A 72,089-nucleotide genomic window follows, 5' to 3' on the forward strand; every position below is an offset into this window, starting at 1 on the left:
CCTGAGAGGCTTGAGCCCCAGGCTAATGCCAACTCCTTTGGCTTCTTCAGCCGGGAATTCGCTCGCCGCCATGGCATCCACCTCTTTGCCACCTGCTCCACATGGTTCCTCCTGGACATTGCATTCTACAGCCAAAACCTCTTCCAGAAAGACATCTTCACAGCAATTGGATGGATCCCCCCTGCCAAAACAATGAACGCTATCCAAGAGCTCTATTACATTGCTCGTGCCCAAACCCTCATTGCTCTGTGCTCTACTGTTCCTGGCTACTGGTTCACTGTCTTCTTCATCGACAAAATGGGACGTTTCGCCATCCAAGTCATGGGATTTGGGATGATGACCATCTTCATGTTTGCGCTTGCCATACCCTATAATCACTGGACCCATCATGACAACCGCATTGGGTTTGTTATAATGTATGCTCTCACCTTCTTCTTTGCGAATTTCGGGCCAAATGCCACCACATTTGTTGTGCCCGCCGAGATCTTTCCAGCAAGGCTTAGGTCAACTTGTCATGGAATATCTGCTGCATCGGGTAAGGCTGGGGCCATAGTCGGGGCATTTGGGTTTTTGTATGCAGCCCAAAACAAGAACAAGGCGCTCACTGATCCCGGTTATCCAGCTGGTATCGGAGTGAGGAATTCATTGATTATGCTCGGTTGTATCAATTTCTTGGGGACATTGATCAGTTTGTTGGTGCCTGAATCGAAGGGAAAATCGCTAGAGGAGATGTCAGGTGAGAATGAGGTCGACGACGAGGGGCAACAGGGGCAAGAACTCTCTAACCGGACAGTACCGGTTTGATGGCGACATGCATCTTTTCTGATGAACCACTTATTTGTTTCACGTTTTCTATCTCTAGGTATCTTTAACTGGATGATCCCTGTCTGGTGATGTATCCAAAACCCATATGTTGTTTTCCTCTCGAGTCCCTATTATCTGCAGTTTTTCTCTCTGATTGTACAGTGTCCGCCACCCTCTCAACAAATTGGTTTGGGTTGTTTTGGTTTCATTGTGTCTTTTGGTTTTTCAGTCCTTTTTCTTTGGCAAGCGATTTGATGGTGTGATATTACTGAGTCTGTATTTCTTTTTGGAACTCTAGATGAGAAACATAAAGCAAGAAAAGATTTCAGGCTTGGTGCAATCTCTGTCTCTCTCACTGAGAGCTCTGATTTTCTGTAGGATTCTTATGTCCCAGTTAGTTTCTCTATGTTTGGCAAGAGTTTTGATGGCTCTGGTTCTTAGTCAAAGTTTGAAACAATAAAATGACCAAAAAGCAAAGTTTGAATGATTGAGCGTTAGTCTTTTATTTTTTTTGGAACTTTTGACAATTGAGTGAATTTGGAGTCTCGTATTCTACTATGTATTCTTTTATTTCGGTGGGGTCAAAAGAAATTAGTTTTGTCATATGGGTCTTTTAGCCATTTTGTTGGTTTCCATAGATGAATGTATTATTCGAGAGTATTAAAAGGTGGATGCGGTTTCCGTAAGGCCTAGGCTTTATAAAAATAAAATAATACCTCAAATACTGTGTGCATTGGAAATATGGAAGATAACTAGTTTCCAACTCCGGTTATGAAATTTAAGACTACAAAAAGTCTATATAGGCGAAATGGACAATTTAGATAGTGTATTATAAATGACTTGAAATCCCAACTTTCTAACGACTGCAATGTAAAGCTAAGACGATTGATTTGTTTTGATGCAAAGGTATTAATTATTTTGATTTGTTTTGATGCAAGGTATTAATTATTTTGATAAAGGCTGGATAATGTTTTGGTTTGGTGATCTAAAGATGATTGTTTTGTTTTAATGCAAGGTAAGGTATTAATTATTTCGATAAAGGCTCGGATAATGTTTTGGTTTGGTGATCTATTTTGATAAGGGCTCAGATAATGGTCCGGTTTTGTGATCAGCAGAGTTGTTGGATGAACCACTTTTGCAGTGTGGGATGAACCACTTTTGGAGTGGCAAGGTGGTCCGCTTTTCTTTGACATGGGAAGGGAATCCCCTCCCCATGGTCCCGGCGCCTCACTTTACTTCAAAGGGACATTCCTGTTTCGATGATACGATTGCTTGTGTTTCCTTTGACTTCTACAGTGTGTTTAGTGGGCTCTCTCACCATCTCTTTCTCTCTCATCGATGCAGATCTCTCTCTCTTGGCCAGCGTTCGCCTACTCGGGCCGAGTTCCAAGTGCTCGGCCAGCCTGAGTATCCCCGAGTTAGTTTTAAATATATGTTTTCTATTTTTTGAATATTTTGTATACAAACATTTAATTTTACGCTAAATATATTTTTTTATTTTTTTGCAATATTTTGTATGTAAATATTTTTTTTTTGTTGCACGGACTCTCGAACCTGGGCCTGGGCCGAGCGTCGCTCTTTCTAACACTGCTCTTTTTCCTTTTCTTTCTAATACTGCTCATGGCGTGGACCTCCCCAGTGAAAGCCGAACGATCTCTCTCTGTTTCTCCCTCTAGGGCTGAATGTCAAACCATACCTGAGAATGGTTTCTCTCTCTAGAGGCCATACCTGTCTTTATCTGAGAATGGGTGGCACTCTCTCTGCCTTAAATGTCTTTGCAGGTTAGGCTAAGATTTTGGACGCTTCCCGTCTCTACGCTATCCTTTTATGCTTTTTAGTCAAAACATTGGATTGGATGGACGGCGATTCGATTATCTCTTATCTTACACGGACGCCAGCCAGCTTAATCTAAAAATGCTGGCTTGGCAATAAATATATGGTTCAAACGTAATAATCCTACGGGACTCTCTACCTTTATGTGTATAAGACCTCAAAAGATTATCATTAAGTTAGGTTAAGATTTTGGACGCTTCCCCGTCTCTACGCTATCTTTTTATGCTTTTTTGTCAAACATTGGATTGGATGGACGACGATTCGATTATCTCTTATCTTACACGGTCGCCGCCAGCCAGCATAACCTAAAAATGCTGGCTTGGCAATAAATATATTGTTCAAACGTAATAATCCTACAGGACTCTCTACCTCTGCGTGTATAAGACCTCAAAGTGACACAAATCTCAAAAAAAATTATCATATGATTGTGGGACTTAGATTTTTTTTTAGAGATCTGTGTTAAATTTAATGATGATTCTTTGAGATCATGTACATGTGGGTGCGGGAGGATCTCATATGATCATTATTTATTTTTTAAATATAATATGATGTTAAGTTTTAGATAATATATAATCTTGAAAAAATTACAAAAACCCCTCAAAATCATGCTTTATAGGCAACTTGCCTCAATCAAGTTTTTCTAACAATTTTTACTTAAAATTTAACTTTTCTAGCAAATAACTCCTTTGAAAAAAAAAATAAATTAAAATGAAGATCAAAATAACGTCTCGAAAGCATGCAGTCCAGCACAAAATGGGGGCAGTCTCCCACTTTGGGCTTCTGAGAATATATGACACAAAGTGTGGTCCGACACAAAACTTTGGGCTTCTGGGAAGTATACGATACAAAATAGGTGTGGTCTGACACAAAATGAGGGTGGTCCGACACTTTGGACGTTTGGAAAATATATGGTTCGACATAGAATAGGGGTTGTCCGATACTTTTACTTTGCACATGCGGTCTGACACAAAATGGTGGTGGTCCGGCACTGTGGGCATCGTCTAAAAAAAATATGACTTTTTGAGTTGGAGATATTAGAGGTAGGTTGTCTAGAAAGTCTCATTTTGAGAGTTTTTATAACTTTCATAATAATCTTTAACATAAAAATTATGAATATAAAAGAAAAAAAAACATGAAAAATTAAAAATAATAATTACATTAAAAAAAGCATCTTTATTGTTAGTTACAACTTGCAACGACCACCTATTTGCATCCAAAAATGGATGCGTTATACCTCTAAATTGCATATTGTGGAAATGTGGTCCGGTCCGCATGAAACAATTGTTCTTTTTCTCCCCTTTTATTTAAGGGTGAACTTTATGAGCGGTGCCATCCACGTGTAAAATATTTTGAGTGGTGTTGTTCTCGTTCATGCCTCCAATTTGACAGCAGTGGTATTGATTTATTTATTTCCTAGAAATTACAACAAAACGAAATTTTCTTCTTGTGTGACACACTTAGAAAATAGAATAAAAACTGAAGAGGAATTTACCTGCATATCTTATTTAAAAATTGTAACTATAAACATTCTTGTTAATTTTTGTGTATCACGTGCATATTCCTTTTGTTTTATTTAAAAATTGTAATTATAAATATTATTGTTAAAAAGGAATATAAAAAGTCAAGATAACCATTCAGGCCCAACCTGGAAAGTGCTTGTGAAAAACCCAGCCCCGCCCAAAAATGTCTCTCTCTCCCTGGTATCTCTCTCCTAACAATCTCTTCCATTAAATTTGTTCCATATAATTTCTTTCAAAAATCAAAACTCTTAAGTTAACATATATAAAAAAAAATTAAAATTTGAATTAGAGAGATTTATTTTATTATCATGTTGCATTTTAAACTTTATTTTTACAAAATGAAATTTAATAAACAACAAATACTAAATATGAGAGAGGTTCAATATTTACATATTTTTGACATAATAATAAAAAACCATAATGCAATTGTTACTATTTCCTTTATAAATCTAAAAAACTAGATGTTTTGGCTTAGTTTCTTCGAACAAAAATCCCTGTCGAAGTTTTTTAAAGAGATTTTGTCCCAAATGTTTATCTTGTTTCAAACTCAGTAGTGAATTTGTCTTCTAAAGCATCCAACCGCTACTCATTTTGTAGCATTAATTTAGGGGCAATTCACTATTCATAACATAACGACTCCAATTTTTCAAATATGTATGGATTTATATATCATGGCCCATGTACCATACCACTCAATTTGATACATGTAACATATTGCACATTTTGGTACATATACTTCAGCTATCTATTGTCGTGATTATACAAATTGTTCTTCCATTCATGACACTTAAGCAAGGGAATGGTAGACAAGACGCTTCTACATGTACCTAATTGAACAAGATGGTACCGTGAGGTATTTTACCGACGAATATTATTACATTTGGGGATTGTATACGGTGAAACTATTTATCTTCGATGCAAGGTGGTCACAATTGCTTACAACTATTCGATGTGAAATTTGATAGTTTGGATGCACCACAAAGTTCAAAAAAATTTCTTTTGAAGTTTGAGCTTGATCAATGGAATAAATGCAACTACCCAATTTCACATCTAATAGTTAAGATTAATTGTGACTGCCTTGTATCAAAGGTAAACGATCTTATTCTATACTTTTCCTTATGTTCATGATATTCAGTGTTGGACAAGTACATGAGGCTGGTGACTCACTATTTCTTATCAACTCTGCCAATTCGGCAATTGGTTATTCTTAGTATGTCCATATGGATTCCCAAAAAATGGAAAAGAGGAAAAAAAATCAAGAAAAAAAAGAAGAGAGAATTTGAGGGTTTCTTCGTAAAAGAAATATTTGATAAATGTTTTTTGAAAATCTATAAAAAATATTGTTTTGATCCATGCAATACCTTTGTAGATGCAAACGTTCTACTTCGAGAAGCCTAAAGAACATTGAGTAATAAAAATGAAATATATCATCTTTTGAGAAAGCCCAAGGTTTTTTTCGCCCGAAACGTACCAAAATTATTGACGCTAAATCTCTTCAAACACCTTTTTTTATCATAGAAATTGTCGTACAGATATGTAAGAAGGCTCTAACATGAATTTGTTTACACAAACTTCATGGTTATTGTAAGAAATCTAGGAGAAATAAAAGAAATAGAAGACTAGTGAGGTTTTGAGCTCAACAATGGCGTGATGTTTTATAGCTCAGTACCACAAAAATTATGTTCTAATCCTAAAAGAGAAAATTTTTAGGGTATTGTAGATCAACAAGAGAAAATTTTTTTGGGAGAATTTAGTAGTTGAAAACATGATTAACATGAATGTGGGAAAAAAAAATGAAAATAAAAAATTGTATTTTATTTTATTTTTCTTTTAACATCCATCTACAAGACAAACGATAGATGTCCAATGCGTCAGAGGATGCTAGTATAGAGACGCATCTCCTGACGCATGAACTACTTTATGATATTAGTTTTGAGCTATGGTAATTAGGATCCAGATAAACCATGCTCAAATTATGAGTAGGAACGATCTTCACCGTACAAAGGACAAAGGTGCGCCTACCAACATGATGATGTCAAATGAGATTGAACCCTTCCAACTAAGTAACCATGACCTTTTCACAAAGTTTTTGATGAATCCGCCTAGTCATGCAGTTTTCAAGCGTTTGATGACTACAAACACATCCTAAATCACTGCAAGTCTATTTCTGCCTCAAATACTATGGAATCCCAGAATTGGTATAAATATTGATGGCCTTTTTAAGAAGGACGTGGTTAGCATTCGGCCAAGCCTGCACATGTAGAAATGTGGGCTTTATAATAAATTTATTTTTGAAATATAATTTGATTTTAATTTTTAGAGAATATATAATCTTTAACATGAAGATCATGACTATGAAATGATACATGAATGTTGAAAACTAACAATAATAAATATATTAAAAAAACATTTGGACTGTTAGTTTCAATTATTTTTAGATGGGCCATCTATTTATATCCATCTTTAAGATGAATGCTATATTCCTCTGAGCCACACATATTGTACAAAAGCCTACATGAAACAATTGTTTTTTTAAGCATTGAACCACATATTGTACAAAAGCCTACATGAAACAATTGTTTTTTTAAGCATTGAACCACATATTGTACAAAAGCCTACATGAAACAATTGTTTTTTTAAGCATTGAACCACATATTGTACAAAAGCCTACATGAAACAATTGTTTTTTTAAGCATTGAACCACATATTGTACAAAAGCCTACATGAAACAATTGTTTTTTTAAGCATTGAAATTAGCAGTCCAAAAAAGAAAGCAAAAGACGGACCACTTTCAATGCTCGAATTCATTTCTTTTAGTTTCATTGTATGGATTTAGTTTCATACAATTTGAGAGATTTTGTACGTTCGTTGATCAAGACTTGGTAGAAGAGCTTCATAAGTTTTCAAAAATTGAAGATACAAATCAAGAAATTGAATTTCAATTACTTGTGGAGACATATCAATTGGCGGAACCGTTGATAAAAGAAAGAGATGTAGTGTATGAATTACTCACATATTCCTCTAAATTATATGTCCATTCGAGGTTAATTTAGAAAGTTGGTCGAGATATACGAGAACAAATCATATTTATTGGAAACAGGGAATTTTTATAGTAAATAGAATATACAGAATTATGATTAATCAAATATTGCAAAGCCCCATAATTTATTACATACGACGTCTTAAGTTCTATTCTCCCTCCTTCCTCACCAAATCAGCCAAAAAACCAAAAGAAAGTTAGATATAATGATCTCTTAGGAATTGGAAATGAAATTAGGCTTCCTATTTTTATTTTTTTTCCCTTTTCAAATTCATGATCGTTGTTGTGGATCCTCATTGCATCTCCAGGATGGATTTCAAAATAAGCAGCACTAAAAGAGTGGACGCACTTAAACCCAACCCTACTTTTTATCATTTCACTTTGGAAGAAAGGCAAGATTTTTATTTTGGGCAGAGGCACGTGTCATGCCCTGATGGCCTAAGAGGCCAAACGCACTATTACAAATATAAATACTATAGATAGTTGCCCATCCTTCCAAACAAATACAAATGAAAAGTAGATAATTGGTTTTGGTGGGTTCCTATTTAAATAGCAAAGGAGAAAATGCAAATGAGAATGTTGGTACTTAGTAAAGTGAGTCATCATTTTCAGGGTGCTTGCTGGAATGATCTTCTTCCATCAGATTGTAGTGGCTTACCTGCTTTCTACCAAAAAAAAAAGATCTTTAGAGCCTAAAAGTTAGGGAGAGAGAAGAATATTTGGAGGTCATGAAAAAGAGGTGGCCACTTTTTGGGTCATCTTTCAAGTGGAAGGAACTCATGTGATGCAATTGATTGAAAGAAAACCATTGCACCCCCATTATGCCCCTATGGTAGCACCATTGTACATAGGTTACCTACCAACCACACGCATGGAAGCCCTCTCTCGCTCTCTCTATGAAGTCCTAGAATATCCCTCTCTTCTCTCTCTCCACATGACCCTGTTCCCTTCTGTAGACGTTTAGTGGAGCCCCATTTGGAGTATGCATAATCGCTGGTTGGGTTTTGACCTCTTGTAAAAATTGATTAGGCATAGAAGCTAGGAGAGGATAATCAAATTTGTGGATTGCCTGAGAGGGATCGAGTCTATTCGGTTCTAGCATAAAGAGGGCCGGCTGTGGGACAGGCCTGGGCCTAAAGTACCCCGGCCCTGGCCATATATTAAGAAAAGAAATATGTTTTGATAGGGCTATAGCCTTATGAAATTAATTAAGGCCTCACCTCAAAGCTCACAGAAAATTGCAATTTTGGTAGCAAAAAAACCTTCGATCTATCATCTCAACCTTACCATGATGGTTGTGAAAAAAAATTAAGATTTCAAGACCTAAAAATCATGTATAATGTATTACATCATCTAGGCCATCCATTTCGCCTTAAAAATAAGTATTCACATATCCACAAAATCTGTACCATTTTTAAAACTTCAAATTTCATAGCCGGTGTTTGATATTGCTTTTAGAGCATCATTAAGATTTCTAACGTCCAAAACGCTTTCCAAACAGATTCAAGGTGAGGCTTTACTTTGTTTTCATAAAGCCCAAGCCTTCTAGATACGACATCTGCAAGGAAAAAACCTGGGCCCGGTCCATTGGAGCCCAGCCCAATCCCACCAACAGGAAAGTCAGGGCCATGGCCCACTGGTCCCATTGCCAGTCGTTTCTACTAGACTCATAGAATACAAACAATTCAAGGGTAAGTTTTGAATCGAAACTTTTGATGGACCGAGCACGCATTCCGTAGTTTTTATATTAAACATGGCTGCCCTTCTCTCCAAATGGGCTCCGCTTCTATCAAAATGGGCACCCCTTCTCTCCAAAGTCCCATTTGGAGTGCTCTACGCCATTTTCAAATAAACCGGGGGCAAGATGGTAGCACTAGTATGTCAAAAATTTTGGAGTGCTCTACGCCATTTTCAAATAACCCGGGGGCAAGACGGTAGAAGTCGTATGTCAAAAATTTTGTCCTGGTGAACCCAAACATAACTTAAAGAGGCAAACTTAAGATTAACACAATGGAAAGCTTTCTGTATGCCACCCTTCTCCCAGTCGGAGTTGAATATAAAGCTGAAATAGCCCCAATCACAACACCAAATTTCTCACATTCAATCCACTCATAAGCTCGCACCTACAAAAATATTAAAAAATATTTTCAAAAAATTAAAATGAACAAAATACCCCTACAAATTTTTCAGTTCAATCATTTTAGTATCACAAACATTTTTTTACTTTTTTTAAAGGGTGCCTTATTGAGCTGATCACACGCATCAAATATTATATTCATCTGATGTGACATTATGGCCAAAAAATAAAATAAAATACTCTTAGGTTGTCAAATTTAGATCAAACGGTCAAAGCTCAATTGTGACATAATGGCTAAAAAATATGAGTCATTCATTGATATTCAATCATCCGACAACTGAGAAAGAGTGGCATATATAAAGCTCTCTCTAAAGACGGGAAAATGTGAAAACATTTGTCATGGTTCCATGTGCGTGGGCGTGAGTGGTCTGTGTAAAAGAGAGAGGGGGGAAGAGGAAGAGAGAGTCTAGAGCACGCACCATTCATTCCATGATTAATGTACATGAAAATCACTAGCTTTTTCAACTTAAACCCAACATTGGCCACGCAAAGCATCTACCACAACTTTCAGATTAACACATCAAAAGGATTTTACATCTCAAATAAATGGTCCTTCAATTAGCTCCTTGGCAGGACAACAGACAGGTCCGTAAAAGGCCTAAGCTCTTTCCGTGAAGCCTCCTAATCTCTCTCATGCTTTCGCCCCCAGGAAGGACTGTTAGATTACCAAAGAAAGAAAAAAAAGGCAAACACAAAAAACATAAGCAGATTGGTCAGCAATTAGCGATACAATGCTTTTCTATTTCACCAGGAACAAATCAAACAAGACTCAACAAATCTATTCCGAAACAAGACTTAGATAAGGATTTCTATGTCTGTACATTCCCTCTCCCCCCCCCCCCAAAAAAACAAAAAATGATAATAATAACAATAATAATAAAGGTGTCTACGAGAGAAAGACCTGTCATATGCTAGCATGAGAGAGAGAAAGAGAGAGAGAGAGAGAGAGAGAGAGAGAGAGAGAGAGAAAGAGAGAGACTTTCTTTATGGAAGAAAGAGAGATAATGACACCTCATAGCATGAAGGATTTTACAAATAACAATAGAGAAGCCTCTGATCTAGACACAAGGGCAAAATAAAATCCTTAGGCAGATAGTTTGAAAAATGGTACTACTGAAACTAATACAAAAAGCGTATTGAACTAAATTGATAGGGTACTTGATTCTTCGTTCTCTACCAAGAACAATGCGCATGAAGGCAGGAAAATCAATAAGAAAATATCAAGGAACATAAATAAACATCCTCACAAGTAGGATAATGACATGGGCATTTGCATACTTTGATTATTTGCAGGTAAGCATCAGATAACCATAAAGGCTAAGGCATGCCAAAACCATGTCAACCAGATAGCTTTATGTTACCAATTGAACCGAAATAAGTAACGAGCCAAAAACTGAACCATACACCAATGGTGTGCAACATCCACACTGGTTTGTTCTCCTAAATGTGTGCTGGGAATGAACCATAGTTACCTGATGATAGAATTCATCTACGTACAGTTCATCATCACGATCCATTTAAGGGAAGATGCAATGGATGAACAGGGAGTATCATATCCATAAATTATACAATTGGTGTACAGTGTAAATCCCCCATAATAAACCGACAATTTTAATTTGTCGCAATCAGTGAAGGCATATTTGATTATGCATGACAAATTGACCATACAGTGCAACACAAATGCATGCGTTCCCTATCCATACAGGACAACATAAAATAACCACTCCTTTTCTAAACCTAGGACTATACAAACATCTAAAATGAGGCTGCAGTATACAAACAAAACACATTATGCATGCTTATTACTGGTACTCCCTATAGCAAATTCCTTAATGAGTATTTCTTTAAGATAGATACCTAGGAAAATATAAAGAACAAGAGGACAATCTGGCTTTGCAAGAGCCTCATTTCCAGTAACATTTATTGCTTCAAGGATTATTAGCTTTTGTGGAATCTCTGAATCCATCTGATCACGCTTGTCTCTAAAAGTATCATATGGCTCTCCAAGTTAATTAGTTTGCATACCATAAAATCCTCGTATTATTGTTAAGAACCAAGGAGAATTTGAATTCATCTGCACTCTTTGAAACTAAGGAGACAATTAACCTCCACAACTTATCCAATTCCTTGTTCGTACAAACGTGAAGCCTCTTCAATGGCAGGGCTCTCCAAGTTAATTAGTTCACACGCTATAAGGGCCTCATATTCTTCTTGGAAACCAAGGAGCTAAAAAGGAACATCAACTCCACTCCTCAAAAGTCTTAACACTATTTGGATAACATAAGGGCATCAAAAGTAGATCCACGATCTGAAATTGGAAACATAATGAAACCATATCGGTCACCTGCCATCATGTTGTGTGGAAATTGCATATCAAATATTGTATTCTCACCAAATAGTCCAAGTACCAAAAAGGCAAACTTCTTGAAAATAAGGCCTGAAGGCTTAAAATTGCAAACATGGTTCCCCTTTCACACCTGTGACATTCACAAAAATAGTAGCACCATAGCAGATATAGAAGTTCATGTTTCTCTTGGATGCACATTCATAAGGCATAAATGGCCACCTTTATGCCTCTTGGCCAATTATCATAAACATTGGATTCATAAAGTAAAGCCAATCCATAATGCAATTAACCAAATGATCCAAACTCTATCTCATTGGCAAATAATAGCTATAACTTATAACAGAAATTTCTGAGAGGCATCAGACACAAAAATAACATTCAGGTACTACAACAACTTGAACCTGTCATTTATTCTGAGTGGAAGTTATGAGAGATTGTTATGCTAGTATTGGAAAAGATAACTTAAATACATTTGAGGGAAAAAAAAGAAGCAAGACAATAATGGCAGTTTCTTTCATCATGCGCAAGAGACAGTCAAACAAGAATTATCAAGGAAAAAAGAGAAACAAATAGGAAAGGAAAAAGTTCATATAAGGTTGCAACCTTAAAATGTAGAATTACAGATGCACCTCAAAAATCCATTTGATAGGCTGTTTTAATGTTGAAAAATTCTCTAATTAATCATCTCGACATCGAGATGTATGAATATAAAAAAAAAAGATTTTGAGTCCCAGAAATAGTGCATCTTACAACACATTATCTAGACTGTCCATTTTCAAGATTTCCATATGTTTATAGATCTACTTGATTTTAACTATCTTGGAGTTTAAAATTTTATAATTAGAGATAAAAATAGATTTTAAGATAATCCTAAGAATTTATTACATCAAAATTACATGTTATGATAAAATTTGGAGGTGCGCCTTAATTGGATTGTTTAAGGTTGCAACCTTACAGAAACCACACCCAATAGAAAAAGACACCCAAAGGAGATCATGAACATGATGCTTTCTGTGAAGTGCAGAAGATAACAGATGAGCAGAACAAAGCCAATTATAAAGTAACTAAGCACAAGTAATGGCTTTTCTATATTCAAGACCAGGAAAATGACCTTTGTGTACTGATCTTAGATTTATACAAGCCATTTGAACACATGAAATGGAGAGAACAACTATTATTTGCAGCTACGAGAGTCCCAAGAAAATCCATGATCATCCAGGGAGGCAACCTGGGACCCGAAAGCAACCATCTGTGACTATAGAGCCATTAGGGACATAATTCAACAAAGCATATGCTACATTATTGAATTGTGACTATGTGATAGTTTGAATGGCCTGGTCATGAACCATAAAGTTAAATCCAAAGTTTTTATTTTATTGATTGGTAAGTTACAGAGTTTTCAAGGATGGAACAGATTAATAGGACCTGAGAAGAGCTAGGGATGATTATGTGATATCGGTACACTTAAAATTGGATATCACTGTGAATATTGTTTTACATTTAGTTCATATTGCTAAAACATACAAATAGGAAAATGATCTTGCTGACTCGACAATGGCAGAATCCACAACAAATCAGTACTACTATCCGTATTAAAAGGGTAACAATTTATTCTTGATTCCAAGAACATTAATGGTGATAAAGGGCTACAGATGTGACATACACAACTATTGCGCTACAGCATCTCCTAAACTAAATAGTATGTCAGATATATCCCATTCTTAACCACCTAGTCAGAGAAGCAATTAGCCTCTTGAGGATGAGAAAGGGATATTGTGATTGATTTGGCCACTTCAAACATTTCTCTAAAGAAAGACACAGCACATTAGATTCTTCATATCGCTCACTGCCATCTCTGAATATTCAAACATGACAAACAGGCCCTAGAATAGGATCGTTCAATTTTTCCTTTTAGTACTCTAGTTTTCTGGACATTTCCATCAAATACTGGGTCTTGGGTTAGTATTACTACAAATAATAACCCATTCCTGCTCCTTTCCTGACCAAGACTTGGAAAACAACACCTGGCATACAACTGATGAGATCAGTGAGCAAACAAACATACACAAAATAAAAAAATGGTATTCTTAATTGTTAAATGGAGAAATGGAAAAAAAATGCATCAACCATTACAGTAATAGTAGCAACAATAGGAAGCAATACTCCGTCATCCATACTAAGGGTGGCCGTCCACTACTTCCATCCAAAAACAAACTTAGCCAATTAGCTGCATGTCACAGAAGCCATACGTAATGACAAACGACGGTGGAATCAGTTACAGAACTCACAAATGTGGTTCCCTCTCAAACCATAATTAACATCAGAGAATGGATCCAAAGGGTTATTTTGGCAATTGATGCCCAAGCCATACAAGATAACAAAATAATCATGTATGTCAGTGAAGATTTACCCAAGAAAAGTGTTCCATAATGCCCAATCACTCTGGTTTTTGCAACTTCAACAGATTTACGCAAGAAAAGTGTTCCATAGAATCAAATCAGTGAAGAATTCTGACATGCATCAAGTCTTAGAATTATAAAAAATACACCATGACAATGACTCCATGATACCAGTTAAGCATCAGAAGTTATTGCACAGGATATACAAGCAATAAGAATTGCAATAATAAGATACCTTTACTCCAGCTGGTGGTGTTCCAGGCTTAGCTGTAGTTGCATTTGAGTTGCCATAACCAAACTTTGGTTTCTTCTCTGCAGGCTTCAGTATTTGGAAAGAACACATCAAAGTCTCATCAACACTCATCATTGCACCAGCATTGTCAAATTCCCCACAGTAATTTGGTGCTGAAAATATCGTGACTAGCTGTCTATCAGCAAAGAATTCATAACCATCCTCCACAACCTGCATAAAAGTGGAAAAATCACATATTATTTCAGACCAAGTACATGATATTTTCATGTGACACTATTGATGGAGAGAGTGGGAGGTGCTAAAATGGTACACTAACCCAATGATGGATCCCACACTCCACCATCCAACATTTCATTGAACAGTGATAACACAATGATCATGGGTTTTCATAGTCCAATGGTAGTATAGTTTCCTTTTCATAGTTTAATGATAAATGAAATTTGATGAGTCATAACCTGGTGAGCACGGCAAATAAGATCCAGGTCATGCTTTTGAAGGAACTCTGTAACTTTATCAGGGCCAAAAGTATATGAAACTCCTCTATCATTCATTCCCCATCCTTGAACATCTTTACTAGGATCTGACCAAAGCAGATCACAAAGTAAACCAGTATCAGGTACATCGGTTGGACGAACTAAGTTCCTTATCTGATCCAAATTATTTAGATCAGGGGAAAGTCCACCATGCATGCAAAGTATCTTCTCATCTATCAGAGCTGCTACTGGTAGACAGTTAAAACAGTCTGTGAAAACTTTCCAGAGTCTCACATTAAATCGCCTTTTACACTCGTCATAGAATCCATAGATCCGGTTTATGGATGCACATTCATGATTTCCCCTTAGAAGAAAGAAGTTCTCTGGGTACTTAATTTTATAAGCAAGGAGGAGGCATATCGTCTCCAGACTTTGTTTGCCCCGGTCAACATAGTCCCCTAGGAATAAGTAATTGGCCTGAGGAGGTAGACCACCATATTCAAAAAGCCTTAAAAGATCAGAATACTGACCATGGATATCACCTGAAATACATAAAAAAAAAAAAAAAAATGAAGTTTAAACAGATTAGCACTTCATGTGGCAGAAGTGCTAATATGACATAACTAATCAGAACTCAGAAAGTATCACATCCAATGATTTTCAATTCCACATGGAAAGCTAAGAGAGGGGAACATTAGCAATTACGGAGAACTCAAAAAAGATTTCAACAATGAGGGATGGAATGTAATATACATTCAAAAAATATCTCCAGGCTTTAATACAAGAGGGAAACCATTTTCAGACAATGAATCAAGCTGTCAAAAATAGCAAGAAACAATGAGTGGAACCAGAGGTAATTCCAAGCAATAATTCAATTGAATAGGTATGCAACCCAGTGGAACTCCAGCCCATCAGAAAATAGAATGGAAGACCATGTTATCTATCAAACTATCAAGCAAAACATTCCCACAAAGTACGAGACATTCACTTGAAGCAATAATTCAATCAAATAGGTATGCAACCCAGTAGAATTCCAGGCAATCAGAAAATATAAAGGAAGTCCATGTTATCTATCAAACTATAAAGCAATAATTACCGCAAAGCATAAGATATTCACTTGGAGTATCAACATAGTACCGCACCTGAAAGTGTTTCATGTGCACGATAAATATCAAGCAATGCTAAATATCCAGTAGAAAAGTAGAATGGCCAGCCTAATGCTAAACTAATTATCAAACCGACCAAACTACTGACTACATTATTGGGCCCCAACGATCATGTTCCTATTTTACTTCATACTTGGCTTTTCGACTGGAACCATTCAGGTTTGAGAATATGTGGTCGGAAAATCGGGATTTCAGGATATGATAACTTCTTCGTGTGAGTCATCTCACGAGGTTGGATGAACTGGTTATCAATTAACCTAATAGGCTTAAGAGTTGAAAGTGATTTTATACAAATGGAACCAGTTGACGTTTGGAGGAAGGAATACCGCTTCACTAGAACTGCAAGTCCTTAATGAAAAACAAGAGTTCCAAAGGCCCTTTTTCAGGAGGAAATGGTGAATAGGGCTCATATTTTGGCAGATTATCAAATTTTGCCCAATCAGGAGGACCAATAATCTGGAATCAGATGGCTGAAGGAAGGATTCAAAATGCAACTTCCTTCGATATGTTTGCATCTGCTAAGAGAACAGCTAAGTTGAATTCCTCCATTGTAGTGTGTGGGGAAGGATTTCAAGAACAAGAAGGGATGGAATTGTTACCGTCGGCTTCTTTCAGAGACTCTCTTGAGTCCTCGTATAGATGAAGGGAGTTGGACCACTGACCAGAAACATAGTTACCCAGGATGGGAGCGGGAAAAACTCTAGGATCGGTAGCGGAAGAGCGGAGCAAAGTTTCACTGTCGAGGGCATGAGTTCCGTATGTAGGAGAATGTAGAGATCGAGATCCCTGACTTTTAGAGATCGAGTTCCATATCTATAAGGAGTGGATCCCTTACAGGATGAATCGTGTTCCACCGTATTAGGATCGTGTTCCCGAAATTCAATTATCCATTGTGTTGCAACTTGGGAGTGAGTTCCATTTAACAGTATTTTTAATTTTTTTCCAAATTCACAAACCCAAGTATCAATGTAAATAAAATCAAGTCATTGAAAATCTCTTGGACTCTTTGTTACCAATGGAGTAAATTTCACAATGGAGTAGGGATACTCAAAAACTAATATGGTGATGTAATACCTAATAAGTCCCCGAAATGGATGGAGCTTTGGGACCTCAGTGATCTCTCTCTTTCTATCTCTCCCTCTAGCTCTTTGCCTTGAGCTCTCTCTTTCGCTCTCCCTCTAGCATTCTCGTCAACTGAAAAACTAATTGGGGACTTTTATGGACTCTTATTCTCTTCATATTTCTAGGGAAACTAGACACAAGTCACAATTCACAAGGTATGCAAAGCAGTGAAATATAAAATATATAGGAATTCATGACATTCAGAAAGTTTGTAGGTCATAAAAAAATGGAGATCCACACTCCATTCTCTAAACTAGAACTCACACCCAAAGCATAGGATACTCGATTCCATATTGGTGGAATTGCAGTTTTGCTTACTCATGGAACAATGATTTTTGGTATAGGGATCTGGATCCCATTGACATAGGATTGAGATATATGATTTCCAGGATCAAGATCCTTAATAGCAAGGAATCGCCTGGAATCAAGATCACGTGTTTCAGAGTGCCGAAACGAGATCCGGAAGCAGAAGCGACCCTCCTTAGAAGATCCTGGTAACTATGGCTGAAGGTGGTTTAGGGACTTCTATCACTGAGGACGAGATGAAGGACATCTTTACTATGAGGTGTGACAGGGCATCACGTTCAGATGGTTTCATTATGGCTTTCATTGATTCCTGATAGTTGATAAAGAGAGATTTGTATCGTATGTTCAAGAGTTTCATGAGAGCCACAATTCATTGAGGAATGAAAGCCACTTTCATAACTTTGAATCCCTAAGTGGCAAACCATGTGAACAACAAGGGCAAGGAATATCAGTTAGTTAGTTTAGTGGGAAGCCTTTATAAGACATTAGTCAAGGTGTGGAAATCTAGATTGAGGGGTTGAAGGTCATATTATCTCTCCAAAACACGGAGCTTTTTCTTAGGGGTAGGCAGATCTGAGATAATGCTCATCTTGCTCACAAGTGTATTGACTTAGGACACAAAGAACAGATGCTTGGGACAGTATGTAAGTTTAAGCCCATGATCTTGTTGTCCGGGGCTTTTTAGATTATGTATTGAGGAGAATGGGATTTGGGGAGAGATAGAGGTGGAATGTAGCATGTGACCCATTCTTGGCTTTCAATGATGGTGAATGGGTCACCAAGAGGATTCTTTCAAGCATCTAGAGGTCTTAAGTAGGCTGATCCCTTTTCACCTTCTTTGTTTGTGATGGTTGCAAGAGTTCCTAGCAGGTCACTCTGCAAGCATTGGATTGTGGAGCAACATTTGGTTTTTGTGTTGGATGTGATGGGCCTAGCATATTGCAACCTAAAGTTTTTTTTTTTTTGGGTGAGGCAGTGGGGAGAGGGCCCCTACCCTTGATAGGAAGTGAGCTTAGAACACACCTACAGTTTGTTTCTGATACACGTATACTTTGTGAATCATGCGTAGATTAATTAAAATTGAATGTTACGAGGTGGTGACTCGTCTTCAAGAATAATTTGAACAAGAGTTCACCAATGTGAGTTGGTGTAAGGGCGGATGAAATGTTACCCATGGCAGACAGGAAAGTTTGGGCCTGTTGAAGAATCACCAAAATCAAGGCAAATGAAAAAAAATATTAAATACTAGGGAAGGAGAGGGGTGGTGACGAAAAAAAATCTGAATCAACAACAAAGAAGAGGGCAACCCGAGATGAGCATGAAACAAGGGGGAAAGAACAATGATCACCGCCTTTGAATGTTTCTCCTAAAGTTGGTCATTAAACCAATTTCAAAGGGTCACCATTCCTAAATAAGAAGGCCATCTCAAGAAAAAATTGGGAATCAGATACAAATTCATAAATCAAATAAATAACCACAAGTTTCCTCTGGCCAATAATCCACCATCAAACATCCTACACAAATCATAACTAAAGGAAGGTCACATTTGGGTACTTGAACATATGATCATTTCGGAATAGGAAAAATGGCTCCTACAAATGGGCTAATTTAACCTCACAATTTAGACACCACAACACAACTGATATCTAAGAAGAATGCATTGTTATGCACTAGAAGTCTAGAACGCAACCAATCTGATGGCATGGGAGGAAAACAGTCATGCAGTATTGTGGAGCAATATCTTGTGCATCTTAAGGACATAAGAATCATTCAAATGCATAATCAACAATTGTGCAGGTTCAATATTACAGGTACTTTGTACTGGACTATGCAACCTGGCTTCACCGTATTAGAGGGCTGGAAACATGGACAACATGGAAGAGTCATAGCTTCACAAAATTCCTGGGAGCAAGCATTAAGGGATTAACATAGTCTAAGAAAGTAACTAGTTGAAGACTTAAGAAAATCAAGGCAAATGAAAAAAATTAAATAAATAATTGGGAACCAGAGCGTGGAGAAGAAATAAAGTTTGAATCAACAACAAATGAGGACGCTAAAAAATGAGTAAGAAACAAAGCAAGGGGAAAGAGCAATGATCATCACCATCCAATGCTCAGGACTGTAAATAACAACTAGTTTCCCTTAAAGCATAAATAAGAGATCTAATAAAAACATGCCTTTAATTTCAAAAGAAAAACAAACCAATTTAAAACACAAACTTCAAAAATTCCAAATCCAAAACACCAAGAAGTCTTTCAATGACTAAAAGCAACAGACAAAGGCCCATGCAATAAAAAACAATTGCCCGGCAATTGCACGACAGAATAACACGAGTAGAAAAAAAAAAAAAGTAGATATTGAGTTCGGACTCTTCCAATGGTTGTTAGGCCTTAAGGGCTATACATGTAACTTACCTACACTGGACCAAAATTAGTTCGAGTGAACATATAAAACGTATCAACTTAACTTAATACAAATAACAAAAACCAAGAATTAAAGACACTCAAAAATTTTAAAAGAAAAAACATAATAAAGTTGCAGAAAGAAATTGTGAATGCAAGACAAACAAGAACAATGATTGAACAACTAAAACAATAAAGCAACAAGTACCCTAAGAAAATAATGGAAGATTCTTGGAAAAAGGAAAAGGTAAGAAAGAAAAAGTAAGAATAGCTATGTAGAGTAAGAAAAATAAAGCGAAAAAAAAACATTATCTGAAGGAAAAAGTTTACATAGAGAGGCTCTAAACAGTCAAATTAGAGCACACCTCAAAAATTTCACTAGAAAAGGTTGTCTTGATACCCTAATATTCTCAAATTTATCATCTCGACATCAAGATGCATGGACATGAGAAAAAAAAGGATTTCAAATTTTGAAAATCAAGTTTTGGAAATAGTGCATCTTGTAATGCAAATTTTTTTTTTTTGATATTTCTTGTCATGCATTGTTTGACCATCAATGTTAAAAAATTTTCAAGTCTTTATAGATCTGCTTGATCTACACTATTTTTTAAGCTTGAAATTTTATAATTGGATATGAAAATATATTTTAAGGCTATCGAAACCACATTTCTCGACACTATTTGAAGGTGCACATTACTTTGATTGTTTAGAGCCTCAGCTCTATACAAACCGCACCTTTATCTAAAATAGAAAACTAAAAGTAGAAAAAGTATCAAGCAAACCAAAGAAAAAAAACAACATTTCATTGCGGTTGCATCCTAGTTGCAAATTGATGTATCCATATTTTCCTATTTTTAACTCTATGCATAAAACAGAAATCAAGGAAAACAAATCAAGAAAGGAACTGCAAGAAACAGGAAGAATTAAGGCCCTAAGAAAGCTTGTGGTAGAGAGTGATGTAGGGAAGATGGAGAGAAGAAATAACTAAAATAAAAATAAAAACAAAGGGAGAGATAATATACCCTCTCTCTGGGCCTATAAGGGAATCTACCTCAAAAGATCTTTTCACAAGATCAACTAGTTACTGAATCACCAAATTCTCTCTTCTATTTACAATGAGGGACTTCTTCCCTTCAAATACACGTAGAAGAAAAATAAATAAATAAACCCACATAATACAAACTCTCTCTCTCTCTCTCTCTCTCTCTCTCTCTCTCTATTTTCCATGTAAATCTCTTCTTGTCTTCTTTCTCTCTTCTCTCTCTCTTTCCTACGATTTTCTCAATCTCTACCCACATTTGATCTTTCCCATATCTAACTCCCTTAAATCTCTCAATTCTTATACAAATCTCTTCTTCCCCTCAATCTCTTCTTCTCCCAACGTGAAGCCCCATAAATATCTCTTGAATCTCTAACTAAATCTCTTAGGTCCGTGACAATAGGAGATCTAAATTCCTTTGCCTAATATTAAAATCAACCGTATCCCCAAAACAACTCACGCACTACCTTATCCACTAAAGAAAAATTAATCCATTAAAAAAATAAGATAAAATTTTGATATCCCCAATTTTCATTTGCATCATTCTCTCAAGGTTGAGAGAAGCTCGACTTCGAGCTTACACCATGCAAAAGCCAATCAAATAATTGGTGATATAGTCCCACCATGCGCCTTGGTACCTTCTCTTCAATAAACCCATTCATCAAATACTTCGTGCTTATCTCAAAGTAGAACACTAGGATGACGGGCTCAATCTTGATTTCTTTTTCTTTTTCAAGTTCATCGTAAAACTTGGGAAGATCGAGCTAAATATCAAGATCATGTAGATGCTCCTCAGATCGTGGTTCTTACGTCACAATGTGATCATCACATTCAGGATCGGCACCCTTAGTTAGTCGTGGGTTTCAATTCATCTCTACGACGAAATCTGGTGTCGAATCTTCATGATTGTGAGTACCCTCTTCCCAAATAATAGCATTCTCCAAACATTGTAACCACTGATTCATTTCACGAAATTTGGTTCAAACATCCTCCATGAGTTTGGTCAAGTTTTCTAAAACTTGTCCCAAGCGATCATCCATAGCAGTATTAGCTTTCGGTGGCATTGCAATAGTTGAATCTTACTTGCTCTGATACTAACTGATGCAAGCAAGATGGAGGGAAGAAGTAACTAAAATAAAAATAAAGGGTGAGCGAATATACGCTCTCTCTGGGTCTGCAAGGGAATCCACTCTAAAAGATCTTCTCACAAGATCAACTCTTTACTAAATCACCAAATTCTCTCCTCTGTTTACGATGAGGGACTTCCTCCCTTTAAATACACTTAGAAGGAAAATAAATAAATATATAAATAAACATAATATAAACTCCCTCTCTCTCTCTCTCTCTCTCTCTCTCTCTCTCTCTATATATATATATATATATGTGTGTGTATATATATATATATATATATATATATATATATATATATATATGTGTGTGTATATATATATATATATGTATATATATATATATATATATATATTCTCCATGTAAATCTCTTCCTATCTTCTCTCTCTTTCGTATGATTTTTTTAATCTCTACCCACATTTGATCTTTCCCATATCTAACTCCCTTAAATCTCTCAATTCTTATACAAATTTCTTCTTCTCCCAACATTAGGCCCCATAAATCTCTCATGAATCTCTAACTAAATCTACTAGGTCCATGAAAATAGGAGATCTAAATCCCTTTGCCTATTGCCTAATATTAAAACCAATCATATCACGCAGTACCCTATCCACTGAACAAAAGTTAATCCATTGAATAATATAAAATAAAATTTTGATAACCTCAATTTTTATTTGCATTAGAGAGAGAGTGAGAGAGAGAGATGAGCAATCAAGCATACAATAGTGAGTTCATGGAATCTCACTCAATGATGAAGACTATATATTTGGCATCAGTTCAGACCTAATATGCTATCAGAGCAAAAGATCATAAATGAATGTCGCAAACTTTTTTCGACAGTTTACAAATCAATTATATTTATATGATTAAATTACACATTAACTGCTCCAAGCAATGCAAATAAAAAGAGATGTGCAAAACAGTATTACATGGACGTCGACATGAGTGTCAGTGTCTACAAGTATCAAAGGTGTCTAGCTCTTCAGTCTAAAAAGTCAATCACATTAGACACATCCAAATAATTATTATTCATAAATGAGGAATCACGTTTTCTAGAATATATAGTATAATTTCCATTACCATAAACCATATGAAGTGGTTGGAGAGGTTGTAGAGCATAAGATAATAAGCCAGGATGGGCTTGAGTTCAAACTTTGTTTTATATACCCCATGCCCTCAAGTGTTGACACCTCAAAGGAATGTTTTAAAAACCAGATTCGTGACCCAGATTGCCCATCTCAAAAACCAGTTCGAAACGGTGGAATGGCCGGATCAGCCCTATCCAGCCTTAAAAAAAATTCAAAAAAGTTTTAAAAATCATCATAAATATTATTTTTTGAGTTCCCAAAAGAAAATGGGGGTAGTGCTTAATGGAATTTCAATATGCTGCAAAAACACATGAATATTGAAATGCCAATTCTTGTCTAAGAGTCTATTGATATTAATCATGATATTAATTTTAAAACACTACTTTTACAAAAAAATATTATACTCATTTTGTGATTTTTATGAAGAAATGAGGGTGAAAGTGATTTTTTATTTTTGATACTAATTTTATGATACTGATTGTGATCTTTAACACTAATTTTATTTTATTTTTTGTGATTTTTTATACTTATTTTATGATACTAATTGGGTGGATTTTTGAGGAGAGGATATAGAGGTGGATTTTTGGGATTTAGAGTAGAGAGAGATGTGGGAAGAGGAAATGAGGGGAGAGGCAGCAATGCTTGTTTTATAATGAAATAATTCAGTTGTATAAAACAATGGAGTGAATGATAAAATTGAAAATACAAAATGTTTTATAAATGACCAATATGCCTAAATGTTTAATCCCATTGAGAATACAAAATATTTTATAAATGAGCCCATATAAATGACCAAAATGCTTAAAGTTTCATTTTGTATTTCAGTGGAGTACATGGGCCTAGATGCTTAAACTTCATTACGTAGAGGATAGGCCTAAATTGCATGTAGCACATGATGCAATTTAGTATTTGCTTAAGCCGAAATTTTCATTTTATACATGAAATTTAGGAAACTTATGCCCTCACTGAGTGTATGGCCCTTAATAGAGCAGAATGGTGAACCAAGTTTCGTGTAGCCAACCCCAGTTAGTTGGGAAAAGGATTCGATGATGATGATGATAACATGCTTGAATTTCAATGGAGTATATGGCCCCAATAAAGGATAAAAGCTTTATGATATCCCACATTAGGCTATGTAAGGAAAGAATAGAGGTCACAAGCTCTATAAATGACTTCTTCCATGAATACAATAGCATTCTCCATCACTCGACATGGGGTGGGCCCCTCCACGACAATGTGTGGGGCCCTTGTAAAGTAAAAGTTTTTTGAAAATAATAAATTATGAAACTAATTGAAGTAAAATCAAAACAAAATGCAAAGTTGAACTGGTTCTTGATAGGAACCGGTCCAGTTCTTAACAAAACCGGCCAGTTCCTAAAGTGAATCAGCCGGTTCTTAGGGGAACTGGTCGTTTCCCAATATATAGTAGGAATTGGAACAATCCCCCCAATTCCCAATCCGGATCGAGCGATTCCGATCCGGATCGATGTTTGTTTAAAATCTTGTTTCAAAGTACCCACAATTGTCGACATGCGACATTAGCCTTGAAGTGGAGTGTCGAGGTAACAGTGGCACAAAAGAAAAGAAAAGAACAAAAAACAAAGGCCATGAAAGTGACAGATCATGTCCCACAAAGAAAGAAGCCCTCTGCATGGCCTCCCTAGTGAAGAACGCAAAATCCTTTTCAGTAGTAGTGACACCATAGAATTCATGAGCACCATCCCAGTTATGCTAGTAATCTCTTCACTATAATGTACGTGTTCTTTTTGGGTAAGGGCAAATTTCTACAAGCTTACTAGATAAATAACCACCATCCATCATCAAGGAAACCCATAAGAGGTGCACAAATGGGTAAACTCAGAAACAGTAGCGAAACTCTTTTCACAGTCATCTTGGCCTCCAATGTTGAACTGTGGTTTAACACTGAGGGGGGCTTGGACCCCATACAATTCTTGTACGAATTGGTTTGAGAAAGAGAGGAATCTTAAAGTAAAACTACAGAATCGGCCACTGTTTGAAGAAACAGATTCAATCAACAATTATATTGTTAAGACTTGTAAGGAATGAACTCCAGGATATATCAACCACAGATTTATTGACAATAGCATGCTAATGGCAACTTGCAAAGATTACAATACCCCATTACAAACAATCATTAAAATTTTAATTTTTAATTTACAAAATAAGGTATCTTACAAATTATTATTTTAACTTATAAGTTCATGATCCAAATATTTTATCATATAAGGGCTTTTTGGGTGTACTCGATATTCATTGTTTCAACAAAATGAATCACGATAATGAACTATTTGTTGTTTGGTAGTGTCCATCATAAAACTAATTAAAACAAACTCGTAGTTAGTTTTACATACAAGTTTTATCTTTTCAAAAAGTTGTTAACTCAGGCCACGCACTTTTCGTCTCCGGTGGAGAGCAAAGGAAAAGCGCTCTTTCATGGTTACTCTCTCTCTCTCACCATTCTCTATCTAAACACTATTAGATCTCTCCCTCTCACTCTCTAAACACGGTTATTCGTTGTCTCAAACTCTGTTACCCTCTCTCTAAAACTCCACCTCCCTCTCTCTCTCTCTCTCAAACACCTAAAATTCTCTGTAAACAACATTGCTCCTCTCTCTCTCTCTCTCAGTTTCTCTCTCCCTATGAAATGGCGAAGAACCTAAAATGATGCTTTTTCTCTTCACAAACTCAGAAGGCAAGTTTTGCTGGAAATGTAAATCCTCAGCTATTTTTCTCAGAGACTTTGATTTTATAACTCTGAAAAATAGGAGGATTAGTTAGTTTCTAAATAAATAGCAGGATTAGTTGACAGAGTCTCTGAGATTTTTTGTGATGTTTGTGAGATTTGATAGTAATTATTTGCCAAAAATTGTATTGCGGAGATTTTTCACAGCAATGCAATATTTTGTTTGGATGAATATGTAAAATCGATTAAAAATAACAGTTAGTTGAGAGAAACTCGTGAAATTTGGGTGAGATTTGATAACAATTATCTGTCATATTTTGCTGAGATTTCCGCAGAAATTTTGCTAGAAAAGTATGACAATATTTGCACAAATAGAAGAGAAGAATGATGCAACCAGAACTTGTTATTTAGGGGCAGAGAAAACCCATTTCGCAGGGTAGGAAGCAGTTTCATGGAGAGCTTGGACATTGTTTTCTTGAGGCAATGGTGATTAGATGGGGTTTATCAATGCCGGATTGAGACTCTTTTGTGCTGATCTTTTGTGTAAGGTCAGTATTTGTAGATAGGAAGATTAGGCTGTGTTGTGAGGAAGACAGAGCCATTGAAGTGCTATTCATGCTCGCTAGTGCCGATTTTTGCCGAAAAAAGAGTCATTTGACAGCAATTTGTTGAGATTTGGGTGTAATTTCTTGACATTTGACAGTAGTTTTTGCCATACTTTGCTGCGACTTTTCACAGCAATTTTTCAAGACCAATATGGCAATATTTGGTTTAAGTGACTATGAAAACTCACTGAAAAATAATAGTGATTTATGATTTTGTTTAGCTGACGAGTCAAATATAAATATCTGATTCGAGTTCATAAATCTCTGAGATTTATGATTTGAATAACTGATTCTTGAATCAGCAAATTATAATAATGCAAATGTATGTAAATGGATGAATAGGGCCCAAAGTGCTCCAGGTTTTTATTGAGAGAACACCAAAAATGGTGAGATCCAGAAATGGTTTTGGTGGGGAGACTCTGGAGGGAGTCTGAGTTGGGGCATTCTCTAGCCAACGAGGAGGTAACAAGGAACTCAATGAATGTCAATATAGTGAAATAGGGTCACAGAGTGCAATTTGATGGCACATAACACAATTTTTGAGTCTTTGTCAATCCTAGAATATTGTATAGCACTAAATGCCCTGAACTTGTACAGTAATATTGGATACTGATGATTATAACCATAATAAAAGCTTTGAGTTATAAATGAGGTGCATGATAACATCACAACGGAACAAGTTGTGTCAAGGAAATGACAAGGAAACAATAGGAAAGAACTCGAATTCACCTCAACCAAGAGGCCAACATGGTGCACATCACAGCTCATTAGTGCAACAGCCCCAGCATTAACCTCCCTAAAAGCATGCTGGAAATGAACACATCTCAATGTTAAAAAATGCTGTAGTCTCATATGTATCCTCAAATACATCAATAGATGCCAAGACACCTAAGTCACCCTCTTTGCCCGACTAAATGACATCCAAGCAGTCCCCTTCAACCACCCAAGGAACTTTAATCTCCCATAGGCGTAACATAATCTTGTCAACAGAGCCCAAGCTTCGGCACATCAGGGGTCACAAAAGTCTATAGGATCCAAGAAAGTCATCATCATCATCAACAAGTCCTAACAAGGTTGGATTGCCATGAAAGCTCCCATCAAAATTGAGCGATCAAGGAGTTCGGCATGGTCCTATCGATCCATGACAAGGGCAAGTAGTGCTCAACAGTGCAAAGGCATCAACTTTCAATTCCAATGGCAGTAGACACTTGATTGCCAAAAATAGCACCATGTGACAAACCTGTTCATGAACAAACTTCTCCTGAACTCTCTCCCTCAGGAACAACTACACTAAAGTTGGACATTTTACGGTAATGATTCCTCTCGATAGAAATTTTGTATAAATGAATCGCCGGGTAACAATCAAAAGAAAAGACTATATTTTATTAATTGGCCCATGTATGTACAAGTATATCTTCTACAAAGTCTTCCCAAATGCTGCTAAAGTGAAGATTCCACCAAAGATGTTTGGCCAAAATATCCAGTGATCTCATTGCTTTATCACAAGAAGTTTTTGGAAGAAAAACAGCGACACCGTAACTGAAAAATGAGTCAGCACTTCAGGCTAACAGCTAACACGTCCAGCCAATGTCACTAAGCTACTCTCAAAGATTTTTTCTTTTTTTGTCAGCCATGCCAAGCCCTTAACGTTCACCATTCAGAAGTGTGTCCATATCTTCACCATATATATAAATTTGAGACACATCTGCTCATAATTTAAACATGTGTGGAGAATTTCAGGCATGCATAGCTAGAAGTTGGCCACTCCCATCAATACATTAGGCATTCGTGTAATTGTTATATTTATTCTTATTCATTCATAATATAAGTTTCCTGAAAATTTTAGTGAGCCCGCAAGAACGAAATCTATATTTTCTTCCACAGGTAAAACCCATGCTAGGAGTATTTTTTGGGACCCCAAATTTTAGGGATGTAACCAACTCAAAACACCCTGAAAAATATATATAAATAAATAAAACTGATTAGACCATCAAACTTTTGGACAGTCAGATATAGGTGTTTAGGAACTCAAAAGTATTTTTCTATTTTGAAGAACTTATCTAGTGTTCTGAAGTGAATCCCAAAATTTTACATCCAGAAAATCTTTCTAAATGGGTCTTTTGCCTGAGAAAACAAGTGTACAATTTGCTCCGATTGGACTACAGTATACACACCAAAAACTTTTATAACCATTATAGGGTCATGCCATGTTTAGGACATCATCTATTGGGGGAGGCACGTATGAAAGTCGTCTCCATGTCAGATGAAAACACCTAAACTCATACTGTTGTAACATGGCCCATAACATGATAGTCAACTTCAATCTAAACACAATACGTGCTGACAGCGATTCATCTCCCATCTGGAAGCTGCAAAAATCATCATCATCCCAGCCTTTTACCAACTATGTGGGGTCGGCTGTGGGAGCTGCAAAAATATTAGCCCAAATATAAGGCATGTAAAAGAAACTAGTGGCATCCACTCTAATCCAAATAGAACCATGATAAAGAGGAAACAGCCATTGCAAACGAAAATGGATAGATGCTCCACTAATTTCATTTTCTTCAGGCACAAGGTGCACATATTGCCTTCTTTCAGCACATGATGCACATAAACATGCTTGTCTAAAAAGTGTTAATAATGCTGGAACCCTCCTTACATCAAGGGGAGAGGCGACCGTCTCACCTGAAAATGCTATATAGAAGGATATTGAGGATTACTGAGGTTAAACTCCCCCAACTCTCACTTATCCAAATTGACTTATCGAAGTACCTCATCAGTATAAAATCCCCTTCCAGAGCAATCATAAGGCTGGATTCATAGGCACCAAGACACACTCCGACCAACTCTGTCAAAAACACTATTCAAGCATCAAGTTGCCTGCCATCCTCATCAAGCCTAGAAGAAGCTCCATCAGTTCAATAGCCATTCATTCGTACTGCCATCTTAATACCCCCTCATATTCCCCTAGCCTATGCCCACAACCCAACAAAATACCTCGACTATCCTAACCATTAATCACACCCCAAATGGGAACATGACCTAATCGCCTCAGAGTTCAGACCACTAACTCGTCCACTATCTAATCCATTGCACAAAATCAGCCAAAGAGTACTCGATAGGAGCCTCACCTACTACACACACCACCCTACTTTAAATTCAACATGTTCCAACGAACAAAAATAAATGCCAACTCTATAGATGCGCTGGACCCCCTTTCCCTTACACCAACAAGTATCCATGCATAGAAACCATTTTGAAACCTTCCATGAACCTAAATAGCAATGAGGGATATACAGAACCCACCTGAAAAACAAGCCAATAGCATGCTCCATGACAGAGCAGCTGCATTTTCCACATTTATTTGTCATTAGGAAACTAAAGCAATCAAACCCAAATTTACTGATCAAGCATAATTCAAGAAGAAAGCATTTTCTTCTCATTCACTGTTAGGAAAAAAGCACATGTCCCTATTCCCCCAAGCTTGGATGGTACCCTCTTTCACTCAAAGATTTCCAAATAATCCAACTAAGTTTTTCCTTCAGTCTCAAGACTAATTGATATTCGAGTTTGGCCTGACCATATTTACCGGAATCTCTCCACCGACCTCACGTTTCCGGTTCCAAAATCCGATTCCGCGTTTCTATTAAGGAATCTCCACAAAAACTGTTTTTCGGAACCAAAGAAACTCGATTCCTTAATTTCGGAATCTCGATTCGACACATCTTTAGAAAACGTTTTTCGGAACCAAGGAAACTCGATTCCTTAATTTCGGAATCTCGATTCGACACATCTTTAGAAAACGTTTTTCGGAACCAAGGAAACTCGATTCGTTAATTTCGGAGTCTAGATTCAACACATCTTTAGAAACCATTAATCGGAACCAAGGAAACTCGATTCTTTAATTTCGGAATCTCGATCCAACACATCTTTGAAAACTTGAACCCGTTAATTGTGGGTAGACGTTCCCAAATATATCGAATCTAGATTCTAGCAAGGATTAAATCTTGATTCCATGTCAAGTAGAAATCTTCCTTCGAATGCTTCTAGTGGTTGCAAGGTTTCATTATTTTACTTGTGCCACCCTAGATGGCCTTTACTTTAAATTTAAACTATTATTGGTAAATACAACACATACAATTAAAAGTAAAACCATGGCGTAGACATAATCCTATTGTCTTTATAATAATCAAGTCAAAATCACAATTTAGGAATACTTGTCTTTTGTATAATGACCACAAGTTCAATAGTCAACACAATAACTTTAAAATTCGACAAACCTTCTGATAAGAGACATCCAATATAGGTTCTAAAGTTGATGAGGCTGAAGATGTGCTTGTGGCTTCCTTCTCCATAAAAAGGAAATCTTGATTCCTGGTAGGGGTCGTCAACCGCATTCCATAGTCCATATTATGGCAATCTAACATGGATCTCTGATTTATATACTTTAAAAAATTGATTCCAAATATGTTAGAATCCCAATTTGAAACAACAACATATCTATGCTCCACATATGTCAAAAACTCGATTCCATAGATGTGGGAAACTGGATTCCACATATTAAAGAATCTTGACTCCTGGAGTGTCGATTCCAGGGGGATGCGAATCCTGATTCCAAAGATGACGGAATCTCGATTCCATAGGTGGATGAAACTTGGATCTATTTCGGTCAAAACGCGATTCTCAAAAACTAGGAATCTTGTTCCTAGCAATTCCTATTGTACGAACAACAATTCCTAAGACAAGAATCTTCAAGCCGACTGCGATTCCGCGATTCTGGTTCCTAAAACGATTCGGGTTCCCAAGCGTTTCCAACAACTATGGGCTTGACCTCCTTCCTGGTGTCCAACAAGCTTTGCAAAACCAAACTCCCCCTAGATTGGAACCAATGTTACATGATACGAGCAACAAAAACCAGTCGTAGCACACCCCAAAGGGATTCAACACAACATACTAAGAATTACCAAATATAGCAAAACATATGTAAACTACCTAAAACTTCCACCAGATTAGTGACACCCCCTCTGAATGCACATACAAAAACATCTTATAAAGTGCATGCTTTCAAAGATGCCTCAACTTTTCCAAACAAATAGTAGTTGTATTATTTCAGTATTAGTATATGTCAATATGTTACATGAGAAACAACTGAAATGCCAAGGTAGCACTGCTTGCAACTTCCTCTCAAGATAAATAGTGTGTACCAATATGGAATATAGTATTTCACGAAAAACCAAATAATAATCCACATCGGCGTTTATGGAAACACTAAACCTACCCTTGTTTCAAAATCTAAATTAACGTTTACAAAAAGGGAGAAATAAGACACCTAATCACAATCTCGTGATTAACCACCTGACATAAAAGAAGAAAATATATACACTGAACATAAATAAGAAGGCAAAACCAAAGTTCAATAAAACGGATTCGGGCGCCTAGGCGATTTGGGTGCCCGGCCGCCTAGGCGGGCGCCCAGGGACAAGGAGCCCCCAACAATATCAAACACCCCCCCCCCCTACCCCAAACATAAAAAATAAGGGAGTTCTTAGAGCTAGTTTATAGCCTTAAGGAGTTTTTAGGGCAATTTTAAAGCCCCAAACTCCTCGTGATCATGAAATACTCCTCGTGATCATGAAATAGACAAAACAAATCAATAAAAGAATACGATATATACTCAATTTCATCGTCCAAGTGAGAAAAAAATACATAAATCACCCAAAAAATCAATCTTTTAACTACAAACATGTAAACATATCGTAAAAGAACAAACACATGATTCATAACATAGTGTGTTGTAGCAAAATAAAATCAAAATCATCTTTCAAATATGATAATACTTCAAAAATATCAAAATCAAATCGGTGTTGGTGCAAACCTCGTCTATTGTGTCGCCAAAAGTCCTCAAAATAAACTATTAGACGCTCCGAATCCACCTACGAACTATTGTCTTCGTTTTGGGAAGAAATCGGAAAAATATAAAATTTATCAATCTTTCAATAAATCACAAAATAGTGGTTTTTGAGGGGTTTTCCTCACCCTAAAGGCCACGGATTGGGTTTAGAATACCCCCTAAAACCCTTTTTCCCCCTTTTTAGGGGGAAAAATTACGTAGTTTTACCCTCACCCGAGGGTTTTTTTCCACCACTCGAAAAATGTCACGGGGCAGCACCTAGGCGGCAGCCTAGACAATAGCGCATAGGCGGTGCCCAGACCGCCTAGGCAAGCGCCCAGAAGCAAAACGCCTTATGCTCCCGCCCAGACCGCGCCTAGGCGTTTTTAAAATTTTTCTGCCTAGGAGGTCAAGCGGCCAAAGTTTTGAACTATGGGCAAAACATAACTGAGATTTGATAAAGTTATGAAACAAATCATGACAAGCGTAACAGAAAAATTCGAAAGACCAGAATAAGACTTTTTATACAATTCTAAACATTCGCAAAAAAATTAACCGCCACAAAAATGAACACAACAGAACTGCGCACATCCACGTAGATGCATGCGCATGAATCTGTACTACCCATGAATGCATATGAGCATGACTGGTTGGTTATGAAAATTGCCAAAATCACGACTCCTTACCCATAAAAATAACGAATTAAAAAGAATTGAAAAAAAGAAACCAAAACAAACGAAAGTAAGATGAACTAGAAGTTCATAGCCCAACAGAGTGTGAGATAACCACAAAGAAGAATTTAGAACTATAAAGATAGTATAAACCAACATAGTAAATGATCAAATAAAGATATGTAAAAAAGGAAAAAGTACCACAAAGCTACATGGAAAAGAAAACCATAATTCCTTTTTCTTTTCTTTTTTTTGAACTAGCAAAACATAATCAAAAGTAAGAACAGTACATAGGAAGTGACAGACAATCACAAGCACAAGTTACAAATAATATGGTACAAGACTACAAAACAAGAGATGTGAAAGATATTAGGCAAATTAAAGAGCAAAAATAAAAAGAAAGTGAAAAAAACAAAGAATTTGATAAAAAGAGTCTCAAAAAAAAATAATTATATTAAAAAGAAAACGTATAAAATCAATCGACAAACAAAAGCAATGAAACAAAACTTAAGAGTGCATAAACATTAGATAAATGAAAATTGATACAAAATGAAAAAGAGAGGTAAAAAAGAAATTTAGCGACAAAAGAAGAAGTCAAAATGGGAAAACCACATAAACCATAATAGCAAGATCAATGTGCTGGGACTCGACCAAGTTTAGTCAGATTTGGCCAAATATCTCAGCCTCGCCCTATGGGAGAGACGGAGTTTGCCCGAGTTGTGTATAGTGTGTAACACTGGGGGGTACTAAAAACAATTAAAAATTTTCAAAAAATCTAAAAGAATGTGATATTGATCTATAATATTTTTGTGTATGATTTATATGTTTTTGGCAATGATTGGAGAATGTTTCTATCTAGATTTTTTAAAGGAAAAATATCCCCATATCCCCTATTTTTAAGTTCCATATCACAATAGATCCAAAGTTGCAAAACATATCTTGGGGCATAGAAATCTTAGGTCTTATATCTTCTAACCCCCAAGACTAACTTTACCCACATTAATCATAACTTTCTAGCCCAAACAAATTTTATAAAGACAGCCCTTTCTAAACCCCATCCACTCTCGCCTAATTTCTCTTTCTCTCTCCCCCATGACTCTCCCCAAGTCCCTTCTCTCTTTCCCGTGCTTCTCTCTCACTCACTCTCCTCCTATGTTTCCCCAAACCCCCGTCTCTCTCCCCTTAAAGTTCACCAACCCCTCTCTCTCCTCCCGTATTTCTCCAAACCCTCTCTCTCTCTCTCTCCCCGTGGTTCCCCAACCCCTCTCTCTCCCTATGTTTCCCCAAAATGTCTAGCTCTGCCAAATTTATAGCACACGATCAGCTCTGCAAATGCCCATCTCTCTCTCTCTCTCTCTCTCTCTCTCTCTCTCCTTTAAAGGTATCTTGTTGGAGGCCTCTCTGTCTCTAGACTCTCTACCCAACCACTCCTTGCCCAAAACCACACATCTCTTTCTCTCTCTGTCTCAAACTACCCAGAACCCAATCACCATCTCCTCCAATTCACAGCCATGTCCTCTTTCTTCTGGCTCTTCATCGTCTCACTCTCGCTCTCTCTCTCTCTCTCTCTCTAACCACCCAGAACCCAATCACCATCTCCTCCAACTCACAGCCATGTCCTCTTTCTTCTGGCTCTTCATCAACCACCCAGAACCTAATCACCATCTCCTCCAATTCACAGCCATGTCCTCTTTCTTCTGGCTCTTCATCCTTTATTTTCTCTCTCTACAATCCACTGAAGCCCAGCAAACCTACCTCAACAACAACAATTGTCCTGCAACACCAACCTCTCCTACAACCTTGGCTACACTCGCAATGGTATCAGCTCCTCCGGCAAAACCTTCCTCTCTTTCGCTCTCAACCCACCTTCAATTCCCCTAGCTCCATAGCCTATCTCCTGAACTCTGATGCCCAAGAAATTGCAGAGATCAATGGCTTAAGCAACACATCTATGCCCACATATTCACTGGTTATAGCTCCTGTAAATTGCTCATGCTCTGGTTCTTTTTACCAGCACAATGCCTCTTACATCCTCAATCAGGATGATATGTTTTTCACCATAGCCAATAATACTTATGAGGGCTTAATACACTGTTTTTCAATTGCAAAAAAAAACTTTGAAATTACGAAAACAGAGGGGGAGAGAGAGAGAGAGAGAGAGAGAGAGGGATTTGGGGAAACACATGAGGAGACAGGGAGGGGTTGGGGAACCACGGGAGGGAGAGAGGGGGGTTTGGGGAAACACAAGAGGAGAGAGAGGGGTTGGGGAACCCAAGGAGAGAGAGGGGTTTCGGGAAACAGAGGAGAGAGATTGAGAGACACGGGGAGAGAGAGAGAGAGAAGGGGTTTGAGGAGAGTGAAGGGGGGAGAGAGAGAGTGAAGGGGGGAGAGAGAGAGAGCGAGAGAGAGATTGTATGGGGTTTAGAAACGGATGTCCTTCTAAGATATGTTTGGGCTAAAGGAATAGGAATAATGTGAGTAAAATTAATCTAGGGTGTTAGAAGATATAAGACCTAGGATTTCTATGCTCCAAGATATTTTTGAAAGTTTGGGTGTATTGAGATATGAAAACCTAAAAATAAGGGGTACGGGTATATTTTCCCTTTTTTAAAATCCCCCTGAATATAAATATATTTTTCTTTAAATATATTTTATTTTTTCAATTTTTCACATTTTTTTCAATTTATTGAGGCTTTTCAACCATGTGCAGCACTAGGTCGAGTTTAGGACTCAGCTGAGTAACTCGCCTTTGCCAAGGGGCAATTTCCCTGCCTAAGCGAGTCTCAGCACACTAAGCAAAATAAAACCAAATTGAATTCAATATCCAAACAAGAAGAGAGAGTGCATTTCTAAATACCAAAACACGTCAAAATAAGGAAACCAAATCAACAATAAGGTAAACCAACAATAAAAGCACAACTACGACAAAGAAGGTAAGGTAGACTTGGAACTCATTCACTAAATGAATTGCTCATGCAAATTCAAGCAAATGCAGTCTTTGTTCAGGAATAATTTTGCACACATCTAACTGTAGATCTAACTTGCACCAAAACAGATGGCTGGCAATGCACCATATAGGCCCTCCCTCTTCAAAAAATCATTTTTTAAGGATCTTTTTCTCAAATCTTTCATGAGAACATAGGCTAGAGTGAAGAGGACGTGCATGCAAAAAAGACTGTAAAAAGATGTTTCTAACACGAAAATGGGGGGGTGGCAAACCTGTACAGTGTTAACCTATAAGCTTGTTAGCCTATAAGCTCCTGCAAGTATTATCAACACACGCAGCACAATACATACATAGACATCTTCGGTACAGAAAGTTAGGGAACTTATTAGAATTAGAATGCATATCAATTTTAGAAATAACACTTCAATTTTTCAAAAATCTAATTTTTTAGGTTTTTAGAATAAATTTAGTGGAAGAGATTGATACAAGAGAGAAAGAGAGAGAGAGAGAGATTTCAAATGGCCTCATTATATGAACCCTATCTTTAAATTAATATTTTCCTAAATTTATATTAAAGACCATAATGTTATAAAAATAAAAAATATAATTAGACCATTTATTCGTAGTTAAAAAATAGAATGCGATGAAATGTCCCACATCCAAAAAATAGACTATTGAACGGGATGTAATGTCCAACGGTCCAATGACGTGCCCATGCTCCATCCCAATTAGACTATTGAATAGGATGAAATGTTCCACATCCAAAAAATAGCATAAGTTTGATGTGAATAAAAGCCTATTCAGTACCACCCTCGAATGTGTGCTTCAAAAGCATGATGGAGCATGGGCACGTGGCACTAGGGGTGTTTGAAAATATGCTTTTGAAGGAGCATAGGCACGTGGCACTAGGGGTGTGTTTGAAAAAATGGAGCATGGTGGGGCACGTGGCACTAGGGGTGCTTGAAAAGAATGATGGAGCATGGGGCACGTGGCCCTAGGGGGCCATGGTTGACAAAGGCACACGTGGCCATGTGATTGCTGCCATTTTTAAGGAAAAGTACAAAAATACCCTCCACACTTTAAAAAAAAGTGTGATGAAGTCAATACTCGGTTTAATAACACCATAATCAACAGAGTCGGTGAGTTGTGACGTCATAATCAATAAATTCGATGAGACTCGATGAGTTGTGACGTCAAAATCAACAGACTCAGTAAATTGTAATATCATGTTACTGATTTACTGTACAGACAAGGCCAGATCCCATTTATGGCTGGATCCAGAACAGCTCAACCGATACCCAATCCGGATCGTCCGATCTCGAATCGGATCAGCATTTTTTTTAACACTGTATACATGTAATATACACATATTTGCATGTTATTTGTACATAAAATAGATACAATAAATTCTATATTTTTTATTTAGACTACAAAACTAACTAGACCAAATAGTTGGGTCGAGGTCAGCTCCTAGTCCAACTAGGACCCAAATAAGGCGAGTCCTGGTCAAGGTCAACCCGACCCAATTACACCCTTATGCCTGAGAAAGAGTGCCCACACACAAATACGTGCACCAATGGAGTGCGTTGGAGAAGAGATATATACATGTATACATAGGCATATAATGTGTAAGAAATGTGTACGCATACATAAAATACAAAGTCAAACATCATTTATTTAAAGTAGTCAAGACCAGTGTTCAAAAAAACTCCGATCCAATCCTGAACCGGACGATCTGGATCGAGTATCGGCTGAGCCGTTCCAGATCCAACCATAAAACAGGATCCGGCCGTGTGTATACAGTAAATCGATAACATGACGTCACAACTCACCGAGTCTATTGATTATGACATCACAACTCATCGAGTCTCACCGAATCTGTTGATTATGATGTCACAACTCACCAACTCTGTCGATTATGATATTATCAAACCAAGTATTGACTTCATCACACTTCTTTTTAAAGTGTAGAGGGCATGTTTATAATTTTCGTTAAAAATGAGAGCAATCACATGGCCACCTGTGCCTCAGTCAACCATGACCACCTAGTGCCACGTGCCCCATGCTCCATCATTCCTTTCAAGCACCCCTAATGCCACATGCCCCACCATGCTCCATCTTTTCAAAAACCCCTAGTGCCACGTGCCCATGCTCCTTCAAAAGCATCTTTTCAAACACCCCTAGTGCCACGTGCCCATGCTCCATCATGCTTTTAAAGAACACATTCGAGGGTGGTAATGAATAGGCTTTTATTCACATCAAACTTATGTTATTTTTTGGATGTGGGACATTTCATCCCATTCAACAGTCTAATTATATTTTTTACCTAGGAATTGGACATTTCATCCCATTCAATAGTCTAATTAAGATGGAGCATGGGCACGTCATTGGACCGTTGGACATTACATCCCATTCATAAGTCTATTTTTTGGATGTGGGACATTTCATCCCATTCTATTTTTTACCTACGAATAAATGGTCTAATTATATCTTTTATTTTTATAACATGAAGGTCTTTAACATAAATTTAGAAAATATTAATTTAAAGATAGGGTCCATACAATGAGGTCATTTGAAATCTCTCTCTCTCTCTCTCTCTCTCTCTCTCTCTCTCTCTCTCTCTCTACTATCAATCTCTTCTACTAAATTTATTCTAGAAACCTAAAAAATTAGATTTTTGAAAAATTCAAGTGTTATTTCGAAAATTGGTACGCATTCTAATAATTTCTACATTGATAACCAAATCTTGCATTTTATTTATTAATTTATTTGCATTATAAATTATGTAATGTATTATTTTTTCTTACAATTATCAATAATATATTTTAAATTAGATGATATTATAAGATACTTCATCCATGATAATTCTATGATTCTTCTTTTGTGTGATGTAAATTTAATGGTTAACATAAGTTCATACAGGAAAAGAACAACTCAATATTCGCATATTGATGAAAAAAATGAAAGTTAATAATGTAGTACCCCCATTTTTTATTGGATTCCTAAAAATCAACATTTATAATGATTTTTAATAATTTTTTTTTATTTTTTTAGTTGCCGAATCTGACCGACTCGGCCGATTCCCAATCCGAAATGCCAATTCACCGATCCGGATGGGTTTTTGTGGTGCCCGATCAGGGGCACCAATCCGTTTTTTAAACCACTAGTCAAGACACATCATATCATATTATTAATGCAATATACAATAGCAACAACTTCAAATGATTCTCCAGTAATGAAAATTATTCAAATTTTATGTTAGAAGTTAAAACACTTCATCTTCATAGAAAACAAAAAGCTCAAAATACTTGATTGAAGCAAAAGTCAAATGAAAGGAGATTTTCTCAACAGATAAATGGAAAAGGTACATCTCGTGTCATTATTGCAAATAAGCTACTGTGCCAAGTCCATGCCCTATAATGCACAGCACAATCAAACTTTTCGATGGCAGCTAAAACGCAGAAAAGGTGGCACCATATATATTTTCTAGAAGGTACACTGATGTAGATGATTTAAACACTGAAATGGAGCCCCTTTATAGAATTTTCTACCCAGCCCTATAAACAAAATTGCCACTGAGTTTCCCCTCTCTAGACTCCTCGGTTGGTGCAGTTCAGGAGATATGCATTGGCACTTGCAGTCACAGTAATAAACCACTCATATACTTTAAATTTAATATTTTTGTAAACAGATGTATGTGTTTCACTATTCTAGTTTTAAATTAATCAACCAAAACAAGGGATAATTGCAGCAAATGGCAGTTGGCCCACAAGACAGGGAAACCACCTAATGACAACCCAAACATTTCCTAAGCATGCACGATAACAAATGATTCCATGGAATTACAAAACAAAATAAAAGAGTATCAAAGTTTCAATTTTTTTACTTTTTTATGTAAATGGGTTTATTTGTCAGAACTCTGACTTGAAGTTCATCAACCAAAACGAAATGGGGGGAAAATCAAAGAATTCAGCAGTTGACCTGAAACATGACAAACCAACTGATCATAACCAGAAAGAGTTGCCCCTCCAAACCCTAAACAAACACATCATGCGGAAAACACCAAAATACACCAAAGGGAAGGTTAAGAGAGGGGAAGAAAAAAACTAAAATTCCCCCATTTCCTCAATTAAATTCCCTGCCAAGTTGGGCAAAATAAAAATTCCCATAAAGCTAGACAAAAATTCCCATAAGCGTTCTTCACATCAAAAGGAAAAAACTCAGAAGCCCCTTTGCTTAGTCCATCACAAACAACAAAGCCATCACCGAACAACAGGGAAGAAAACAAAAACCTACTTTTACAGAAAAGATACGAATTTCACAGTAGAAGCGCAACGGAAATTTAACAGAAAGGGTTACAGAGAAAAAGAAAAGTCAAAAGAAACCACAAAGAGAATAAAAGCCACTTAAGAGAAATTCATAATCAGGAAAGGAATGTGCTTTCACAGAAAGGGTACAGAGAGGAAGATAGCACAAAGGGAATACCCCAATAACAAAAATCAGGGAATTTTCCTGGTACGAAACAATGAATGTTTACAGAAATGGCAAGACCGAGAGAGAGAGAGAGAGAGTAGGTCAAAAACACCATACTGAAGAAGAGAGAGGGAGTTTGAGAAGCAATATAATTGCTACAGATTCCAATAGGGAGGATCAAAAAGAGGTATATCACCGAGAAAGAGAGTAGAGCGAGAGAGAGAGAAAGGCCATTCTAGAGAGAGAGAGAGAGAGAGAGAGAGATACCGCATATTTTGATGGGTGCCTCAAGCTCGAGGAGGTTGGGCTGTTGCATGAAAATGTCTTTGGAGACGACACAGAGCTGACGGATCTCGGACTCAGAGAGCTGGACCTGCTTTCCTGACCTTGTTCCTCTCACCTCAAGAAGCCTAGCAATGATATCATCGAGTACCACAGGATCCATTCGCCCACTCTCTCTCTTTCTCTCTCTAGACCTCACATGCCCGCACAGATCCCACTCTATCAGAGAAACCTATCAATCCACAGGGGTTGAGAGATGGAGATGGATGGGGAAAGATATCAGAAGAGAGAGAAAGTAGAGAGATGGAGATGGATGGGGAAAGATATCAGAAGAGAGAGAAAGTAGAGAGAGAGAGAAGGGTTCGCGTCCGTCGGCTGCCGATGGTCCCCTTTATTTTAATTTATTCACATTCGCCTTTTGCCCTCCCATGAGAACTTTTCAAACATTCTCAAAGAGGGTTGCAGATTTATAGAAAGAAGAATCTTTCTCCAATAAAAGAGAGGGGATGAAACGCGACGGTACAGAGAGAGAGAGAGAGAGAGAGAGAAAGGGAGAGGGTTTTGAGATATTGCCGAGAGAGAGAGTGAGGGGAGGAGATTGAGACGCGATTTAGAGAGAGAAAGATTGAGAGATGCTTCTTTCTCTCTCTATGAGGCGTGGGACGGCAGGATGTTCCTAGTACAAGGCTTATGGGCTTCGTGAGAAGGGCACAAGGGCTCGTACCCGGCTGGGCCGTTTTAAGGCGCTAGCGCAGGGCCCATGGCCGAGCAATGTACGCTCCCAACCCAGCCTGCGTGCTTTATATGATTGCTCGAGCCCGGCCCAAAAGATGTTCAGCCCGATGGCTTGTGGCTGGCTCATTCTTGATGAAAGCCCTAAGCTGCCAAGCGTGCTGAGCCGGGTTCAGTCCAAATTTCTATTCTAAGAATGGGCCGAGCTCGCACCCAAACATTTCAGGCTAAGCTAGGCCTTTGGGACATTTTAGTTTGGAACATTTTAGTTTGGATCATTGGATTTGGGCTGCCAGGATTACCGTTTGACGGCAATGATCCAAACTAAAATTCTAATATTGGAATCCCGATCATGTAATTAGCCAATCATAAGTGAGTTTGAACAATGAAACAAGCAACAAGCACGAGAAATACCACATAAAAATACACCCATTACATGAACAAAAAGATTTACATAGTTCACCTTAAAGGATCGTTTGAGCGCATAGATTATGGAGAATAGATTTTTAATATCTTAAATATTATTAAAATCCATTGTTTAGTTTGCTCAATGGCAACGATACGAAGATTCTATGAAAATTAAATCTTAAAAAATTACTTAACTTTTTCACGATTTCATTTCCACTCCAAAATATGTTCTTTTGACTTTCCAAGGCCCGTGGATTTTACTCGTAGGCCTCTCGACCTAAAACTTAGGGCATGTTTGGTAGTTATGAAAAAATTTTCATGTGAAAATCATATTATGCACGTTTGGTATGCGGCAAATACAAAGAACTATCTCACCCAGAAAAAAAAATACGAAGAACTATATCAAATATTAGGGAGAGAATGTATCTAAGAAAATTTTAGAAAGACAAACTATCTCGAAATTTGTAGAGAGAGAAACTATCCCAAATTTTAAGTTTTAGAGAAAAAGTATATTAAAATTTTAAAAAGAGAAAGTACCAAAAAGTTAGAGAGATAAACTATCTCAAATTTTTAGTTTTAGAGAGAGATAGAATCTTAAAACTTTAAACTGAAAAACTATATCAAATTTTAGAGAGAGAGTAGCTGAAATTGTTACAGAGAAAAACAATTTTAAAATTTTTGAAAAGAGAAACTTTATCAAATTTTAAATTTTAGAGAGAAGTATTTTAAAATTTTAGAGAGAGAACTATCAAATTTAAAAACAAACTACCTAAAAATTTTAGATAGAGAAATATCTCAAATTTTGAGCTTTAGAGAGAGATAATATATTAAAACTTTAAAGAGAAACCATATCAAATTTCACAAAGATACCATCTGAAATTTTTAGAGAGAGTAACTATCTCAAAAATTTTAGAGATAAATTATATCGAATTTTAAATTTTAGAGAGAGAAAGTATATTAAAATTTTAGAAAGAGAAACTATATTAAATTTAGAAGGAGAGAGACTGCGTGAAAATTTTTAGAGAAAGAAACTATCTCAAAATTTTTAGAAAGAGACTATCTCAATTTTTGAGTTCTAGAGAGAGAAAGTAAAAATTTTAAAGAGTAAAATTATATCAAATTTTGTTACCAAACAATGAATATGGAAATGATGGTAAGGAATAGGACCGAGAATTTTTTGGATAGTCCGAAACCACCCAGATACGGATCTGGATCCAAAGTTTTGGATCAATCCAGAATATGCGGATCTAGATTCGAATCTCAATTCCAATTTTGTATATTCTAAAATTTAAATATATTTTATAATAATTATATATATTATATATACGGTATGTTTGATGACCCCGATTATCTTGATATTTCAAGATTTTAGAAAATTCAGATTTCCTATAGTCTGGTAAGCTAGAAAATGCTTTTGATGGCACCAAACCAAAGCTAAAAATATTCAAATAAGACCCTTAGATCACGATCCTCCAAAAAAAAAAAAAAAAAAGCAAGTTCCACTTGAATTTTTTGCGATACTGATAAACACTAACTTGCGGGTTAGTGTTGTATTGTAATCTCTGCTTGGAATGATCTCTTGCCCTGCCTCAACTTGGGGCTTCTTTTATATCATGGGTTTCTAGGTTTTTATCCTTTAACTTGGCGTTTGAGTGTTTGATTACAGGTGCAATGCAATTTGCAAAATCATTTCTAATTTATGAGTTTCCTTTCACTTCGTGAGATTCTCTTGGTCGTGCCTCTTACGACAGAGTTTTGCAAGTTCTCATGATTTAGGGTAGGTGCCCTACGCTTATCGGTTGCATCTTCCTGTTTTACTTCAGGAGCTGATAACTTCTCTTTAAGCACATTGGCAGAGATTCAGAATTACCATAGACAGTCAAACACAGCTAAAAAACCACCAATTAATATAATATACAATCTTGATATGTGGAAAGCCAACGCGGCCTATATACAGATTTTTTTTAAATTTGAATAGTTAAATACTATTTCATCAAACATACCCATATAAATTAATAAATATACAAAGTATATATATATATATATATATATATATATATATTATTTTAAAAAACAAGTTGGATCCAGATTGGATTCACCTATACCCGAATTCGACCCGGATTACTATTTGGATTTAAAATTTGGATTCTGATCTGAATTTTGGATCCAAATATTGGATCTATACCCGAGCCAGATAAGATCTGAAATTTTGGGTTTCAGATCTGGATCAGGTAAATTCTCAGCCCTAGCAAGGAATCAATGCATTTTGTGTTGTATATCCAAACAAGAGATTTGAGGAATCCATGACAAGAATCCTTGATATTTGATATCTATAAACTTTTTGAATTTCTCAAAAAGAGCGAGAGATAAGCCTAAAAAGAGATGATTTGAAGCATTGTGAGAAAAAATATAAGGAATTATATACTGGGAGTATGACACTTGATAAACCTTAAATTATTAGAAAAAACCCATGATGAGATATTTTTTGATTTCAAATATCCAAAATTTCTAATTTCCCCATATCCAAAAGCAATAGGCAAAGAAATCTACTAAACAAAGAAGATTATAAAATTTATTAGTAAAAATTCAATGATCTTTTTCCACTCTCTCTCCTTTCCCAGTAAAGAGCAACATTGAGAAGAGGCCTTACATGTTTGGCGCTCTCTTTGTCATCCTCTCTTCTAAATGATAATTTTCTCTTTTGCTTTTTTTTTTTTTTTCAATAAGCACTTTCTCTTTCTTCATACCTCTATTGGTTTTCGGCTTTCTTTTTTTCCCGGCTTTCTTGGTTTCTTTCACTAAGATTATCTTTCCCTTTGGCTTCTTCGCTCTTTGTCGCTCTCACAACTACGACGGTGGAAGTTCTCTCTAGGAGTGCATTTAATAACTTTTTCTGCAGTTTCTTCGAAATTCTCCCTACTGCCAACTTTTTTTTAGAAGTAGATAAAAATTAGTAGCTTGAAAGTTAGGGACCCTATTTGATGAATTGTGATGCTAGTATTTGCACCTGTTTAGCATTGAAAAAACTAATATATATATATATATATAAAAGGAAAAGTTTATATGGAGCCGAGGCTCTAAACAATCAAATTTGAACCTACCTCAAAAAGTTCACTAGAAAAGGTCTTTTTTATGCCCAAATATCTTCAAATTGATCATCTTGACATCAAGATGCATGGACATGAGAAAAAAATAGATTTCAAGTTTTGGAAGTAGTGTATTTTGTAACGCATTTTTAGACCGTCAATTTTCAAGATTTTCAAGTTTTCATAGAGCTGTCGATCTATACTATTTTTTAAGCTTTGAACTTTATAAACAAATATAAAAATATATTTTAAAGCTATCACAAAGATTTCCAATAATAAAACAACATTTGTCGACACTATTTGAAGGTAGGCTCTATACAAACAGCACCCGTATATATATATATATATATATTACAATATAATATTATTTAATATGTAACATATTATATTATAAAATATTATATAAAATATGATAATATTATGTGTAATATAATAATTTATGTATATTATGTTGTAACGTATAATATAAACGATATAGTATTATATTTGTTGATGATTTGTAAGTCTCTCTAAAAGTGACAGCGCAAGAGTGCATATGGTCTGCCACTTTTCTCATTGAAATAGTGAAATGGGGAAAAAATAAGTTCTGATTTTTCTGTTCTCAAACGAGTGAAAACTACAATAGACTAGAAAGTATGAGACTTTCCCGTATTTTTTGAGTTATCAAACGCCCTGTAGAGGAAGCCCACCTTCCAATCAAGTGACCAAACCGAGCACACAAAAGTCACTACATGCAATCTTGAAGCCCCCATTTAATCCCGAAAGTAACCTGTAATATCCTACTTTTAATAATGAATTCCATAAGCAAATTTCATTAAAACGTGGGTCAACAATTCAAACACACTCTGTCTAAAGGGTGAATTTGTTCAACCCCAAATAAATTTATTCCCTCCCCAGTAACTTGGAAATGAATGTACTCCACCCCAAGTCAAAAGTTCACTTCCTTGAGATCTGGAGGGTTAATCATAATAATTGGAGTATCCAAATGGTACTTTAAAAATTTTTTATGGTTGAAACTTGCATCTTTTGGAAACGGATGGAGCCTTAAGATTAATTCACCTCATTGCACATGTAAAAGGGGAAGGGGAAGGGGAAGGGGAAGGGGAAGGGGAAGGGGGGGAGTATCTCAATAATTGGGGAAGTTTTATTTTTGGAAATGTGGGGCTTTTTTGAGTCATTGAGCACTTTTCACTTCACTCTTCACAAGCAAAGTGGTTATAGTCTCACAAGTTTTGTTTTTTTAACTAAAAGGAGGAGCTTCTAATAGGGCTAGGGCCACCAACCTCAAAAGGATAAGTTTTGCTGAGATGATTAAGGATTACATCATTTTCCAAGGTTTTCTATAATTTGGCAATTAACCCTAGACCATGAAGCCAAACCCCAAATGTGGAGAAGTTTGGACTGGTACAATGTCTTAATACTTGCCATTCACATAGCTAGAAGAAGAATTGTGCCACAAGTAACTAAACCAACTCTTTAAAATCTACTTGCATCGCACAGTGACAATTATAATGATATTATTGGTGGGGTTATTGGGCTATTATCGCATTTATTTTCTATTCTGGATTTTATTAGATAATTATTGGGACTTTTAATGTATTAAATTTGTTAAAAGTTATCAATGACAAAGTTAAAAGTAATTTTTAAGGTAAATGAACAATTTAAATATTTAAAAAAAACTGATTATTTACTTGCAATTGAAACATTTTATTAAGTTTTTAGAGCTATTTTTAGGTAAATGAAATGTTCCATTCCAAATTTAAATTGCTAACTTTGCTTTTATACAAGTTATTACTAGGAAAGGTTTCTATCGTGATAATGGCACATCCTTAATTGTTGCGATAAATTCATTTTTATTGGTGAAGTATTACTGGCAATAGAATTTGTGATGTTAAATTAAGTTAATGTGAATTTATTGGGGATAATTGTCACTATGCTTGTGTTGGCCAAAAAACAATGGATCTTGTTGGTTTTTAGAAGTAAATAGAGCTAAAATAACATACAAGTTGGGTTTTGAACTCAACCAGAAATATTAATAAACATATGGCATGCCACTCTCATTAATAAACATATGGCATGCAACTCTTATTAAAACAGTAAACAAAGCTTGTTGTAAATTTCTTTAGGACTCAAAGGAGATGCATAAAGATCATTAGCTTTATTATCTACAAAAGAATCAAATCCAAAATCAATTGCAACAACAAATCTTTAGAACTCATACTTTGAAACATACATCACCAAAAGGAGTCTATGTCACCTGAAAAGGTGAATAACCATCATACAATGAATCATGTCATGATCCCATAAGAACCCTCAAATTGTCCAAACTAGCCATTGTAAAGTGGAAAGCGGTGTCTTTAAGACATGCCAACTAGAGGTCATGCTCAATGAGTCATACCAAATACAATTGTCTAGTTTAGCCATCACAATGCGGATCACAAAGTCAAAAGGCTGCTAGTCGAAGGTCATGTTCAGTTGTCTAGATATCCAACCTAGTCATCACAGTGTGGAACACGAAGTCAAAATACTAATAGCCAGGCCAAGTATAACTATCCAGTCTAGTCTCGCAATGTGGATAACAGAGTAAAAAAGACTGCTAGCTGGCAGTAGTTCGTGATACTTACCCCTTCGAGGATTTTGCCACATATATGAACTATTAAATATCTAAAGACATAACCTTACCACCCTTAAAGGGCGCTTACAGATGTCACACATGCCTCATTGCCACAATGGTGGATATGCCACATAGGCAAATGGTAATCACATAATATTCCACATGGTCAATAGCTGCGCCACTAAGGCTCATCACAGGTGTATCACAAGAAACCTGTGGATCTCAATCCCATAGGCCTTACACACATTTCATGTGTATTCATGTTGACACCTTTAATCAAAAGGTCAGCTATCATGAAATATGTGTGGAGATATATTACTTTCATGTCATTTCGTTCCACATACTCTCTCACATAATGATACTTTCTATCAATATGTTTTACTATATTGTGGTATGTAAGATATTTATAACTAGCTATGGCAGCTTGTCTATCACAATAAATAGCAATTTGAGTACTCTCAAACTTTGGCTAATGGTATCTCATTGAGCAATTTTCTTAAATATATTGTTTCATTGGCCGCCTCATATAAGGCTACATATACATTTATAAATAGCTATGGCATCTTGGATGTCACAATACATAACAGTTAGAGTACTCTTAAACTTGGCCAATGGTATCTCACTGAGCAATTTTCTTAAACATATGCTTCATTGGCTGCCTCATAGAAGGCTACATACTTTGCCTCCATTGTTGAATGTGACATACTCTTTTTGTATATGGCTGCCCCATGGTATACATACTCCTATATAAGTGAAAAGCCATCCAAATGCAGATTTAAATTCATCCTCTCTACCAGCCTAGTTAGCATCTCTATAGCCTTACAGTTCTAATTTACCTTCTTCATAACGTAGGCTATAACTGGTGGTCTTTTTAATGTAGCTAAATGTTCTCTTTATGCTTCTAAAGTTCCATGCCCAAGTTACTCATGTAACGGCTAACAACCCCACTGCATATGATATGTCAGGGCATGTGCAATTCATCATATAGTTTAATGATCCTACTGCTTGTGCATAAGGGATCTATTACGTAATTTCCTTTTCCTTATCAATCTTAGAACACGTGTCCTTAAACAGTTTACACCCTTTCTCATATGGGGTTCCCACTGGTTTAGATTCATCAATTCTAGACCTTTTAGTATCCTTACAATATATAATTTTTAGCTTAAGTAGAGTCATCTTCTGTTCTTATATATTGTAATGCGAATGCCAAGAACGTGTTCTAGTTGTCCTAAGTCTTTTATATCAAATTGTAAAGATATCCACTCATTGATATCTTTAATAACCTTAGACACTACATGTAATGATAATGTCATCTACATATACCACTAAAATAAGATGACTACCCCCAACTACTTTGGTATACACCCAATAGTCAGCACTAGTATTAACAAAGCAATAGCTCTTTAGTGCCTCATTGAACTTTAATACCACTGTCTTGATGACTGTTTAAGTCCATAAAATGATTTCTTTAACTTTCACACTTTGCGTTCATGTCCTTTAGACTCGAATCCGTTGGGTTGTCTCATAAAAATCTCTTCTTCTAATTCACTATTGAAGGATGATATCTTTACATCCATTTGATTTATATCAAAGTTACAATAATTTTTTATTGCGAGTACAATCCTAATGGATAGCTTTCTAGTAACATTGGAGAAAGTTTCTTTATAATCTATCCGTTCTACTTGGGTAAAATCCCTAGCAACTAGTCTAGCTTTATACTTATCAATTGATCCATCAGGGTTCAATTTTTGTATAGACCCATTTACATGTAATGACTTTACATCCTTCTTATAGGTCTACTAAGTTCCATGTCTTATTCTTCATCAATGAGTTATTTTATCTTGCATTTCCTCCATCCAATTGGATGCCTCAGATGAACTTATAGCATCTTTCAAGCTTATGGACTCATCATCAAGTTCTGCGTTATATCCATAGTAGTCATCCAACTATTTCCTTTTGAATACTACTAAAAAAAGAATAAAATATTTCTTTTAACCACAAGCTACCTCCCTCTCTACCTCTCTAATTTATGTTAATCTCTCTCTCCCTCTTCTTTATCATGTAAAGGCGATTATAGGCTCCCTTATGTCATTCAAAACCAAACCCTACTTATCCTTATCCAACTAAAATCAACTAAGTCTAACTTATCCTAAAAGAAACCTCACGTCATACCCAATTTCTAAAAGAAAAATAAACCATTTAAAAATAATTTATTTAATTTTTTAGTTTTTTGTTTGCATTATTCTCCCAAGGTCGAGAGAACCTCGACTTCAACTTTAAAAAATCTAACTTGATTCATAGAGCATCCCGTCAATCACCATGCAGAATATTTTTGAAACTTCATTTTCTTCTTGAACTTCATCCTCTTCCTTGGTCAAGTGCAACTCCATCTTCTTTTTTTGGGACAATCAAATAATTTGTGATGTAATCCCACCATGCGTCTCAATAGTTTTCTTCAATAAATCAATAAATCAATTCATCAAATTCTTTTTGCTCATCTTGAAGTAGAACATGGGGATCTCAAGCTCAGTCGTGATTTCCTTTTCAAGAACCTCATAAAACTCGAAAAGATCGAGTTGAATACCAATATCTTGTTGATGCTTATCGAATCGTAGTTCTTGCATCACAATGTGATTGTCACATTTAATATCGACACCACTAGCCAGTCGTTGTCCTCGATTCATCTCTACGCCGAAATCTGATGTCAAATCTTTATGGTTGCGAGCAACCTCTTCTCGAATAATAGTATTCTCCAATTGTTGCAATCGCTGATTTATTTCACGAATGTTACTTCGAACATCTTCTATGACTTTGGTTAGATTTTCTAAAATTTGTCCCATACGATTATCCATATCAGGATTAGGTTTTGATGGCATTGCGATGACAAGATCTTCTTTCCTCTAATACCAACTGATATATGAAGAAAAATAATAAATTAACAAATAAAATAAAATTAAAGAGTTGAGAGATTATACCATCTCTCTAGGTCTGCAAAGGAGTCCACCCCAAGATCTTTTAAGGATATCAAACTCTTTATTTATTCTCCAAAACTTCTCCCTACAAAGAGGGGACCTCTTCCCTTTTAAAAAAAAAAAGAATGATAAATTAAAATGAAAGAAAAATAAAAAAACTAAACTCTATCTCTCCCTTATCTCTTAAAAATAAGACAAGAACATTTCTAAAGAAAACTAAAGAGACAAGAATAACTCTAAAGAAAACTAAAAATCTAAATATCATCTTTTCTCAGTCCTAGAAAAATATAAAAAAAGAAATTAAAAAATCCCTTTTTTATTTGCGTCAAAGGCTTATAATCCAATATTCCAAACAAATGTAATTGACCTACAAAGATGATCAAGTCATCCCTAAGCTCAACCGAGATGTGAAGGTTATGGAGTCCCAAGACCACAGTAATATGGAATGCCTTTGTCTTGAGAGTTGAGACTATGACTTAAGAAGAAACAAAGGAGCCAAGCCTAGGGAATTCAATTGAACCATCCCCTGAGGTATACCCAAAATACCCTCAATGATAGATGAAAGGAATTGAACCTTTGAAAATTTTAAGATGCCCATTGGGACTTACCTCACTAGACTTCCTTATAGACTCTCCTATTTAGGATGAGGAGCCAAGCCCAGAGGACCCAATTTAATTACCCTATAAGGCGAAACAGATAACTAATGATGAAAGAGGAGAAGACCGTAAATCTCATTATGATGAAAGAGGGGAAAACCGTAAATCTCATTATCATTAGAGGTTCAATACCTCTTACAAGAATTGGTGGGAGAAATCGTACCCCTAGAAGTTCTAAAGGGACCACCAGAGCTGCTCTTGCAAAAATTTATAGATGATCCACTATCTAAGATGCAGAGCCAAATATTGAAGACCAATCTCTAGGAATCGACAAGGGGTGGGGCATGATACCATTAACTGGGCACCCATATTCCATATAATCTACCTACTAGCCCTTATTAGTATAGAAGATCCAACAAGAGCAATCTCATCCATTAGCTCGATAAGGATCGTCCATCTGATGAAAATGCTATAGATGTTGTCCCATCTAACATACCATTAAGGGTAGCAGAAAACGCATAAGCGTAGTAAATCCAAACTATTTGATATGGGCACCTTCATTTGATAATGATATCTGATGACCCCAACATACCACACCACCTTTAACTCTTAAAACCAACATGAAGTTCTAGATGGAAAGGATTACTGAAAAGGAGTCGGTGATTGCTTACTTCTCCATCTCAAATAGCCAAGTGGGGCATCCATGCTCTTCTTAGGCACCCTGCTCTGCGATATTGGTGGCCTAAGGGGTCATATTAAAAAAACGAAGAAAAAAAAACAATCCATTCAAGGGAAATAAACTAAATAGGTTAGCTAACTAAGCAAGAGATTGAAGGGCTAGAAATCTTATAAGGACTATGGGTATGAAGATCAAGGTTCGACTGAAGCAATTCAAGGAGAAAAACTCAATAGTAATCTAGCAACCATTGTCAAGGAAGCAAGCTGTAGATACCAACCAGGGGTATGAAAAATCTGAGGATAACCAAGATTAGAACCTCCATGCAACTTTGAGCATAGAAGGATGATCGAGTTCCCATCTATTTCTAAGATTAAGTGCCACAATAAGAAAAAAACATTACTGACTCTTATTCTTGTCCTCCTTTTTTATTCTTCAGAAGAAAAGGAAAAAAACGAGGAAAAAAAAATATCAAAAGAGAAAAAATAAAAGAAAAAAAAAAGGAAAAAAATGAGAACATAAAAAAATTCGCTAGACTGAAAATTTGAAAAGAACTCCGAGTATTGGAAAAAAAAAGGCCATCAGGTTGAACACCTAAAAGGGACCCTGAAGTAATAAGAGAAGAATTTCTCGCTCTTTTTGTCTCTTCTTGAAAGTCCCTTCTCTTCTGAATACCTTCTTCTCATCTCCCTTCATAAGTTAGAATGACACTAAGAACAATTAAGAACAACATATTGATGTTATTAGTGTTGCTGCTATCCAATTTAAGAAGAACAAACAACTGTATATTAACTAAATGAACAATTGAAGTAGGAAGAAAGAACTGGATATATCAGATGAAGAGGCAACTAAATGAAAGCCAAAATCAGAGCCATGGAAAGGCACCCAAGGTGACATCCATGAAAAAGCTCTAATGGGAGATCTGACCTACAAAACCTGAAGATAGATAATGCACTTTAGATTGAGTGGTAGATGAAATGCCCTTTAGATGAGTGGTAGATGGAAGAGAATGATTCGTAGATAAGGAAAGCTTGTTGTAGATGGACGAGAATGCAACCAATGTGTCAATAGAAATACGAATGAGCTTATTGTATCTTCTTCAAGCTCAAATCTTCTTGCTATCTTTATCATCCTTATAAGGTCAAATCTGTTCTTGCTACAACCTTCTGTTATGATTACCAAGAACTGTAATCGTTCTTTCACTTAAAATAAATGTAAATGTTATCCTTCCTTTACTTAAACTATAAATGTAAATATTATCAGTTTTATCCTTCTTTTACTTGGTTGAAATATTTGCCAATAGCTTGGAATTGGTAGTCTTTATTGGGCCATGTATTGGAATGATTGGGCCTCTTGTACTTGGCTGAAATATTTGCACAATGGCTTAGAACTGGTAGTCTTCATTGGGCTATGTATTGGAATGGTTGGGCTTGGTATTAAATATGTACAAGCCAGCTATTTATTGGGCTACGTGTTGGAATGATTGGGCTTGGTTCCATTCTTGTGCAGTCCTACCCAAAATTACCTGGAGTGGGAAACAAGAATGGGAACAACTCCGGTTTTGGGAGTGAGAGCATCGGATTGACGGCTGCCAAAAGCTCCGGACCTCGAGGAGCGAGTTCTGGTGAGGGTAGAAGTTACGGATCGAGATCTTGTTTGAATAGGGAGTGAGTTCCCGATATATTGGGATCAAGATCCTTCTCTAACGGGAATGTGTTCCATGTAAAATGGGATAGTGTTCCTATATTTATTAGGATCGCACTCCCATCGACAATAGGAATGAGATCGCATTTAAGGTTGAGTCGCACGCCCAAAGACCGCGTTCCTATTTGGAAAGGATCGAGCTCCATTCAAGGGGCCTTCTAAAAAAGGTTGGAATCTCTCTTGTTACCCTCCTCAAGAAACAAATATATATTTTGAAATGATAAGATTAAACGCTAGATATGCATTAAAAACCTTGTGTGAAATGGAAATAGAAATGATGGATATCGTTAAAAATACTTTAAGTATTCATGTTCCCTGTGAACCCGTATGACCATATTATGTAAAAATGAAATAAACCAAATGTTTTCTATAATTTTATTTTATTCGTCTTAATCTCTGATGAACAATAAATCCAGTTTATATATTTAATTATAAAAGAGTAATTTAGGTTTATCTTTCATAGCACTAAACAACAATTTACTCCATTAGTAGCACAAACTTTTTGTGTTGTTTTAACACAGATTCTAAAACATACACGTGAGTGTGGGCATCCAATATTTTAATAATTAAAATTTGATCATTACATGTGCATTAATACACACCTTAAAAATAAAAATAAAGGAGATAAAATTTATCATTACATGCATTAAATGAAAAATTGGTCTATTTATTTTTTTAACTCGCACGACCATATTATGTAAAAGCTAAATAAGCCAAATGTTTTCAATAATATTATTCTTTTCGTTTTAATCTCTAATGAACAATAAATCTATTTTAATATTTCATTATAGAAGAGTAACTCAGGTTTCTCCTTGATGGCATTAAACAACAATTTACTCCATCAATAGCAGAAACTTTGTGTTGTGCTAACACTTATTCTAAAACACCTATGTGAGTGAGGGCATCCAATATTTTAATGATTAAAAATTTAATCATTACATGCGCATTTAATGCACATCTTTAAAATTAAAAGGAAAAACATTTTAATAATAAAAAGGTATCGTTACATGCATTAAATGCAAAATTGATCGGTCCATTTTTTAAGAAACATATATTTCTATGAACCCACACAACCATATTATGTAAAAACTAAATAAACAAAATGTTTTCAATAATTGTATTCTTTTTGTCATAATATCTGATGAACAATAAATTTATTTTTATATTTTATTATAGAAAAGTAACACAGGTTTCTCCTTGATGGCAATAAATAACAATTTATTGCATCGATAGTACAAACTTTTTGTGTTGGGTTAACATGTATTCTAACACACACTTGAGTGAGGGGGGCATGAGATCTACAATTTAAAGGAACGCATTCCGTGTGGGATCGCGATCCGTGCGATTGTGGGAACTAGCTTTGTTATGAATGGGATCTAGAATCCTACAAATAGGAGCGAACTCCTAAAAAATTGGAATGAGTTCTAGTTGAGATCTCGGCCACGGAGCGTCGGAGCTAGGTTCTGGAGCGGGAGCGCCACCGTAGTTGGGCGCTCCTGGTAACTATGGTCATACCTCCTACTGCTATTAAATATTTTCAAGCTAGCTATTGAATATGTACAAGCCAGATTATCTAGCTTGAAAGTATGGAGCCAACCAATTACTATGTGCTTCTTGTTCATTCAAATGAAAGTTCAAGAATTATTTTATTTGCCTGTCTTATCTGTCTTTATGTGTGTTGGATATTCAAATACCCGAACCCCAATTTAATCGATCACCGTATATCACACACTTAATATCAAATATGTTAAACCGATAATTTAATAATAAGCTCAAGGATTATGCAATAATTTAAGAAAAATAAATTAGAGATGAAAACATAATCATGAGAAAAAAATAGAAATAACAAAAATTTAACGTGGTTCACCCCAGTTGACTACCTCCATGGCAAGCCAGTAAGTAATTCTACTATTAAAATTTTTTTTTACAAGGGGATACAATGTTATCTCAATGGAAAAAATTTGTGAAAACCATTACAAAAAATACCTTTTTGTGATCACCCAAAAATCACGATTTACCCCATTTCACTTCGGATGATTCAAAGACATGAGCAATACAAGCTCATACACTTTCTCAACTACATGAGCAATACAAGCTCATACACTTTCTCAACTACATGAGCAATACAAGCTTATACACTTTCTCTACTAAAAATTGACAAGAAATAAATTTTTACCTCTTTCCCTTTCTCAACATTACCCAAAGATGCCCTAGCTCCTTTCTAGAGAGAGAGAGTTCAAACTAAAGAAGGAAAAATTGTGTATTCAAATATGTGGTTGGGTGGATGAGTGGGGTAGACTGGCCGTATAGATCATTAGATGTACGAATTATAAAATGTTATGAAAAGATCCAATTTGCTTTCCTTGCTCATGGAAACCTCATGTTTCCTCTAACCCATTGTCTTTCTTAAGAGTTCCAAGAAGGGACTTCCGTCGATTTTGTCTCAGGCGGAATAATTATTTTGGAAAGCTTCATATTGATTGCTACTATGGAAACCTACATAACAAGTAAAGAAATAGATTTCCATTTAGGAAATATCAAGGGAATATTAGGGAGCAGGAATGTTACCCAAGTTTTCGGCTACCAAGCTAATTCATATTTTATGCTGATGCTTATCACTCTCAAGAGATTTCTGTTTGAGTGCTTTCAGCAGGAATTCCAAGTTACTCATTGAGGCTTTGCCATTAGTTACTGCTTTAACCTTTTTCATGTCTCATTCCAAGTTTTGAGTTTCCTAACTACTTTCTTCAATAATACAAAATATAGAATCCTTTTATTTTGGCAAATGGGTTCTGGTGGGCTTCCAGATAGATACAGCTCTAAGCAGTTTAATGGCTAAACAGAATAAGTTTTTTACATTGCTTGATACTAAAATGCTACCCTTTTGGTTTCCAAATAGATTTGTAATGCTCTTAAGCCTCATCTAGATATCCTCATAATAACACTCTTTGTATAACTATAACATTCTATTATGTTGTTGGGCTCGCCTAGTTAGAGCTCTCTTGCATGAATGCTGTTAAGATAGACGATATTAAAAAGCTTCAAATCTTTTCATTGAGAGATAATGGTATTTAAATACAAATTGTAACAATATGGTGAACGACTAATCCCTCAGTTGTAAGGATTTTCCTAATAATATGGATATGAGTAATTATCCACATGGTTTACAGTAGATATACACGGTTTGGAGGTTGAGTCTTTATCGGCTAATGTGGTAGGCCTTATCGTAATACTCCCCCTCAAGCTGAAGGGTGAGTATAAAGAACACCCAGCTTGGTTAATAGAAAATAAAATTGAGCATTGCCGAGTGCCTTAGTCAAAATATCTGCAAGTTGAAGTTTGGTGGAGATATGAGAAGTACGGATTAGACCATTTTGGATCTTTTCTTTGATGAGATGGAAATCGATCTCAATGTGTTTTATTCTCTCGTGAAAAACTAAATTCGCAATGATGTGAAGAGCTACCTGATTCTCACAGTGGAGATGCATTGGCTGAGGATGATGGATGCCCAAATCGGAAAATAAGTTTTTGATCCATGTTAACTCATAGGCAGTGGTTGCCATGGAGTGGTATTCAACCTCTGCAGATGAACGCAAGATAGTAGATTGTTTCTTCGTTCGCCACAATACTGGGCTGGTCCCAAGATAAGTAATGTAACCTGTCGTGGAGTGTCCCGTAGTTGTGCAGCTAACCCAATCATAATCACAATAGTCCGATATTTGTAATGAGTTGTTTGAGGACAAAAATGAGTCCTTGGCTAGGTGTCCCTTTAAGGTAGCGTAGAATTCTTTGTGCAGCTGCAAGGTGAAGCTCTCAGGGTTGGTGCATATATTGGCTAAGAGTGTGAACCACAAATTAATGTCAGGACGAGTGATAGTGAGGTAGATGAGCCACCCAACGAGTCTTTTGTAGGACTTGGGGTTAGAACGTAACTTGTCGTTCTCAGATGAGAGTTTTAAATGCTGCTCCATAGGAAAAAATATAGGTTTAGAACCTAAGAAACCTGTTTCTTTTAGGATATCAATGGTGTATTTTTACTAGGTAAGTAGAATTCCCTGAGGTGACATTGCTACTTTGATCCCGAGGAAATACTTGAATTTGCCAAGGTCTTTGAGGTGGAACCTTTGTTTGAGAAAATCTTTGAGCTTTATAATGTGAGCCTCGTTATTTCTTGTGATGATGATATCATCAACGTACACTAGAACAACATTAATAAACATTGCAGATTTGAAAACGAATAAGGAGTAATCTGCAGATGATTGTTTGAAACCAGTACAAATGAGTGCATGTGAGAATTTTTGAAACCAACACCGTGAGGCTTGTTTCAGCCTATAGAGAGATTTTCGAAGTTGACAGACTTTGTTCTCCCCCTCTCGAGCAAACCCTGGTGGTATTGATATAAACTTCTTCATCAAAATCACCATGTGAAAAAGCATTGTTGACATCAAACTAGTAGAGATTCCAATTTTTAGAGGTTGCAATCGCAAGTAGTCCCCTGACTGTAACGAGCTTGGCGACTGGTGGTAGTCCAATTTGTTGATTGGGTTGTCATCATGATTATCAGAGTGCTGATCGTTGGTGGAGGACATGTTGCTGGTAAATGAAATTTTTCTAAAGAGAGAAAAGTTTGACTGGACCTTTTTCAATTTTTTTCTTAATGCAAGGGCCTACTGATGCAAAGGCGAAGATCTTTGCTTGACGTCAACACCTTTTAAAGGAAGAGGTCTTCTGATGCAAAGCACCTTGAAGAAGCTTTTGCAAGATTTGCTTGCAAAAAAAATTTCGACGGAGATTTGCTCGCAAAAAGTAGGCACCAGCTATTAATTTGCTCGCACAGAGATTTTCTTGCAAATTTTTGATGGAGATTTTGACTACAAAAGTTTTGGCACGCACTAGCTTTGAACTGCTTGCAAAAAGATTTATTTGTAAGAAATTTTGAAGCACGCACTAGCTTTTCTAGAGAGAGAAACACAAAGCTTGCAAAGAGATTTGCTTGCAAAAAATTTTGAAGCACACACCAGCTTTTCTAGAAAGAGAAACACAAATCAATGCTCTGATACCATGTAAAGATAGACGATATTGGAAAGCTTAAAATCTTTTCATTTAGAGATAGTGGTGTTTAAATACAACAATATGGGTGAACGACGAATCCCTTGATTGTAGGGATTTTCCTAACAATATGGATTTGGGTGATTATCCACATGGTTTACAGTAGATATACATGGGTAAGAGGTTGAGTCTTCATTAGCTGATGTAGTAGGCCATATCGTAATAAATACGGACGCATGCAGCGGAACTAGGAAACATGAGAAATAAAAATATAGGCCATAATCAATATGTGTGTTTGAGTGGAAAAACAAGTAATAAAACAAGTAAATCTTGCTAACACCGGATTTGCATGGTTCACCTTTTCAGGCTATATCCATGGTAGAAAGGATATCAAATCCGTTATAAACTTCACATGTTACAATGGTCATCTAAAAAACCAACCTTTCTTGGGCTCTTTGATTTTTTCAGAGACTTTTTCTCTCTAGGTTTTCTTCTCTGAGGTTCATCTCTCTCTCTCTGAGGCTTCTTTTCTTTTACAGAGGTTTTCTCTCTCGAAAAGAAAAGGTTCTCTCTTTCTCTCTCTCTTCTTATTCTTCTTCTAGGTAAGAGAACGATCCTTGTATTTTTCCCAATACAACCAAGAAGAGTCAACCCTCTCTCTCTCTCTCTCTTCTTTTCTTCAGAAGGAGGCTTCCTATATCTTTGATACATCAAGAAGAGTCCGCCCGAAAATGACCCAGAGAGATGGCTTTTGCTAAACCAACCAAAAACAATAAGCCTCTCACGTGATTCCCTTTTTGTATATAGTCAAAAGGATAACTATCAAATTTAGAAGTATATTCATAACCTCCTAAAAGGAGGTCTATCTCTATTTCCTTTTATGGAAAGAGATAAGAGAATATTCGTCATACCAAAACTTACGTGAAATCCTTATTTTGTGGTATGGTGACTAGATCAACAAGTCACCCTCTTTCACTTTTCCAAACTGTCGCTTCAACAATAGGAAAATTCCATTGGTGTCTCTCCCTCATGGGATGGGATGCCCAACAATCTCTCCCTCCAATTCTAAGAGGGAGACTCCCTTAGCAGATCAATCAGGTGCTCAAATGATACTCATGCCAGCCATGTTTCTATATAACTCTTGTTTATCTTTAGCCAAGGTTTTCATCATCATATCCGACATTTTTCAGTCGGTATGGATTTCCCCTAGTTGCAATAGTTTCTCACCCTTTTGCAACTTGGACTGTCATACAACAACTCCTCCTACAAAAGTAATTAAGTATTTTGAAGTTGACTTCTTGGAGTCTAGTTCTCTAGCAATGCCTTCATATGTGTACCAATGTAACACATGTTTTTTTACCCCAAAGCACAAAACTTTAGATGCTCGTCTGAGACACTTGAATATCAAATTGATTGTTGTCTAATGTTTCTTGTCAATATTAACGATACATTAATCTGCTCACGGTGTTACTGTCAGTCCATAGAGTCACTGGCGGTTAAGTGATTCATTGTTGGTCAAAGTGGTGACTGACAGTCTATTGGTCAATACCTTATTTGCATAGTGGAAATTCACTGTGATTAAAATAATGACTAATGGTCTATCAGTCAAGACTTTCCTTATACAGTGGGCACTCACCTATAATATTTAATTGAGCTCACCACGCCGCTGCTACATGTGCTTCCTACGGCCAACCCATAAGGAACTTTTGTGCTTCTTCCTCTTGGTTGAAGGGATCTCCTGACACTCAACTCGTGCCTTCTTGCCTTTCGGCAACTTTACCAGGTCATAGGTGTGATTCTTATGTTAGGATATGTCTTATCTTACATAGCTTTAACTCACACTCCTTTGTTGTTTGTCGGCCTGACTTCCTGGTAGATTTTCACCCCTTGCAGGGTAGCTGATAGACGGTTTATATCACCTAGAGGACCTCCTTAGTTCAATTGTAGGTGGCACTTCTTGAATAGGCTCCCCTTGCTGCTCATCACCTAGAACTAAGATGTCAACTATTTGGACCCAATCTCTTGTTTCACTTCTTCCCCATCTTCATTTACCACGGTGGAGAAACTATGATCGGTTCTGAACTATTGAAGATTCATGGCCTTACTGTCGTCTTCACGTCTTCAATAGTAAGGTTTTCCTAAGAGACCACATGCATACCCCTGATCACCTTCTTATACTCAGTATCCCATAGCCCGCAACTTAACTTTTCATTTGAGTACCCTTACAAGACGCATAAGAGTGATTTCTTATTCAACTTGGATATTTATTCCTTGGCACATGCATCAATGCCTCGAACACTATCAAGTGTGAATAAGAGATATCCTTTCCGGTTTAACCTCTCTCTAGGATATCATCATCCAGAGGAAATAACGAGCTAGGTAACATGTTGTGAGGACTGCTTCACCCCAATACAACTTGGTGGTGGATAGCATGCTCCTAACTCTAAGACACTTTAGCAGCTCATATGTCTCACTTTTCACATTCTATGCAAATCCTAAAAGATCTCAAATTTCTAATCCTTCAATTTCACCCATACCATTCATGAAGCATCATTGATGAAAGTGACGAGGCATGATGCGCTACCAGATGAATCCGATGCTCTGGTATCCACAACTCAATTCGAGTTGCATGTTGCAACATTAATTCACCCTTCACCATAGTTTCTAACCACAATGATATCTGTAGTTACTGTAGTGGTTTGCCTACCATCATTCTTGGCATTGTCCTCATACCGCTCATTCTTGAGCTTTCGACAATCTTTCTTGATGTGCCCTTCCTTGCCACAATGATAACATTTAATCCCCTTTCTTATCTTTGATCGGCTTTGGTCCCCATTATTGGACCTTCCTCGATTTGTGACAAGGGCTAGAGAGTTCATTGACACATGGTGAAACACATTTCTTGCAACCATTGTAGGATAGTTTCGAGAGCCTTTCGGTCCAGTCTCTTCCACTCATCATTTGTCATACTTTCATGCTTGTGTGCCCTTCAATGGGTGTGTACAAGTCGTTGCAGTTTAGTAGATCTTCCATCTTAGGCTGCTAGATGATCCAGTTATTTCCATTAAATGATATCATTCTGCACTCGGTACTGGAATCCATATATCCACACACACTGTCTATCCCCCATGTGTTATGATTAGCTATCGCCCGTGCGTTACTGTTAGCTATCGCCCATGGGTTACAATCAACTATCATCCATAAGTTACTGTCAACTATTGCTCGTAAGTTACAGTCAACTATCGCTCGAGAATTGCAGCCAACTATAGCTCGTGAGTTGCAGTCAACTATCACTCATAAGTTGCAATCAACTATCACTCATAATTGCAATCAACTATCGCTCGTAAGTTGCAATCAACTATCGCTCGTAAGTTGCAGTTAACTATTGCTCGTAAGTTGCAGTCAACTATCACCTGTAAGTTGTAGTTAACTATCACATGTAAGTTGCAGCTAACTATTACCCATAAGTTGTAGTTAACTATCGTCTATGAGTCGTAGTATCCATTGTCTGTTAAGCCTTTGCAGAAATTTTCACAAAATTTCGACAGAGCTTCTGCATGAGGGTTTGAATCCCAAAAAAAATCCCATATGCCAAATTAATCAAACGTCAAGTTGGGGCAAAAGCTCAGAGCAGTGACTAAGATTAAAGGAGAGAGATTGATTTTCTTCCTTATGCTCAATTAATCGAAAGTCAAGTCGAGGTAAAAGCCCGAAGCAGTTACTAAGATTAAAGGTGCAGGATTGGTTTTCTTCCTTACTCGTACTACCACCGCTCAGTTCGCTATACTGTAAAATGGTAATTGGGAGGACCAAGCGGCGAGGGAAATGTGCTTTGATACTACTTTTGGGCTCACCCTATTAGAATCCTCTCGTATAAATGCGGATGCGCGTAGTGGAACCAGGAATTATGGGAAACAAACTATAAGCCACAATCGATGTGTGTGTTTGAGTGGAAAAACAAGCAACAAAACAAGTAAATCTTACTGGCATCGGATTAATCAAATCCACTATAAATCTCATAGGTTACTATGGTCATCCAAAAAAATAACCTTTATTGGACTCTCTAGTTTCTTCTAGAGACTCTCTCTCTGGGTTTTCTTCTCTAAGGTTCGTCTCTCCCTCAGAGGCTTCTTTTCTTTTACAGAGGTTTTTTTTCTCTAAAAGAAAATGTTCTCTCTTTCTCTCTCTTCTTCTTCTTTTCTTCTACAAAAGAAATATCCTTGTATTTTTCCCAATACAACCTAAAGGAGTCAACCCTCTCTCTCTCTTATTCTCTTCTTCTTTTTTACAAAAAAAGATCCCTGTATTTTTTCCATTACAACTAATAAGAGTTAACCCCCTCTCTCTTCTTCTTCTCCTCAAAAGGAGGCTTCCTATATCTCTGATGTACCAAGAAGAGTCCGCCCAAAAATGACCGAGAGAGGTGGCTTTCCTATATCTCTGATGCACCAAGAAGAGTCCGCCCAAAAATGATTGAGAGAGGTGGCTTTGGTTAAATAAACAGAGAGAATAAGCCTCTCACGTGATTCTCTTTTTATATATGATAAGAGGGATAACTACCAAATTTAGAAGGAAAAAGTTTATATAAAGATACTACCTCATAATGTAGAATTACGGATGCCTATCAAAAATCCATCGGAAAAAGGTAGTTTTAATGTTGAAAAACCCTTTGATTGATCATCTCGACATCGAGATATATGACTATGAATAATAAAAAGATTTTAAATCTCAGAAATAGTGCATTTCACAACATATTATCTACGCCGTTCATTTTCAAGATTTTCATATATTTATAGATCTCCTTGATTTTAACCATTTTTGAAATTTAAAATTTTATAATTAGATATAAAAATAGATTTTGAGATATTCCTAAGAACATTTTACACCAAAATTATATACCATGATAAAATTTGAAGGTGGACCTTAACTCTACACCTACGGATGCATCCTTATGTTAACTGCACCCAATTAATATATACATAACCTCTCTTATATTTCTTTTAAGAAATATATCCATAACTTTTTAAAAGGTGGTCTATCTCTATCTCCTTTTATGGAAGGAGATAAGATAATATTTGCCGGTACCAAAACTCACGTGAGATCCTTATTTTGTAGTAGGGTTTCTTGGTCAACAAGTCACTCTCTTCCACTTTCTCAAACCGCCTCTTCAACAGTAGGACTCCATTAGTGTCCCCCAATCATGGGATGGAACACCCAACAGATACAACTTAGATTGAAATCGAAGCTCAAGTCCCACAATTTCGCATTGTCCATGACTAGTTGCTGGTTATATGTCCAATTTTAGCAGTAATTGTTTTGTGAAGAGTCTGTAGAAATCAAAGTGTGGTTTCTTTTAGAGTTCGCAACCAGAAGTTGCATTTATTGGTTGGGTTATCATTTGACAGCTCCTTAATATTCATAGAACTAATCACAAAATGATTTTACGATGTTTTTCTTGCTTTTTATTTTACATTTTTTGTTTCTTCAAAATTTTTTCACTTCTACCGCATTGCTTTTTTAATATGCTGAAAACGATTAAAACTATGTCTTCTTCTTTGGCCTTGTAATTTTCACATCTAGAAGTTATCAGCACGAATTTATGAAGGCCTTAGAATTTCAAGAATGGGATACGATTTTCAAGTGTAAAACCGTTTCTTTCTTGGTTTCTTTGACCTGCAAAAGTGGTGGCTTTCATCAAAAGCAATTTCCGTGCCATGTAATTGTTTTTTGAACTCCAAACTTCAAAATCATGAAAAAAAACCTTCCTGTCCGCATATTTTTTATTCTGGTCTTTGAAATCAAACAACTTTGTGTGAATATCAAGTTAATATCCAACCATGAATGTTTGCAGTTAAAGGACTCAGACCAACACGAGCCTCCCTCTACTTATCCAAGGAACTAATGTTCCTGTACTGCCTATGATCCTGTTGTATGATTTTCGTCAAACTTATGGTTCTTTATGGTTGGGTTCTTCCTAGAATTAGGTTGGCATTTTGGACTGCTCTCCATTATGTTTTTTACTTTCCAAAGTGAAAATTATGAAGGTTACTGGCTAATTTCTGTTACAGGTTTTTATGTTTTCCCATGAAGCTGATCCGTTCGAACTACTCAATGTCAAACCGTTGTAAAATTTATTAACAGATATTTAATTTGCAGAGAGAGGGGTGCCTTTATTTTATTTTATTTTTGCATCTTTTAAGAATTTTTTTTAGAAAGTTTCGCATTTTAGGGCTTGTGTTGAGGCCCCTTTGAGCTGACTATTGAATGGAAAAATACCATAACTGAAAATTGAAGGAAAAGCGTTCCATGCTAGAACTTTGGTTTACTCCACTCTGCTAGCACCTTCCCAGCCATCCTTTGTCAACGTCAACAGTTGGTGTCATTCTTGCTTTCAAAGTACAAAATATTTGACAGGATTAGGATTTTTAAATACAACTGTCCTTTGTTTCCATTGGACCACAGGAAGGTGCTACTGAATAGCAAGAAATGTGATTGTATCACTGTTGGAAAAAACAGGCGATCTAACCGCTAACTGGCCGGTTCTTGTTTTGGGTAGTTTCGGTGATCGATTGGTATTTAAAAAAAATATTCAATATATATATATATATAAATTCCCAAAAATAAAGAATTTTGTTTGTAATATATTTTTAAATATTCTTTACATTATAATATTAAAAATTGTTTTGATCATTAATACTCATTTTTCTATTTTTCCCATATTTTTCAGAAAATTTTAAAAATACCCTTAGGCATAAATCGATTTGTTAAAATCCATTTTTCTCATTAATATTCAATTTCATTTGAGTTTTAATCATTATTTATATGTTTTTCATAGTTTAGTAGTTTTTTTTTTCGTATATTTTTTTATTTTTTTTGAACACTTTTTTGACCACGCGAGACTTGTCCCGTTAGAACGGTTGAATCAGCTGGTTAGGCCAGTTAAACCGCTTCCAGGCCATGTCCGATTAACCATTCTAGTTCGACTTTGTGAGCACTGGATTGTATAGACTCCCCAAAGTTGTTCCTGACCAGATAAATTCTGTTCATAGTAACTTCTATGCATCTTGAGATACCAAATGCTAAATGCCATTGGGAAAACAAATGTATTGCAACTGGTACACCACATGGCTGTCCACCATCCAATTTCTATGAAGTGAGGTTTAGATTAACTGAACCTTAAGTGAAAACCTGTCATTGGAGCAGAGGTTAATCTTTAGTTTTATATTGACAAGGAAGGCATAGTTATAGGAATCGGGCTTGGGCTTGAATAATTAACATGGCTGTCCACCATCCAATTTCTATGACGTGGGGTTTAGATTAACTGAACCTTAAGTGAAGTACCCCAGAAAAAAAGAAGGAAAGGCGTAGTTATTTATGCATATTCTTTTGGGTCGTAGATGGTTATATCCTTGAATGTTGAGGATTGGAGGAGGTTGTAGGATTGAACGCATAGGTAGACGTTTTTTCTCATCCAAGTTATTGAGATCAAAATGGTAATTTTTGAAGCAAAATTTCATTTATTAATTCGTTTCGGCTGCATGGTCAAACTTCTCAAAAGTTCGTGGATTCAACATCAAATTTTCAAATGAAGGTAAAATAAAGAGAAATTCACGCATATATTCATTTATTTTCATTATTTAAAAAATTATCCACAATTTTATGTTTTAACGTTTATATAGTTTCATTCTCAAATTGTAACTCTTTGAGGAATTTGTCTTTTTTCTTTTCCATCCATGTTTCTGTCTGTGGCCGGACTTGCCACAAAATCAACAACTTTGTCATAAAACCCCTTCTACTTTGGCCGGAAATGAGATTTTCCACTTGTTGAATGTCCCCACCATAGTTTTTGAACTCGGGTGAGTCTACTCAGCCTTGCCCTACTGCGGAGGCCGAGGGGCACCGAGTCCATGGTACAGTTCATTTTGGTCCATTGAGTGATCAATAATCACCGAAAAAATGGAAGAGTCGGTTCAAAAACATGAAAATCGTCCAATTTTTTGCTATGGAAACTTTTGTAAACTGAAAATCCAAAATTTGGGAGCGATTTTGATTGATCTTTGGAACCTCTCCACGTTTTTAACAACAATATTATCTTAATGATAAGATTTGGGTTCATCAAAACCCAAATCAAACAACAATTTATAACGAAATTATCAGGTTTTTAGGGTTATTCGTGCATAAAAAAAATCCACTAATCTCTTATGTCCTCTCTTATTTAAGGGTTCTTTTTCAATCTATTGAAGTTATATATAAAATCCCCTGCTGATTCTCGTGTTTATCAAGTTTAATCACTTTAAATTTACAGTTTTAGGGTTCCATGCGTGATTTTTTTTCCCCTGCCAAACCTCATATTTCTTGCTGATTTATACACCAAATTGGAAGATTTTTGGCTTGTTTTGAAGCTTTTGAAATTACCTTCAAAAACCCTGTACAGATTCATGGTTTTTTTGCTCCAATATTGAGTTATTTCATGCATCATAGAGCGAATATCGATGAACAATCAAAAAATTGTAAAAACTAATATTTTCTCTAATTCATCAACAATAATTTGTGGTTTTTTGTGTTTTTATTTATTGAAGAGATGTATGTGACATGTAATTTTTGTTGGAAAAAATATTTCTTTAGTGTAGAAGAGAAATTAATAAAATTAGTCATATTTAAATAATTCCAAAAATAAATATCACTCAGGGCGAGTTTGATAAGTGGAAGTTTCTGGAAGTGGCAGTTAAATGTCCCACTTCCACGTTTGATAAGTGGAAGTTTCTGGAAGTGGGAGTTAAATGTCGCACTTTCATGTTTGATATTATTGTGTGGAAATTGTAAAGTGGAAGGGCGACCTTTCATGCAGCTTTTTTTTAGTGTTAAAATATGTTTATTTTTGGAAGACCTCTCTTCCATAAAAAATAATGGAAGAGCAGTCTTCCAAAATTTGTGGAAGAGTCCCTTCCACTCCTAAAAACTCCAAGTGTCAAACCCACCCTTAGAGTGTGCATGCATTTTTATCACTTTTGGGGTTTTCAGACCTCAATATATGTAAGAATTTTTATTTTTTTAAAGAGTTATAAAAAACAGCTCCAAAGAAAGTAGCAATTATGAAAAAATGAGGGGTCATGTTTTAGAATTCACGAGATGTAAGAAATTTTTTTTTTGAAAGAGTAAAGATAAAAAAAGTTCCAAAAAAAATGTAGTCCACCTCCCCCAATCGAACTCAATACCTCTTATAGACTCACACAAAGTATAAAAGTTTATTTTTAAGTGAATTATGGAAAAAATAGCTCCAAAATAAACCCAAGCTATAAAGAAATATAGAGCTAAAAAAATATTTTTTAATAGAGTTATGGAGTTATGGAAAAAAGAGCTCCAAAATAAATCCAAGCCTTTAAGAAATGGGTACGGTTTGTATATAGCCTAGGCTCTAAACAATCAAATTAGAGCCTACCTTCAAATAGTGTCGACAAATGTAGTTTCAACACTAGAAACTTTTTTTATAGCTTTAAAATATATTTTCATCTTTATTTATAAAGGTTAAAGCTTCAAAAACAGTGTAGATCGAGAGATCTATGAAAACTTGAAAATATTTAAAATTGATGGTCCAAAAATTGCGTTACAAAATACACTGTTTTCAAAACTTGAAATCTATTTTTTTCTCATATCCATGCATCTTGATGCCGAGATGATCAATTTGAGGATATTTGGGCCTCAAAACAACCTCTTCTAGTGAAATTTTTGAGGTAGGCTTGAATTTGATTGTTTAGAGCCTCGGCTCTATATAAACTTTCCCTTAAACAATATAGAGTTAAAAAATATATTTTTTAATCGAGTTACGGAAAAAAAAACTCCAAAATTGAGAAGTAAAGACCAAGGGTAGTAACCAATTTGCCACATATAACCATAGCAACAATGGTGGCCAGTATTTTATATAGAGCTATTCTTTATTTGCTCTAAAACACTCCAAACTAAAACCAATTTGAGATATTCCTTCCTACTTGTTACGTAGCAAAATTATAAAAAGACTCCAGAAATAAAACAAAGCAATGTCACCGCCTTATCTTCCCCGTTTATCTTTATACCAAGATTCTCAAGTTTGCAAATTATCATTATGATACTTTATAACCATCTCTCATCCTCAAAAAGTACAACTTTCTTTTTTAAATAGTTCAAATGATGAGGGATTTGGTTTGATACAAGCTTTTTAATTTTGTCCATAAATCTCCAGCTATCATTTCTATTTCTGTATTATGTAGAAGTTCATCCACTATACACAAGCAAATAGTGACAAACTCCTTATTCAATGCTTTTCAATCATCATCCTTCATATTTTTTCGTTTCTTTGATTTTCTTTGTTCTGCTTTATAAAGGCATCGATGTACTAATATATCTTGAATTTTTATTTCAAAATTCAAAATCTTTCCTCCCATCAACTTCTCTACTAAAAGTTTATTATAGCTATTTTCCTTAATTACTACACACTTTTCTTGCAATCTAATGTAGTTAGTTTAAACAAAAACTTGTTTAATTGCCCCTTATTATGGTGAACCCCGCTTCAACAAATCCAATATATTGAAACCAACTGTCCTAAGACTAGCAAATCAATTTCAAGAAACCCGAAACTCAATAACTATAATTGATGGAGTAAATTTGGGATAAAATAATACAAAATCAAGAGAAGTAAAATAAGAAAAATCAAATTCACAACAATACACTATAAATTATATTTCAAATATCATCAACACACAAATATACATGGCTCTCCCTAATAGGGCAACATCTTAGATAACAAAAAAGGAGGCGATTTCATTATCAAAGAAGAAATTAAAAGATTTGTGTAAATGCATGGATTACCTCAGAATTGGAAAAAGCACCACAAATTCCCCTTTCCACTACCATAAAATAATCATTATGTCAACCTCTATTGTTGACTCCATCATAATGGATTTGCATTGGTGTTGGAACAATTTCTATCAAGATGTATTATGGAGTTGTGAGAACCTTGACTGATGTTAGACATGTTCCAGATCTGAAGAAAAATCTTATCTCTTTGGGTGCTTTAGATTCCATTGGCTGCAAATTTGTTGGAGAAAGTGGAGTTCTGAAGGTTCTTAAAAGTGTTCTGGTTGTGACGAAAGGCAAGAAGATTAGACCAAATTTATATGTACTGCTTTAGAATACTATCATAGATAGAGCAACAATTTCCGTATCTAATGATGATGATTTTGACTTGACTTAGTTGTGGCATATGCATTTGGGCCACATGGGTGAGAGAGCTTTGGCAAAACTTAGCAAAGTCAATTAATGAATGCCGTGAAAAAGTGTAAGTTGTACATATTTTATGTTCGTGCAAGGACAGAGAGGTTTAGTGGTGCCATATGCAAATGAATGGCTTACGGCAATTTCTTTTAGCTGTTTGAGTTAAATTATATAAATAACGAAACTTTAGAGTCAAGGGATACCAACTCTGAGTGAGGGTGGAAGAGTAGGCAAGATTATCTGCGGTTGGTGCACTTAAAGTAAATGATGAGTGGTTTTGGAGTCGGAAAGGTGGTTTTCATGAGAAAGGTTTCACAAGTCGTTGGGTACTAAGTGGAATTGCAGGCTAATTGAATAAGGGGAGAAACATTTTTGGTTTTTGCTGGGCGCTTCCATTTAGCAATTTTAGGGAATTGGGAACCCCTATTTTGGGTTTGGGAACGTGGTTTTTGGGCGGTGGTTTAGAGAGGGTGGGGGGAGAGGAGACAAATAGAGGAGGGTAGATTGAAAAAGTGGGAGGAACACATAATGGTTCTTATTCAATGATGATAGGCAGTGTTGTTGAGAGCATAGAGAGAGAAGAGAGGGGATCGAGAACCGTGGGCTCACCCTTGAAGAAAAAGGCTTTAGTTTGATGAAAATCTTGAATTAGTAAGAGTTAAAGGGATACCATTTTCAGACTGGAATGGGGCGCTGAATACTAATCTAGACTTCAATTATTGAAAAAGCCTAGCAAGTTTGAAACCTGAGGCTCTTGGGTGGTTATTATGGGTAAAAGTCAATTAAAAGGTAATCAATTGTTTGACAGTTTGCATGTGAGAGAACTCATTTCCATTGAAGTTTGAGTGAATCTTCAACCCCTACAGGGAGGAGAGGAGTGATGGAGGTGGATGAAGCCAAGGAGGGAGTAAAGCATTTTTCATATGCTCAAATTCTTTGTTATTCTATTAGGTTTGACCATCGTGTTGATCCAGTGATTGTGGTTGGTGATAATGTTGTTAAAGGTAGAGTCCAACATATCCAATCCAGTGCTGTGGTATCTTTTCTATCTAAAGGTACAGACATTGTGGCATTTCAAAGATGGGTAGACAAATCTTGGACTTGGACTCCTAGCTTATGTAGAAGTAGACTAGAAGATAAAGTTATATGTTTTCTTGGATCGCGCAAGGAAGCATCCAAAGTGATAAAATAAAATTTTTGGAGATTTCGATGTGTGGAGTTGATAGCCGAAAAATAGGTTCCAGCAATGGAAAAATCTCACATTAATCTCAGAACTGCATATTTTTCAGTGAGTGGTATACCAGTTACATAGTCGATGGAAGTTTTTAAAGAACTTGCAAGTTTATATGGGACATTGATTAAGATTGATTGGACAAAGATCACTCGATGATAGTTCAAGTAGAGAAAAAAGAAGTTGAGAGTCCTACCTCCTGTACTCTGAAACTTGAATTTTTTTTATTTTTTCTTGACTTTTAGGGAAATTAGCTCCTCACAATAAATATCTACCAAAACAATGAAGCCAATACTTCTACTGGATCGAATGTCCCTTATCAAAGCATGGGGATATCTGTGAGCAACAATGGCCAACCTGGTACAGAAGTATGAAAACATCGAAAATCTAATGCATCTCGGAGCAATCCTGATTGCTCATCGCAATTAAGAACCGCTTTCAGTTGGAAACACATTGTTCAAAGGTGGATAGTAAAGTATGATGCCAACAAAAATTTGAACTTTAATTTTCAAAATTCAAATGAAAAGTTAGCTCCTATCTCCATCCAAAGTAAATTTGATGTACTCAAAGATCTACCTAGCTGTGTTTGGAAGGATGCCACCCAATGATGGAAACGACGATGCATTCTCAGATCCGCCATCATGAAGCAACATCTTCAAAGGGGCTAATTTCTGGTGCCCAGCTCAACCACCCCCAACCATCCCTTTCATCAGCAAAAGGAATAGAAAAATTATCTATGGCCATGGATTACAAGAGGAAGTTTCCGATGAATAGAGTAGCTTCAAAACCTCTAAAATCTCTCAAGAAACTTATACCCCGGAGCGTAGCCATCATCCCTTGATTGCCTGATGTGAGTGAGAACTTGCTTTGGGATAAAAATGTCCTTCAAGAACATTTAGAAGAAGTAGGACCTTTGGAGCCGATAGGTGGTGGAAACAATGAGGAAGACAAACAAATGGTCATGGCAATCCCCTTGGCGTATCATTTACCAAATGAGTCAGAGGATGGAGAAGACTACGAGTCTGGAAAGTTATCAATAGTCTTGCACCCCTAAGAAGTCGACAAAGTTGTTGATGTGATGAATCTCCAATATGGAGATTCTCTAGACTCTATCACCAAAATGTTGCAGAAAGATCGTGATAAGG

The 72,089-nt window shown here is 36.2% G+C and overlaps 2 protein-coding genes across 7 annotated transcripts in view; one reads left to right on the forward strand and one right to left on the reverse strand.

The window, feature by feature from the left end:
• LOC18422941 (low affinity inorganic phosphate transporter 1) overlaps positions 1-1,144 on the forward strand; it is a 3,835-nt gene extending 2,691 nt beyond the window's left edge. Inside the window, exon 3 of the mRNA XM_011626282.3 lies at positions 1-1,144. This exon is cut by the window's left edge and continues 27 nt beyond it. Within this exon, the coding sequence (XP_011624584.1) occupies positions 1-804 (804 nt within the window). The 3' untranslated portion in view covers positions 805-1,144.
• Positions 1,145-9,736: 8,592 nt separating this feature from the next.
• Positions 9,737-41,002, reverse strand: LOC18422794 (serine/threonine-protein phosphatase PP1). Of its 6 annotated transcripts, XM_088872539.1 has the most exons (7): positions 40,615-41,002; positions 39,761-39,855; positions 14,789-15,348; positions 14,316-14,543; positions 11,727-11,811; positions 11,192-11,642; positions 9,737-9,989 (listed from the first exon to the last, which is right to left on the reverse strand). In XM_088872539.1, the coding sequence occupies exons 3-5, from the start codon at positions 15,020-15,022 to the stop codon at positions 11,806-11,808; spliced, it is 468 nt and encodes a 155-aa protein (XP_088728665.1). In that variant the 5' UTR covers positions 15,023-15,348; positions 39,761-39,855; positions 40,615-41,002; the 3' UTR covers positions 9,737-9,989; positions 11,192-11,642; positions 11,727-11,805. The 6 variants fall into 6 exon arrangements, with proteins under 6 accessions (XP_088728665.1, XP_088728662.1, XP_088728663.1 ...); XM_088872536.1 differs by lacking the exon at positions 39,761-39,855; XM_088872537.1 differs by lacking the exon at positions 11,727-11,811.
• Positions 41,003-72,089: the final 31,087 nt, after the last annotated feature.

Source organism: Amborella trichopoda, chromosome 7 (genome assembly GCF_054954075.1).
Source record: "Amborella trichopoda isolate Santa Cruz 75 chromosome 7, AtrichopodaSantaCruz75HAP2 v2.0, whole genome shotgun sequence".
NCBI classification, from domain to species: domain Eukaryota; kingdom Viridiplantae; phylum Streptophyta; class Magnoliopsida; order Amborellales; family Amborellaceae; genus Amborella; species Amborella trichopoda.

Excerpts from the sequence above, each read along its gene's own strand:
- LOC18422794 (XM_088872535.1), bottom strand. The coding sequence starts at position 40,792 with ATGGATCCTGTGGTACTCGATGATATCATTGCTAGGCTTCTTGAGGTG. Across the intron at positions 15,349-40,614 it reads GGCACCCATCAAAATATGCG|GTGATATCCATGGTCAGTAT; the intron begins GTATCTCTCTCT and ends TATGTATTTCAG. Across the intron at positions 14,544-14,788 it reads TTATTTGCCGTGCTCACCAG|GTTGTGGAGGATGGTTATGA; the intron begins GTTATGACTCAT and ends ACTTTTATGCAG.